At 39.8% G+C, this 67,304-nt stretch overlaps 3 protein-coding genes and 1 long non-coding RNA gene across 4 annotated transcripts in view; 1 reads left to right on the top strand and 3 right to left on the bottom strand.

Annotated features, from left to right (window-relative positions):
- RBMX2 (RNA binding motif protein, X-linked 2) overlaps positions 1-4,003 on the top strand; it is a 6,682-nt gene extending 2,679 nt beyond the window's left edge. Inside the window, exons 4-6 of the mRNA XM_004685945.2 lie at positions 645-774; positions 1,867-2,044; positions 2,532-4,003. Of these exons, the coding sequence (XP_004686002.1) occupies positions 645-774; positions 1,867-2,044; positions 2,532-3,262 (1,039 nt within the window). The 3' untranslated portion in view covers positions 3,263-4,003. The remainder of the gene's footprint in view (positions 1-644; positions 775-1,866; positions 2,045-2,531) is intronic.
- A 5,219-nt stretch (positions 4,004-9,222) lies between these two features.
- On the bottom strand, positions 9,223-15,177 carry LOC105853828 (fibrous sheath-interacting protein 2-like). The gene is made up of 4 exons (XM_012727047.1): positions 14,912-15,177; positions 13,842-13,885; positions 11,852-11,906; positions 9,223-9,377 (listed from the first exon to the last, which is right to left on the bottom strand). The coding sequence occupies exons 1-4, from the start codon at positions 14,982-14,984 to the stop codon at positions 9,238-9,240; spliced, it is 312 nt and encodes a 103-aa protein (XP_012582501.1). The 5' UTR covers positions 14,985-15,177; the 3' UTR covers positions 9,223-9,237.
- A 2,764-nt stretch (positions 15,178-17,941) lies between these two features.
- On the bottom strand, positions 17,942-58,238 carry LOC105853827 (fibrous sheath-interacting protein 2-like). Its single transcript, XM_012727046.1, has 11 exons — positions 58,124-58,238; positions 56,952-57,093; positions 56,173-56,283; positions 55,673-55,784; positions 52,293-52,358; positions 51,014-51,105; positions 49,416-49,446; positions 48,265-48,338; positions 43,149-43,197; positions 39,341-39,377; positions 17,942-18,021 (listed from the first exon to the last, which is right to left on the bottom strand). The coding sequence occupies exons 2-11, from the start codon at positions 57,081-57,083 to the stop codon at positions 17,997-17,999; spliced, it is 729 nt and encodes a 242-aa protein (XP_012582500.1). The 5' UTR covers positions 57,084-57,093; positions 58,124-58,238; the 3' UTR covers positions 17,942-17,996.
- A 390-nt stretch (positions 58,239-58,628) lies between these two features.
- Positions 58,629-59,862, bottom strand: LOC105853859. The gene is made up of 3 exons (XR_001145609.1): positions 59,792-59,862; positions 59,367-59,528; positions 58,629-58,695 (listed from the first exon to the last, which is right to left on the bottom strand). It is a non-coding gene; the product is annotated as an uncharacterized LOC105853859 (long non-coding RNA).
- Between the last annotated feature and the right edge of the window lie 7,442 nt (positions 59,863-67,304).

The following is a 67,304-nucleotide window of genomic DNA, read 5'->3' on the forward strand; positions in this document are numbered from 1 at the left end:
ACTCCATAGATCATATATCTTTGTTCACTTGTTGTGGTTCTTTTGTCATAATAGCCCTGGCCAGCACCGATACAGTATCAAGTAGTATTAGTAGTTCCTGATTTTAGGTAAATCCTCCAGTATTTTTATTAAGATGCCAGATTCCAGGTGTATTTGTATGATCATGTTATAATGTAGCCATCAATTCCTGTTTTATTTTTATGACTTTTTAATTTATGAAGTTTTAACTTATCTGAAATTTATCTTTATATAAGGAATGAGATAGAAGTTAATTTCTAATTGTATCTTTAACTCCCATCTGCTTTCCTTAGATTTGCTTCCTTTTATATTCATTTCTTCTTTTCTAAGTATAAAATTCTTTGAAGGTTACAGATTTTCCTGAGTATGACTTTAGCCACCTCCAATAAGTTTTGGTATGTAGTCTTTTCATTTTAGTTATGTTCTAAATAGTATGCCACTGGCTTTTTTTTTTCTTAATTGTTTTACTTTCTTGCTCTATCCTTATCTGACTTTGTAACTTTTCTATGTCATCCTTCATTAGATTTGTCTCCTGTACAGACCTCATTATTTGAATTTTTTGTCCACCCATTCTGAAAGTTTTTGAATTTTAATTCAGTGTTGTCTTTCTTTCTTAAAATAAACAGATATGGCGAGGTTGTTAATATTAATCTGGTGCGAGATAAGAAAACTGGGAAATCCAAAGGATTTGGTTTCCTTTGCTATGAAGACCAGAGGAGCACAATTCTGGCTGTTGACAATTTTAATGGGATCAAGGTGAGTTTCCTTCTTAAGTAGAACTTGGCTAGATTTTTCTGTGTGCAGGGGTTTTGTTTCTTTTTCTCCCTCATCCCCACAGGCTCAAGGACAGTTCTGGTCAATTGGGTGTGTGGCGGCAGTTGCAGGGGTATAGACTCACACTGGCCAGGACACCCCTACTCTTTTATGTGAGACCCTAAGTTCAGAAAAGGGTATGGGGCAAGTCATGGTCCCTGCACTCATTTAGGACAAGCACTGCGGTTGAACCAGCATTGTCACTGGTTGGGAGTGACTTGATTAGGAGAATGTATCACTGATGCACCAGTATGGAACAGCTGGAGTCTATAACCAGGGGGAGCAAGGCTCTAGCTGGCTGTTTAAGGGATCCAGTAGTCAAAGGGAGTCATTGCAAAAGGAAGGTCTTCAGAAATGTTTTGAAATGGAGGGTGAAACAGACAGTCTTTATTTTAACTGAGTTGTTACAGTTTTAGTTGTTGGTTACCCAGAGAATTATGATTCACAGCAGAAATGTCAGTGTGAGTCACTTGCAGTATGCTGGGGTAGAGCAAGGTGGCGGGGCTTCAGAAAAAGAGCTTTTCTAAATTCTTTCTCCCTCCCAACTATTGGTCTGCCTTGGCTTCATCCTAATTGCCGTGTTCAGAAAGCAGCTGTGGCATTGTGCTCAATTTCAGGAATTGCTTCTAGATGCCAGGCTTTCCTACAGGATGTTTCACTATAAATAAATGTTACAGATTGAAGGTTATTGTGTATATACATTCTTACCATTTTCCCCTGCTTGTGCTTTGGGGCAGTACTTTTCACAGAGTGAAAAAGGACTTAGCACATAAAAATATCTGTATGGCTCATTAGGTCAGCTGCTGCCCCTGGGACTCTCACTACCTGGGGTCCACCTGGGTGCTCTTATGGCCCAGCAGGTTCATCTCTAGGTATACGTGCATGACACAGCAGTTGGGCAGGCCTACTTTAGAGCTGTTCTCAGAAACAATTAGGAAGATCATGGCTGTGGTTCAAAATGGGGCTTTCTGCATCTGGGCCCAAATAGTTTGATAGGAGGGCTGTCTTTGCTGAAGCATTCCCTTTCTATCTTAGATCAAAGGCAGAACTATCCGAGTGGATCATGTGTCTAACTATCGGGCTCCTAAGGACTCAGAAGAAATGGATGAGGTGACCAGACAGCTCCAGGAAAAGGGTTGTGGGATTCCCACCCTCATACAAAGTTCATCTGAGAACTCTGAAGATGACAAGCCCATAAAAAAACACAAAAAAGGTAACATGTTAGGTCCCAAGACAGGATTCTGGGTAGTCTTTGTTTGCTCTTCCTGACATTATTAGGAGTTTTTCAGTGGAGAAGAGGTGTGGGGATGTTACTGTAATTGGCAGAGGAGAGGTATCAGATGAAGGCTAAGTGCTGTGGGTTGAGTCATGCCCCCTAAATAGTTATGTTGTAATCCTAACCCCCAATATCTCAGAATGTGACTGTATTTGAAGACAGGGTCTTTAAAGACGTGATTAAAGGCAGGAATTGCCTTGCGCAGCAACTTAGACATATCTAGGGTGGCAGACATTGATGCCTTGGAGGCTCGGGAAGACCGCACACTGCTGCCAAAGATGCCATTCTTGTGTGTTTCCTTTGCCTCCTAGTGCATGAAAGCTTTTGAAGTGTAATACTTGTATTGCATGTATTTGGAGAAGAAAAACTTGGGGACAGTTCTCTATTTCTCTTTTCTTACTGCCACTGCCCTTTTTCCCTCCAGACAAAAAGGAAAAAAAGAAAAAGAAGAAAAACAAAGAGAAGACTGAACATGAGGTCCACGCAGAGCAGCCAGCCTCTTCATTACAAAACAAGAGAAAAACTGAAAAGGATGACGCTGGCTCCATAAAGAACAGGAGCAAGAGCTCAGAAAAGGGTCAGAAGTCAGAGTCCAGGGAGGAGCAGAAGCAGTACCCCAGCTTGCCTGAAGTCAGGACGACAAGCCATGGTGGAGCAGAGGACCGAGATAGGCAGCTGAAGAAGGAGAAGCCCAAGCATGAACACAAGTCCTCAAGTAGGAGGGAAGAAAGAGAAGATAAGAACAGGGATAGGGACAGAGGTCGAAGCTCAGACACACATTCCAGTCGGTATGATGGGCGGCACGATGGGCGTTCTGAGGGCCGGAGTCTTAGAAGTAGGAGTAGGAGCTCAGATAAATCCCATAGGTATAAGAGGGCCTGGCACTCCCGAGAGAGGGAGCCCTCTCATCCCAGTGACCGCAGCCATGACCGTGACCATCATGATCGTGACCGTGACCGCGACCATGACCGCGACCATGACCGAGACCGCCGTGACCATGACCATGACCGAGACCGCCGTGACCACCATGACCGTGACTATCACAGTCGCCACGACCGAGACCGCCACGACCGAGACCACCATGACCATGACCATGACCACCACAACCGCGACCACCACAACCGTGACCGAGATCGAGATCGCAGGCATCACTGAAGTTGCAGCCTCTTCAGCTGCCTGTAGAACTGGAAGTGAACTGTTTCTAAATTGTAAGCAAGTTTAGTTGTTTTTATTTTTTTTATATGTATAGTCTTTGAGGTTGAATTCTTTTATTTAATCCTGAGAGATCAGGGTTGTTGTAAAAGCTCAGAAGTCTTATAATTTTTAAAATATAAACCAAGGTCCCTGGGAATACAGTTGGTGCTGTCAAAGTATGTATCCCAAATCTGGGTTCATAAGAGGACCCTTGAACCTACAGACCCCAACTGGTGATAAAATGGACAGGAAAGGGGGACTATCCTAGGCAATTCTTGAAATCTAGTCTTTGTGCTAGAGGCTTAGAACTCTTGAGTTGACCTTTCCAGTTTGATGGTAGAACTGTAAAGTAGAAAAGTATGACTTCATACATAGGCTCACATGAATTGGTATAAATGTCACGATGATTCTTAACAACGGTCTGCTCCCTTCCTCCAACTCCCTACCCTTTTGATGAAATTTTAAACATTTTTGTTTTCTGTTTTATTGGTTGGTATATGTCCCTACATTTTCCCCTTGCAATTTATTTATTTATTTATTTTATTGAGGTGAAATTCACATAACATAAATCATTTAAAGGGAACATTCACTGTGTTACAAAACCACCACCTCCTTCTACTAAGATATGATAATAGCCTCAAATGAAACCTTTTCCTTCTTCTCTGGGCACCAACCAGTCTGCTTTCCTTTTCTATGGATTTGTCTGTTCTGGACTTTTTATATAAATTAAATAAATCATATGATTTGTAGCCTTTTGTGTCTGATTTGTTTATTTAGCATCCAGTTTTTGAGGTTTGTCAAGTTATAGGAGACCAGTATTTCATATTTTTTATGACTATAAAATATCCCATTGTTTATGTAGTTCCTCGGTAGATGGACATTTGGGTTGTTTCTACCATTTGATTAAGCAGCTCCTGTTCATGTTCCAGATACGCCAACTTCCTCTGGACACTCTGCTTTTCAAGTAGCCACTCTTGCTGAGATGGGCCTATTTTGTCGGCCCCATTGCATATCCATCTGGTCTGCTTGGCAGTTCTTGCTCATTTTGAGTCTTTTTACTTTATCAGCCAGTCCCTTCTGTATTTGGTAGGAACTAGCTCACAAGACCTCAGTATTCCTGCTGAATTATTAAAATTGAGTTTCTGTCTCTGTAAAACTGAGGATCAGAGCTTCAATAGTTCACTGAGTTAGTTTGGGTCCTGATGACATGCACAAGAGAATTTAGTTTTTGAGGGGGCAATGCCTAGGAAGGGAGCTGGAGGAATATGCGGAATCTCTCAGACTGATATAGGTCTAATCTTCGGGAAAGAGGCATTTCTACTTTGCACAGTGTTGGCCATCATTTTCTCCTAACCTCAAAGAGCCTCCTCAACTTCTCACTTGCTGTGACCAAAGGGTTAAATCCTATATGCTGACAAAATGCTCCCCTATAGGAATTCTTATTTTCCAGCCTATTTCTTCCACACCAAGTGGATGAGCAAGTATGCTGCTTGTGGCCCCCACATTCTTGTGGAAAGATTTTTCTTCACCCATGAACATGGCTATAATGCAGATTCCACCTATCTTCACTTTGCACCCACAAACTGAAGTGACTCATTTGTAAACCAAGGTTAAGCTGTTTGCTCCTTCAACTGGTCACCTGGGAACCTCCATATGACCGTAATTGCAAAGATAGGATAGAAGCTGTAACTATGTATCCTCTAGAATTTATGTAATTGACACAAAGCATTATGCCAATTTCATTCAAATAATAAATTGACATTTGTATGTCATAAGTGCAAAATGATTGTGACAGTCTATTCCCCATTTATTACCAGCTCTTTGGTGAATGCTTCTTTATTAGGCTCAGGCTTTCCCAGCAAGTCATGCTGAGATGTAATTCTAGTTATTAGCTTAGTAGTCAGGAGAGGGGCTAGACCAGCTCCTTACAGGGGCCACAGCTTTGTGGTAGCAGAAGCCTCTCCAGGATCTAGCACAAATGTGCTGGCTCTTAGGGAACAGTGGTCCCGTCTGCAAACCAGTAGCTGGGTAGGGGTGTCTGACCAGATGCTTCCATCCCATGTTTTAGGGCCTTGGGATTTTCCAACTGCATGAAGTTGTGACTGACTTCAACAAAGCTGACCTGCCACTTATTAAATATCGAGCATTTAAGGGCCCTCCCTAGTGGCGCAACAGGTTAAAGCACAACACTGCACAGTTAGCTGCATCTGCTTCAGCACAAGTTCGATCCTGGGCCAGGGAGGTGACCCACATGGCGCAGCAGACCTCTCCTGTCTCGTCGGCTGCTCCCCTCAGCAGTGTACTTCAGTAGATCTACCTGTTCTGCTTCCCACTCTGTCTCTAGTGAATCCTCTCACCACCCCTGCACTTCTGGCCTACATCCCAGCTCTGTATGCATAAATATATGTCTTTTTTAAAAAACTGAGAATTTACCCTTCCTTGCCTTCTGCAATTTTAGCTTATCTTCTTTTTGTTGCTCAGCGGTGCCTGTTCCTCCATTGCAGGAAATTGAGGGCCTGTTTGTAAGCTCCTCTGAAGCCCTCAACTCTCACTCCTTCCCCACTTGTGAACTGTTACCCATTATCATCCTGCTGTAGGGTATTACCTTGATGGCACCCAGGCATCTCCTCTGTCTTTCTAGCCCTGATGCCTCCCATATTTTTCAAAAGTCTGAATCACCCCACCTGCAAGACTGTCCTCCCAGTTTTCCCAGGTCATCGCAAGAGAAATCTTCAGCAGTTTGCCTGCCATCCCGTGCCTGGGGCTATCCGTGCACCCTATTCTCCCTCAGCATAATGTCCATTTTCCCCACTGGACAGTGGACTGAAGCAGAACCAGAACCCCATCTTGGCCCTGGTCTCTTGGACCACCACTGGCACCATTTGTGCTAATTTGGGTTCTTTGAGAAGCTGATGTCAAGACAGGGTTGGACATACAGGAGATGTGTTAGGAAGAATGTCTGAGGGAGAATGGGGAGGCAGCCAGAGATGTCAGGGAGAACTGTCAGACTACAGGCAGGTCTAGCGTGGAGAAGAGGTGGAAGCGTTTTCTAGGAGAAGGTTTGGATAGTGCGGGGCAGCTGTAAGAACATTTGGGCACAGCAGATGTATCTGGAGGGAGGCAAGTCTACCAAGGGCTCAGAGTAGCCTTCTCTGTCATCTGTCTGCTGCTACAGAGCCTTTTTTCCAGGGCCTGGTGAACACGTTGTCACTTCCCTATTAACTGCTCACTTCCCAGAGGAGAGGTACTGGTTTGCTCAATGCTGAAAAAGTCACAGGCCCTTGACCTTGGGCTCCACAGTGGCCATGTGGCCCACAGCGCTAGTAGCATCTTGCTGTGCCTCTTGCATGGCCCTAGGGACTTGGGGCAGATCTGGGAAAGCTACACCGCAACTCTTGCTCTATTTATGCTGCTGCTGATTGGCGGCCTACTTTTATATACATTTGGTAGCCTTTGTGAGGCTGGAAGTCTTTCCTCACAGCACCCCTCACCCCGAACTGCCTTTTAGACGATCCCCAAGTCTCTAGGAATGGCTGGTCTCACTTTTTCTGCCACACTCAGTCTTTGGCCAGGAGCAGCCCTTGGGAAGTTTCGGTGGAACTGTGCTCATGGTGGATTTCAGCTGCTGCAGCATTGGGTTTCAGACCTCAGCAGCTGTGTTTGCCACTCACTAAGTGCCCTGCTGGCGGAGATCTTACAGACCACACACACCATGCACGAGGCCCCGCCTGAGATAATCAGCCGGCCTTTGGTTTTAGTTGATCTTTGGGAACAATGAATGTTTTGTATGTTCCTTTCCTAGGTTCACTTCATAGGAATCAGCAGAAGCTCATTGGTGGCCAACTTCCCAGTGACCCCAAAGCGAAACAGCCATGTTGAATGATGTGCTCATTGAAAATGCTGTCAGTGCTATCACTCAATCTCATTTTTTTCATGTGGCCTGAATCACACCCTTGTCTCCCTGTCTCTTCTTCTGCTTCCTTGATCCCGCCAGGGCAGGCACCTAACAGTTATCTCTCTTCTCAGCCTATGGACTCATCACATCCTAGCTTGGAGATAACCCTTATCAGGTACAGGACATCCCTTCTGTACACATATTTTGAAATTCTTTGATGAGATTAACCTGCTCATCATCTAAATGGTGTTCTAATGAGGTGTAAAGTGCACCGAGCTGTGCCGTTAGGACCAAAGAAGAAAGCCAAATGTTTCCTCTCATCTTTTATCTGAAAATGTAAACTTAGAAGACATAATTTTGGGTGTGATTATTTGCACTAGAAGGCTTAAACCTAGTGTTCTTCCTGACTTGCTGCGTGTGTTACTGGAAATCCTGTGGTAAAACGCATAAGAGCCAGTCAAACTGATCAGTTGGAAATAATCAACAATTGCATTTGGGATAAACATTTGGTATTCCATACATTAAGCATAGCAGTAGTATACCATCAAAGATATACGTCAGTCCCCAGATGAATCATCAATACTGAAATTATGTGCCAGGTCCTAGAAAGGGGTGGAACTACGACACATGCTAATTCAGACAATAGGAAGTACAATCTGTCACACAGATGTATAGATATTGTCACTGTACATTTAATCTATTTGTTCTACAGTGAACATCAGTCAATAATTTGAGCACTTTTCACTTTATAGTAAACATTAGTCAAATTGGGCTTATCTTTTGCCAGCTTAGAACTTAGAAGTAACCTTTGGGTAAGACTGACATAACCTAACTTCTTTTAAAAAGCTATTTAAAAAAAAGCCTGAACTAATGTCCTTTTTCTAATATTTGATATTCCATGGCCTTTATGTTAGGGTCCGAACTGGCTTCAGAAGGATGCTGGTGATGATTATGATAATATTTCTACAAGAGAAAGGAGTGTATTGGCAAGCCACAAAAAGCCTTCATGATCATTAATTTAAGTTCCCAGGTTCTTTGGCATCCTAGTCAGCCCCAAGGTGGACGCATGGCGATTTCAGAGCGCATGTGTGGTGACTTTGCACATATCATATGTGCCTTTGTTTCTGTTGTCACTATCCTTGTCCTTTTCTTTTTAAAAGATTTATTTATTTATGTATACAGAGCTGGGGTACAGGCCAGAGGTGTGGGAGTAAGAGGATTCACCAGAGACAGAGTGGGGAGCAGAGCAGGCAGATGACTGAAATCCACTGCTGAGGGGAGCAGTGGGGAGACAGGAGAGGTCTGCTGGGCCATGTGGGTCACCTCCCTGGCCAGGGATGGAACTCGTGCTGCAGTGTTTGTGATAGCGTCATGGTGCTGTGCTTTAACCCACTATGCCACCATGGAGGGCCCTTGTCACCTTCGGTGGCTCATACGAACAACACTTTCCTTAATCAAAGGCTGCCAAGCCCCCATTTGGATTGTTTCACTTTTTAAATCATAATTCAAAGTATAATTCTTTCCTGACATTCCAGACAACACTGCATTTTGTTCTTCACTGAAAGGTATTTTGTGTGACCTTCAGATTATTTTCATTTGCGTTCTGGGGTTTTTTTCACGTATAAAATGAGAATGCTAGCAACTACCTCAAAGGGCATTCTGAGCACTAAAGGAACTTGTGATGGGTGAAAGTGACTGTTAAGCTGCTAAACACAATCAAAGTGGTGTTTGGAGGACTCCTTCTTTGAACGCCTAGAGCCCCGACGACTTGCTGCCGCACTGTCTTTCTGCTGTCACACTCTTGCTTGTCTTCTTAGCAAGGCAGCGGGGCCCTCCAGAGCAGAGCTTGAGCCCCACACTAGCTGGTAGATGCCTGTCCAAGGACTTATGAAACCCTTCTTTCTTTCAATGGTCCTGTGCTGTCTTTGCTCTGATTTTTAATACTTATGAAATCAGTGTGCAGGACATAGTGTCATGCTTCAAAAATCCTTTATTTTTTTGAGGAAGGTCAGCATGCTTACTGATCTCAAGTGTAGAAGTGTTAGCCTTTGTCCTCAGAGCTTGAGGGAGAGGGAGGTTTGGGAATACTGGCATTGGATCTCAAAAACACTTTGGACGGTGCGGACGGGAACTTCTTCAGCATGTTAAGCCCTTGTTTGGAGGTACTGGGCTTTTCAGAGTCTGTGAACAAACCGAAAGAGAAATATTGTCATTGGGCTTTCCCTCTGAGGCTGTTGGGCTAGCGGATGGGAAATTTAGGGTTCAGGAAAGCATTTACACAGTAACTTTTGATTTTAAATATGCTTTCATAGAGTCTTTCTTTGCTCTTTTTGACACCCTGGGAAGAGAGCAGGAGAAATTCAGTGAGGCCAGACAGCTTGTCCAAGGTCTTGTGGGGAGAAAGCGGTCAAGCTGGCAGGAGGGCATTGACTTTCTCGTATGCCTCATCCTAGGAGATGTCTGTCAAAGGAGACACATGGGCTAATTCCATAAGAGGGACCCTTCCATTCTTGACAGTGTGGGTGTGCACTGCCTAATGTCTAGTGAAATCAGGCATGCACTACAAAGGCTATCCGTTCTCAGTCGCTTTCAGTCAGCTTTCAGTTGATTGACCTCAAGTCATCTGTTTGTCCTGTGAGCTCTAAAGCACTTGTGTGGTCAATAAGACTCTCCATTTGGACCCATTTTTCTGCACCACTTGTTTTGTGCAAAGAGCTCTTAAAGCCTATCGTCGCTTATGCTAACGGAACGATTGCTGTATCTATGAGGGCAGAAGTGGGCATTTATCTGTGTTGCTGATGCATCATGACAAGAGGTGATGAAGGACGCAGGCAACAGAGCATATGCCTTCCTGCTTCCTACAAAAACAAAGTACTTCCCCGCTTGCAGCTACCTCATCTTTTCCAGTTATATTACTTTTGGAACCTCAAGAGTCAATGATTAAAACTAAGGTGGCACACAGCAAATTTAACCCCAAATAAAGAGGAAAATGTTTAGCTCTTCAAATAGGTGATGCAGTACTAGAACGTGTTGGTTTAAATAAGAACCACAAAGACATTAATAAGAAAGAGCCAAATTCTGCAGAGGTGAAGGAAAGCTTGAATAGAAATCTCTAGTGTGAAAAAGCAAGAGAAAGACTTTTAGCTGCAGGCTTGATGCATGTGCTGTGAGGCCATGTTTTGGAAAACTCAGTGAAGGAGGATGAGGCTTGGTTTTTGCAATTTGAGGATCTCGGCATTCATTTCCCTGAGATACCAACTTAGGCAGGGCTGGGAAGAACCCAGGACTCTGCACTGTGAATAAGCATTCTGGGTGGTCCTGGCACATCGGTCCCTGAACCACTTCTGGAGGCTCGGCCCCCAATGGGCAGCCACGAGTAGATTCTGTGTCTTGGGAACACAGCAAGGGGAACAGCAGCCCCGAGGCTAGTCCCCAGGGGCACAGGGAGCCCTCAGCTGACAGTTCGCGCCTTTCAAAGGGCAAGTGCGGGAAAGGGCAAGTGCGGGAAGGCGACGGAGGGTGCAGCCCTCAGGGGAGCGGGAGTTGGTAGCATGCCCAGTGAAGGCAGCCTGGCGAGGCCAGCTTTTTGCAAGGTGTGCTGCTGCTGTCCCACTTTGCCTGTTGTTGACACCAAGAGTTCTTAAAGCTTTGGCCACTGTGAGCAGATGCGCTGGGGTGTCTGTAGCCAAGGCGAAGGAGCCAGCACTAGGCAATGGTACTGGCCACCATGGACCCATTCAGGTCTGTCTTATCAGCAGTTTGGTGAACAATGGACGGCAGGCTGTGCCGGGCAGCTGTTGGTCTAGAAGTGTCTTTTCCCTGCGGGATTTCATATCAGGCATTGAGTGCCACTTCTAATTTTCCTTTGTGGCCATCAACTGTTTGACCATCTAACCACACAAGGCCAATTGTGCATTTTTTCCTCCAAAAGCCCTTATCAAAGGGGCTTGTGATTTTCTAAGTGTTGCCGAGTCCCTATGGTGTGCATGATGCAGGGTAGAGAGAATGTATCCTGTCAAACTGAAGGTGCAGAGGGGTGTGATGACCGATGTGGATACGCAGTCAGAAACCTAGGTGGGCTCTCTTGTACTTGCCTGTGAGATCTGCAGGCTGTCCTTGGTCACTGTGCAATTCTGAGCTGCAGTGATAACGAGAAGTAGCCCGTGGCTGACAGGAAGAAAAGAAGGAGGCGGGAAAACCCCGAGGCCTGCAATTGTGAGTCCAGGCTCTGCTGCCTGCTGACTGTGCAACCCACGGCAGGTCTTTTGCCTCCATCTTTGGCTTTGTAAGACAAAACTTCAAGGCCTGCAGCAGAGCAGGGCAGTAGCCATGTCCTCGTCAGCGCAATGGAGGCTTGCAGGGTGGATCCCAGGGAGACGGGAAACAAACCCAGCACAGAATACCAGCCACAGCCGCTACTGAACACATGCCACTCTTGGAACCTCTGAGCCCCACCCCACCGTGAGCTCAGATCAAACCGGCACAGCAACCTACAAAGTGGGCTCTACAGACACAGTATTATTATTTCAACCTTAGTTTTGTGGGGTTTGAGGGCCTGTGAGGCAGGAGACACTCACTGCAGGGGGAAATAATGAAAACTTGTATATTCAACGTGATGTCACTGAGGACTTTACTAGAAAATAACTATGTCATACCTGCAGCGGCATCCAGGCTGTCCAGACAACTTTCGCGTTGATAGAGGGTGACAAACTGCCAAGACAAAGGAAACAGTAGCTTATCCTCTTTGTTAGTGAGTACTAGAAATACCAAGAACCCACAGGGACAGAGCCCACGATGTTCTACAATGCCAAAGAATTATTGTTCAGGGTGGGCTATTTCTAGGCGTGACTTCTTATTTTGCTGGCCAATTATGAACCCAGGACTGGTCCCAGACTGGATGCCAGGTGGCCTGTAGGATAACTTCAAGGACTCAGGTGTCCCAGGTCATGAAATCAGTAGCCTTGCCTCTGCCTCCTCATGGAGCTCGGAAGCATTAAAACACTGTAGATCCTTCTCTGCGAGATGCTGCTGATAGAGCAAGTCTTAAGGTGAGAACAGACAAATGCAATGTCCAGTTCACTACCCAACCTCCTTTAGGGAGTTCTTAACATGAGACCTCCAGCAGTAAAGTGGCACATGGAGCTGCGGGAGCATGGAGAGGCAGGGTTGGGATGGGGCCCTGAGCTGGCTTTACTTTGAGGCACTTGACCACCTCCTCGACTGCAGAAGCAGCAGGATTCCTGAAGGAAACCTAACAGGTGGAGGAGGTGGTAGGGCTACGAGTAACCACTTTGGTGGTGTGGCTAAGAGGGAAGTGATGGATCAGTGAAGTGAGGCCTAGATGCATGAGAGCTGACAGGCATTCTGTACTGATGGTGTGGGGAGCGGTGTTATGGTGGAAGTTTGACTCTCATTCTTACAAGAGCATTTCAAGCAGCATATGGATTAAAACATAAAAAAAAAATAGGATACTGAAAGGGGTAAACTGGGACAGGGCCAATCTAAAGTACAGGTTCTTAGCACTGGCTGCACAACTGAACCATTTAGAGAAAATTTTGAAAAGAAGTGTGTTGAGCCCCACCCCCACTGAGCAGTGGGGGGGGGGGCAAGTAGTAGTAGCTGTCTATGTCCCCAGGTGTCCGTAAGGTGCAAGCAGTGTGAGAATCCTGGTCTGAAGAAAGCAGGAGGGCAGAAAGTCTGAGCACCAATTGCCTGGGGCAGGTGCCGACTGGCCATTCAGCTCCCTGGGCACACTTTCAGACCTCCCTCGGCCTGGACGCACACAGGCCACCTGGTGAGAACCTCTGGGATGGAGGCTGCCATCAGTTGTTTTTACTGCCAGATGATTGTGATGCGCACCAGTGTTGAGAATCTCTGTTCCATGCAGTAGCTCTTGAACATGGCCACGTGCAGATGCGTGGGGATGGCAGCTCTGGCTCTCCTGACGTGGACTAAATTTGACTTTCAACAAAAGTTTTTGAGCAACCACTGTATTTCAGTTCTGTGTTAGGTGCTGGGTAAACATCTAAGGTGGTGAACAAAATCAAGGGACTATATATAGTCTACAAGATTGGGAGGGCAGGAGTGTGTCCTTTTCTTCTACTGCTGTCTCCAGTGCCTGGTACATAGCAGGTGCTTGATAAATCACGAATGAATGAATGAATGAATGAATGAATGGTGACTCGAGTGCTATGAAGAAAAACAAAGAGGGATAGGAGAGTGCGTGCATCTACTTAATACAGGGTGGTAAGGGGAGGCCTCACCAAGGAGGTGACTTTGTGCAAAGACAAGAAGGGGATGAAGCAAGACACACAGTTACCTGGGGCTAGCACATTTCTGCACACCCCTCTGGTTTGGCTTTTCTCTAGAGGCTGCCAGAGCAGAATTGTCCGAGGGGCTACGTGGCACTGTGTCTTATGCCATCATAGACACAAGGACAAAGGCTGAACCCATAGGTGAGTGTTTTGCTGAAGGGATTTTCAGGTATATGCAGTAGCTGAGACAGATCTGGGCGAGGGGAAGGGAGGACAAGGCAATGCTGCCTAATGCCCCTCAAAGCACACCAACAGGAGCCCCTCAGTTACCTGGACCACCGGTCATCTTTACTATGGCTCCATGGATCCCCATGAAGTGAAAAAGACTCACCTTAATACTGCTGTCACTGTGCATCCCTGAGTAGTAAAGACTATCTGTGAAAAAAACAAAGTATTAGAAAATGAGTGTATAAATTTCAGCACACAAATAATCACAGTAACTTTATCAAGGAATCATAGAAATTGGATAGTCAGAAAAAGCTGAAAAGGGTGAGCCCGCTAGAATGCCAGGCACAGTTCTTGGCTCCTTGCTGAGAAACTGGGAAGGTGGGGTGTGCCCTGGCGGAAGCAGCACTGGCGAGGCCCTCGGGAGAGGCGGCTCTGTAGCCGGCCATGGCCTTGCACAACCTCTCTTACTCTTGGGCCTCCACGCTCAGATGGACAATGACAGTTTAGGCTGTGGGGAGACTTCTAAGGACCCCACACGTCTCTGGTTGTAGACAATGTTCAAAATGTCAGCAAAAAGAATGCTAGAAACTCATTAAGCATTTTAATGATGAAACTGAGGCTCAAGGTGGGGAAGTGACTTGTCGAAGGTCCAAGACTCGGAATCTCAGAATATAGATCCCAAATCTTCCCCACCCAAATCCAATGTCATTGTTTTCTTCAACTTCATTGCACTGAGTTATTTTAATGAGCTAGTTCTCACAGAGACAAAAATAAAGTGGGGTCTAGTGATAGTTTAGTATATTAGGTTTACTACTTAATTTTAAAAGTTTTAAAATATACTTACTAAAACTAGTCTACTAATAGAAACCAAATAAACTCCTAAATAAGCAAATCCTCCTGGTAGCCTGGGTTCTAGTCTACATAAAGGGGTGATAAACTCTTATGTCTGGATATTTTCCGGAGAAGCATGATAATTATAAACTTCATAGTATTATACTTTATACTTCACACCAACATTAATAAAACCTTACCAATGATTAAAAAAAAAAAAGCAAACTAGTTGCTTGTGTTAACTACTTACTAGAGCTGGTACCTCCCTCCCCCTCCCAAACACATCAATGTATTAGAAAACTCAGTATTAATTTGAGGTTTGACAACAGGAAGATATGTCAATACAATCAATATACAAAGTCTCCTTTTAAGTACTATCTAATTTGAAAAAATCAAATCGACCTTCTGTTACTTTGGCACTTGGATCTTGGGAACGATTTTCATCAGCACTAAAAGAAGATAAAAGACATTTCATTTTCTATGTACATAGCATATGAAGGCATTCAGATAAGAAACTGTCAAAGCCATTATTCACATAGAAACAAACCTAAAGTGGTTTGAATTTTCAAATCAAATGTAAATGTTTGCTGCATTGATTTATTACATTTTGGATGCAGCCCCACCCCTTCTCCAATGATACAAGAACGGTGTTGCCTGCATTATCAATCATGCATGTGAGAACAATCATGAGAGGAGGCAGGATCAATGGTGGGCGAGGAGAAGATACCGGAGATTGACATTAGCTCAAAAAGGAACTTTAATTTCATAGTGGCAGGCAGAAACTAAACAACCAGGGAGTTGTACTATGTATACTCTGTTTCTCCCATTGTACAAAGCGCTACTCTTCCAAGTGTTTGACTATTGTAAACATAACAATTGTACATCTGGTTTGGCTCTTCTAGAAAAGAGTATAAAGCAGGTCCCAAGCCCTCAGTCCACTCTGTTACTCCCTGTCCTTGTAGTTACTGCATAGTTTGTTTTTTCTTATTTTCATGATATGCATCATGAAATCAGTCTTACTGACTGGTCACTCATTTACAAATCTATACAATTCTATCCCTTTGGGAGCACAGCTCCACACCTCAAATGTGCCTGTGCTTCTTCCCCTTCCCCCCAGCACAGCTTCAGTACCCTACAGTGTGCCTCGTCCACACTCCTCCCCTCTGGAAATCACCACAATATTCATAGTCTAAGAGTTATTTTTATTGTGTTTTGCCAGTTTGCTTTCTTTGCTTATTTATATTCCACAAATGAGTGAAGGCATTTTTAATAGTCTTTCACTTCCCGACTTATTTCACTGAGTATAATCACCTCAAGATTCATTCATATTGTCCCAAAAGACACTGTTTCATATTTTTTTAATAGCTCAGTAGTATGCATTGAGTATAAATAACTTTCTCTATCTAGCTGAATATCAATTAGTTTGGCTTTTCTCTTACAGACATCCCCAACTTAGAAGATTTTATCTAAATCTCATTCACCCTTTAAAGCTCAACTTATACTCCACTGCTTTTGAAAAATGCTCCATTCTATATCACTCCCTCCATGCGTGGGATTCCTCTGATAGTCAGTTCTATACTTTTGAGCATTTAGGTGCTTAAGGGAACTAAGTAGGAAGCCCTTTAGGCCAGCCATTAGTGCAGGGACTATTGTTACCCAAGGCTTTTTTCTCAGCTTCAAGGGTCTATTACATTAGTCAAAGGTGTAATCTAACTAAATAGACCACAGGTCCCAGGAAAAGGGAAGCAGAGGCCAGGTAGATAGTAATGGGTGAGAAGCAGGGGAGGACAGGTCCAGAAAGTTAATTAGAGAGGGCAGCTAGGGGAGAAAGTGAGGCGAGGTTGAGAGGCTAAAAGTTGGCTTCCTCACAGGTTTATCTGAGAAACCCATTCCTAGCAACACAATTTCATTTCAGATATTTATTTCTTAACCAACTTGTATTGTTTCAATGGAATATACCTAGTAAATGAAGGCAGATCATTTTCATTGTATGAGGATGAACTCATAATTCCATGTATGAAGTAATATGTTGGTTCAGTACTAGATTTCATTTCTTCTACCTAGAAAAGTACAAATCAGGTATTACACAAAGAATATGCAATAAATCAAGTAAAATATATTACAACATTTGCATAGTCCTACATTTGCATAGTCATCTAAGTAGCCAGCATTTTCAAACCAGGCATGTTAAATTTGATCATGAAATCTCACAAGGCTTTCCAGGAAATAAATCAGAGTTTATGAAAAGGATATTGAGCTGGTGAGCTCCTGAACTGGCCAGAGTTGTCTTTTTGTGTTTTTGTTTTTCCTCTAGTTCACTGCAGCTTCTGGGTCAATTGCAAATGGATAATCCAGAGACTTGTTAGGAAAGTCTAATTCATACATATTCTCCAAACACATGGTATGGCACAATTTTGGAGGGAGGGTCAACCCAAGAGGTCACTGAAGCCAGACCATCGCTAGGATATAGAACCAGGGATACAGGAGCTGTATATGAGAGTGACCGTGCAACTTATGGACTCATTGCAGGAGGGACAGTCAACATATTTTGGTTAACTAGCATGTTTCAATAAGTTGGGTAAATCATTTTCAACAAAAACGGTTGAATAAGTAACTTGTTCAAAGGTCACACAGCTACTAAGTGGCAAAGCCCAGATAGGCTGAAGTTGTGTGATTTTTAAAAATTCCCCTACAGCCCATCTGCTGGTCCTGCTCACTAGCATGGACTTTCTGTGTAGAAAACTTCCAGTATCTCAGAGTACAGAGATCAGTAACATCTATTATTTAAGATAATCAACTTGCATGTCTCCTAACTGGTTTCCACTCTTGTAGGACTCTGATTTTTTTCTTCCCTTTTTTCCAGCTGAGGATTCTTGTTTCATTAGTCAATCATTTCTCTTTGGGGGTAAATAGCATCATAGTAGGGAGAGCCTCCTTGGATCCAGTTTATGCCCAACATCCTTTATTTGGTCTAAGTGTGAAAATATCCTTTCTTTAGAAACCCAGTCCTGCAAGTCACATTTCTCACTTACACTTTCTGTGTTTTTCCCCCAAAAGGAAGAAGGGTCTGTTTTAGTTGAGAATTTTGAGGGCTTAGAAATTAAATTTCCTGTTTGTGTATCTGCAGATTCTATCCATTGAACTGATGATGCGTCAATACTTTTTGTAGTTATACTGGATTTACAGTGACAACTTTTTCCGAGTGACAAACTTTTTTTCAGATAGTCTCCGCTCATCAGTGGCTTGGCTGCTATGTTGGTAATAGGCTTTATGACTTCTTTTACTTGATCTTTAAGTGAACCCTCTGGAAATTCATCTTTGATGATCTCTTGTAACACAACTTCATCTCCATCAGAAGTGAAGCTCTCTTCTTCATTATTTTGTGAAATTTCTTGGTTAATATAGTGAGTCACCAATCGAATAAGATTATTTTTGCTCTGCACATCTTCTAAAAGCTCCACTTTGGTGATGTCAGGCTTCATTAAATTCAGCAATGAATTCCTACTAGCAATCTGGAATTGAAGAGACAATGTGAAAAAAATTGCATCAGTCATTTTTCCTGTGTTTCTGTTGTAATAAACAACAATCAACTTTAGTTTCAACTTAGTAAAACCACTTATCTTCAAATGCCATTTACTTATATACAATATATTTTTAAAAAGTGAAAATTATGGCCCTGGTGGCGCAGAGGGCTAAAGCACTACACTGAGAAGCTAAAGCCACATCTGCATGAGTTCGATCCCCGCCTGCCCTGGAGGTGACCACATGGCGCGGCAGACCTCTCCTGACCCGCCCGCTGCTCCCCTCAGCAGTGTACTTCGTAGATCTGCCTGTTCTGCATCCCACTCTGTCTCTGGTAAAGCCTCTCACCACCCCTGAACCTCTGGCCTGTACCCCAGCTCTGTATGTACAAATAAAGTAAAAATCTTTAAAAAAAAAAAGTGAAAATTATAAGCAATGTTTACTCATTTTTATAATTACTTTATATTCAAAATTATTACTGCAGTTCAAAGTTAAGAACCTAGGATTCTTTCTCTTGCTTCAAACAAATGCAAAGGGTACAGATACTTTACATTCTATTCCATCATTTGCCTTGAAAGTTTTGTAACAGATGTAGACATGATGATAATATGTCTAATAAACTTAGTAGGGAACTAATCATAGAACAATTTAAGCACAAACACAGCATTCTAAGTCCACACTTTTTATGAAAATAGACAAGGTATTGGCTGGTCTGGATTCTTTAAAAGGATGAATAATAGCACAACTGTGAAAGACTCTGAATGATCATTCCTCACCCCACTAAAAATTAATCTTTTGGACATATATTCCAAAGGGAGCTTCAAAGGGTAAATCTTCATTTCTTATCACCTCCCTGGTCAAAGTTTATTTTCCATTTTGCAAAGTTAAACACAGATCAAGAAAAGATAGGTCTAATTTCTGTAGCCTTGGATAATGTTACAAACTACATTTATTTGAGTTATCAATTTTAAACCTCTGTAACATTGCAAACCAAATTTTCAGATAAATTGTGCCTTAAAGGAATATGCTTTGTGTAAAACAGAATGAATGAACTTCTATAAGAAATGGAAACAATCAATTTTGATTCTCTACACTGGAAGAAGGAAATAGTTCAAAGATTTAAAAATCATTACATATAGATTTGATATGTGTCACTGTACAAATATTTAATGGGTAGGTGTCTGGTGTACTGCGAAGTTTTGGCACCTTAAAATAGTAAATGAAGCCTTGTTTGTAGATCTCTAATTGAGGGATAGCCCAGGAGCTGTCTAGCACTGCTATCCAGATAATCACAAAGTATCTGTCTTAGACGAGCTATCTACCTTTGTTTACTTTTCTCAGACAGCTTTTACTCCCTTTAAAAGTTGCAGAAATAGTTGTCTTGAATTACCTACTCTCTTTCAACTTCCTCTGGACTATAAAAAGATAAAGTACTGACAAAAGACATAAAAGAAGCAAGCAGGTGACCAAGAAGAATTGAAAGATGTTTCTGCAGATAATTAAGGAAGAATGACTTGGGGTAAGATTGTACATGGTAGGTACACAGATTCTGTGTCCAAAGAATTACTTAAGGAAAAGTGAAGACTTCACCAAGTAAACACTAATGTTATTTCGGGAATCTGGGAAGTAAAAGACATTTTAGAGTGGAAAGGACATTCATCTGGTCCAAGAAAGTAAGGGCCGAGGAGATTGTGTCCATGATAAATAATCTCGGTATTCAAGACCCCCCTCCCCCCCTCAAAAAAAAAATAACCCAAACACATCCATGTATTCACCAGGTCTAAGACCTAGTTCAATGGACTGGAAAGTAAGGCTAAGGGAGACATACTTCGGGAGTTGGTTCTATAGAACTTTGCTGGCGTGTAGTCATACCCTTTAGTGTAAATGTACATCTTGAGTGCATGGAACTCAGTAATCCAAGAGCTCTGGTATTCCATGAGGATGCGGGGCTGGAGCAGTGTACCTGCATCTCAGATAAGACCATTCCTATGTCCTTGTGCCCTAAGATCAGTAAATGGAACTATTTCTTTTTCAATAGTTGACTTGTATCAAGGAAAACTTTTTAGTGTTTCAATTTCTCATTATTTAGATACCTCTGAAGCAGAGCAACTGGTTTATAAATTAGTAGTATGAAGCAACTGGGTCTAGGATAAGAATAAAATAGGAAAAATAGGAAGGGAATTAGGTATGTCCTAAGGATACAAGGGCATGGGGAAGTGGAAGGGTTTTATATAATGAAAGTGAAGAAACAAGAATGAATGAACTCTAAAGAGCTTGCACTTTAATGTTTTTTGATGAGAGTTAAATAAACATAATATTCTATCATGGTCTCTTAAGATGAGAATTTAAATCTCTGCTAGAGGCTATTTTAGCTGATATTCTACCTGGATCTTATGGACCCACATAGTACTATGACAATGTATACCTTTAAAAAAAGAACTGGCATTTGTAAAAATAACATTTGTCCCAAGTTGCCAAATGAGTATTACAATTTCAATCAACCTGATTTGTTGTTAAGGGTATTTGCCTATATCGCTATCCAGTTTTGTTAGTCTGACTGATGAATAGAAATTAGCCTGCCACCTTTACAATGAGCCATAGTACTGATGGGGTAAATGCAAGGAAAGCAAAGAACTGTACTGGATGAATCAGAGTACCTAATTCTAGTAGGCTTGGCAGGAGAGAACTAACCATATGCATCTGCACAGTCTACCTAAGGAAGAAAATCCCAGAAGGACAACCAGATATTACTAATTTATTTCTCCTCAACCACTGCCTTTGCACTCACCTCACAAGGCTTTACATTCAGTCGTCCAGCCTTATCCAATGAGATGTGACTTTTTTTCCTTCTCAGTCCTTCATCAGGAGTACGATGAGTTGAGCATTCCTCCCACTTATGGATGTTTTCCTTAGAGCTTCAATGCTATGCCCAGTTCTAGCTAAACAGTCCACTTGTAGTTTCTGGAGAGGCTGCGTTTTTATGGAGAGGACTCCTATGTGCTCTGCAACAATGTCTGGGTCGACTTTGATTGGCTGCTTGTCACGGTGAGGAATTATTTTAATTGGAACAAGTCTTCACTTAAATCTTGATCTAACTCATTTTGTTCTAGCTCAGGTTCCATTTTAAAAGCATGCTCGTGCACCTTTTCAACAGCTTGACTGACGTCCAGATTGCCAAAGAAATCAGCACTTGAATCTTGGGCTAATCATTTTGAGAGGACAATTTGAAACTTTGCTGACAATCAGAGAAGCTACTATTGTAGGGAAGAAATTGTTGGTACCTTTCATATCATAATACAGTTCTTCGTGTGTACCAGTCTGGTGAAGTACTTGATTATAAACAGAGTCGACTATCTGAGAAATAATTTGCATGCTTTCTGGACTTAAAAAGTTTTCTTCAGGATTAGTAGCTATAACACTAATGTTATTTTTGGAAAGTTCAGCTGTCACTGATTTTGTCAATTGATAAGCGATTTTATTTAATTCAATCATCTTTAGCATCTTTGTTTAAAGCAAGTGGCAACTTGACTAGCTTAGCCAAGAACAAGGCAACCAATTTCTCTCCAACCTTAGCATCTAACACAGCCTCTTTTTCAGCTAAATGGTTTTCCTTTGACTTAAGTTCGTCAATAATCTTAACCACTTTTCCCGTAATATTAACAGCTTCAAAAACTAGCTTTGAACTTGATACTTCTTCCTTTGCTTGATGAAATTCTGAATTAAAAATTTCCTTCACCATTAAAAATCCTATTATATCAGGGCAAAGGAACATATGTGCCAGAAGCCTAAAAATCATGTTTTCTAAAGTGGAACGAGACAATACAGTGACACATGATAGTAAGACATGGCTGTCATTGTTGATGGCGTCAAGCACATTTCTGATGATATTTTCTTCATAGAGGGAGAAATAGGAGGAAATTGCTAATTTCCCCCAAAATAATGATTCTGCTTGAGAATCATAAATTTCTCCTAACAGTAAATATATATTGTTTCCAAGACTGATGGCATCACTTTGTATAGCATTAGAAAGTTACTTTTTCATAAACGTGGTTGACCACTTTTTTAACCATTTCATTATATGTTACTGAAAGATACAGGTTTTTATCCAAGTGATCGGAAACTAAAATCTGTGATGTGGTGAACTCCAGGACAACTTACTTAACTAATGTAAAAATGTCAGCAATGTTGGCTTTTGATTTACATTGGTTTTCAGCAGTGAAGACCATTTGTGAGACTGCATTAAGGATTTTGCATAAAAGCTTAGAAATTACTTCCTCCAAAAAGACAGCCGAATTCACAATGAGAGCTAATTCTCTTTGTTTAGGATCTACTGCTCTCATTTGATAAGTCTGATCAACTGTATCTGAAGGAAGAGTTTTATCTCCAGATAAAAACGATTCAAGGTGATGATTAAATAGCTCTTTTATTTTTAGCTCTGCTATTTTTGTAGCAGGCATATTACATAAACCTCTTGTATCTTTTGTACAAGAGTGGTATAAATCTGAATGATAAATATCAGCATAAATAACATTGTCTCTATGTCTTTTTCTAAAGTCACATTTTGCTTTTCATTTCCATGTTTAATAATGCATATTGCATGTTTAGAAATTACTGACATGATCTCCTCAGTCAGTCTCATAACTCTGTTTTTGAATTCAGATTGTGAATGGTCTGGGTCTCCTGCACCGCAGTTTAATGGACTTATCTGAGATAAAACTTGTGTGACTATTTTTTCCAAATGTGTATGAGATAATATTGTAGTATATGTTGTGTAAGTCTGTCTATGGAGTCTTGATTTACTAATAGAATAATGAACTCTCAATCAAAACATTAGTATTGAGTTTTGAGTATGAATAAAAAGGCAGCTTTGCTATGAAATCTGGATGAATCCAAAAATCAAAAATTTCAGCCATGATAATTTTAGCTTCAACTAATGTTTTTGTGCCACTGAGAAAATCCTTATCAGACTACAGTTCATATTCTTGTAAATTTTTGCTATATGCTGTGTCAATAATTTTGATCACTATGTCTCCATGCACTGGTGGCAAACACAATTGTTCTTTAGCATTTTCTAGGATGTTAACTTGAGCTTTTGAGAATTCTTCTGTTATCAAATATATGAGTTTTTCAGCTGTCTGCAATAGTTCTTCTTCTATTAGTGATTTGTTTTGCACAATACCAAGCACCCTGTGAAATATTTTGCTTAAAACCCCAGAGATCACATCTTCCAAAAGGGCTGAAGAGTAAACATGGGCAAAAAAGTGTTGCCTTCTGGCATCATCAAAGCATGTATATGAAGGAGGAAGTGCTGACCTTCCATACACAAAAGGTTGAAGATGTTGCTGACAGACATTTTTAATGATAAAACCTGCTATTCTATCAATGAGAACATTGTTAGTGCTTGTGATATCATGTGCAATTGCTTCTTGGGGCCCAAAGTTTTGCAGGATGTTGCTGAATACAGAATCAACAAGATGTTGAGTAGCAACTTCTGAATAAACCAATTTATTTTCTTTTTCATCTTTTGAAAATTGAATTTCATGTTGGGAAATTTTCATCTTAATATCATCAATTAGCTTTGAAGACATTTCACTGTAATTAATTCCTGAAATATCTTCAAATGGAGCTGTGTTTGATGCAGAAGGAAAGATTCTAGATAACAGTACTTGATTATGTCTTCCAAAAATGTGTAAGGCAGCAAGGTGTTATATGGGGATAAATGTTGGCTTGGGTTGGTAGATGTCACTAAAGATGTTCTGAATAATATTCTCTGCTGTTATTGTAGCATAGGATGAAGTTGACAAATCCCCAGAAACAGTGGATGAAAAAGATAGTCAGAAATACCTGCTACAATTAAATTGGCAATATTTTCTGCAAAAGTATCACTGTCTTTAAGCATGTTAATATCAAAATCAGGTTCTAGGTCAAGCTGTCTCAGTACATTCTCATAAACTTAATTGACTAGTTTGTTCACAGTGTCTACATATACACTAGGGAAAGACTGTTCTTGGTCTTTACGAAGAATGTAGACTTTAGCTTTGCTATAATGGTTTATTGAGTTTACTATTTTTTTGGGTGATTTTATCTAGTTCACACTCAGTGTTATATCTTGGATTCAAGACCTCTAATAAAAGCCTGGCGACAACAATTTCTTTTACAAATATATGAGGATAAAAGTCAATACCTAGAGTTGATGGTTTCTGGAGACTGTGGGACCCTGTGACTTCAAGAATTTCTTTAACCATATTTGGTATTTTTTTCCAATGGAGTTAGTGAATGAGGTAAGCCCTCTTCACACAAAAAGGGTTGAAGATGACTTTCTATGATCTCTTGAATAATGAGATTGGCTATCTGGTCAACCATAATTGGGCTTTGGCTTATTAAACTTGTCTATATTGACCTGAGAGTCAGACCTCTGCAAAATATTATTATAAATGGTATTTGCAATCATATTTAGTGAGCCAAATCTTATGTTTTGAAGTGGCTAACATAATTTATTTATTATACAGGTGGAAATCTCATTAAAATCTGAAGTTATTAAATAGTTCTTTCCAAGAAAGAAGCCTTATGGGGTGGAGGAATGAACTGAGATAATAATCTTTTGATGACATTTTCTAAAAAAAAAATGAGTGTGATAACATGGTAGTATAGCCGGTTAAATATTGACTTTAGTAATTCAGTTCTCTTAGATTGTTTTGAATTTTCTGAAGTATAGTTTCAGCATTGAGAAGGTAGTATGAACTAGGCATGAGCTTTCCTATGAAACACACTAAGAGCTGGTAGTCTACACTCTCCCTACACTGTAATGTACAGTACATAGTTCCATGAAACATCACTACAAATGGACTCAGCAATCTAACAATTTCTTTAGAGAGAGGTGGAAAACATTTCCTTTCTTCAACATCCCGCAAAACAGTGACTTGTGCACTATTAAACTCACTGAACACAGACATAACATCTAATATTGTCATCTTACTGAGTTGGGTTTTAGTGATGTTTCTGCTCTGTGGTGAAGTGGAGAGACTGAGAAAAATGTCTACAATTATTTCCTCCAGAAATGTGGCAGAGTAAACTCCTGTGTTCATGCCTTCTTGATGTTGCACAGTAAGAATGGCCTTTGTATTCACTTCCTTTTTACCTCATCTTTGAGGAAAGCAAGAAGGAAATTTTTGTGGAAGTTGTTTACCAAATGTGGCTTGCATTTTGGAATGAATTGCCCTAAGATAATTCAATGATCCTGTCAAAGGCTTGCTCTCATAACTTGTGGATCTTATGGATCCTTTACGCTGTCTTGATTCTTTTAATTCTGGTCTTTTTGTTTTGGGGAAACTAGGAAGTTTCTTTCTTTTTCTATATGTTAATTGCTTGTTTGTAAAAGGCAGACTTCTGGGAAAGGCTGTATGCTGCATGAGAGTTTATCCATCAAGGATTTTACTGCGTTCTCAGAAATATTACTAAGCGTATATTCTTGATCCATTTCTACCAGATTTTCCAAAGTATCTGACATATCATATCCTTCAAATCTATGTATTATTCCCTTGCAGTAATCCTCTACATTTTGAAGTATGTTGGACAACTGATGTTCGGTAGATATTGTATCAGAAAAAGGACTATTTATAAGAAAACTCTTGGTTGTGCATTTTTCTAGAAGTATTCTAGTGACGTTTTCACACACAACTTTCATAAGAAAAACTGATTTTTGGGAGAACTGGAAGCTATTTCTAGGTGTTCTAGGATATTGCTGATGATTTGAAGAGAGGGACATTCTTTTTGCTATTTTAAGACTTGATATCCCAATTTGGGCATTCATCTGGCAAAAACAAATCTAAAACAATATTAAAAATTTTAGTAGCTACTTCTTTAGATTCATGAGATTTTAGTCTACCAACTAGAGTGTCTAATTTACATGCCAGAAATTTTAGGTTTTTTTTTTTTTTGTCCTAGTTGATTAGTTAGATGAGTAGGAACTGATTTACAACCTCCAGGGCCTGCTTGTCTTTTCATTGTTTTACTTTTGTTGCCACTTGGCAAACTCTGACTTTTACGTATGGGGAGTGATTTGTTTTTTCTTTTGCTGTCAAGATTTATTCCTAGTTCTCTGGACAAAACATGAGTCACTCTTATTAAGAGATCCTGAAAGAGCTCGTCAAACTGAGTTACAACTACGTGTGGGCAGTAAATATATTTGGTTTTCACATGAATCATTTTTTGTATATCTGCCTTTAAAATACCACGATTGAAAAGGATTTGAATAATGATTTCAGAAGGGCTCAAAGCAAGTCCACTAATAGAAAATGACTGTCTTCCAAACACTAGGGACTCAACTAAAATAAACCTTTTAAAAACTGCATCTTGTATTTCTAGTGATTTCTGTTTTCCACTGTCTTTGGTGCAAACAGAAATGCTTGAACTTACATCCAAAATAACCAATTCAGTGAGATGTCCACAAAATTGATTAAGTGAAGAATCGCTGTTGATACTTCTTAGAGGCTGTTTTGATTTATATCTTTTCCTCAACAATGTGGACACAATAGATACTTTGTCATCAAAAGGACCTTAAAACAGAAAACATGCATTATGGAAAAATGCTGATTATTGAAAATACTGGTATTATATATGAATTTCACCTTGGGTGTACCCTCACTCAAGAAATAGAAAAACTTATTTATGAAAGGGACTGGGTTCTCTTTAAGTCACTATTTACCACCTATGGACTCTACCTGGGAAATTAAGAAAATAGACCCACAAAATTCAAATCTCTTAAGTACTGGCTTCTTCCTTGGATAGCTATGTTGCTTTAAGAAGCTGGAAGTCCTGGAGCAGAGAAATGATTTCCAGCTTTAGTGTGACAATGTTCTAGAGTGATTCCAATGATATCTATAGAGATTTCATATAATTATTGTAACACTTTCAGCTGTTCAACAAATTATCCATTTTGTGATTATATAGTATATAGTAAATTAAACTGAATGAAACTATTGATGTTCGCCAGCTTTTGACATACAAAAATGGCGATTTCATGTGGTTTAACCCAACATATGCATATAAGCAATCACAGAAAGGGAGTGTAGAAACCATATTTGTAAGCATGCATTTAGAGTATTATACCTAAAATAAATTTGGGGTCAAATACTGGAAATGAAAAAAATAGGAAATTTAATGTCATTGTTCTTATAAACTGTCAATAATAATGGCAAAGGTTTTTAACTTTACACCTCAAAAAGAACTGGATCATTATTTAAAGTCAATTATCTAAGGTCTGACAATAATGTAAAATCCTTTTTCAGTAGAACTTAAAAAAAAAAAGCCTCTTGCAATTTCTCTTTGGAAATCGCCTTTATAGCAGTTGTATGTAGCATGCAAGACAACTGGTCTTGTTTCACAGACAGACCTCATACCTAACCAAATATCCTGCCTTAAATTATGCCCATTTAATCTATCTGCAGATAGGAGAGCTAAGCACAATAAAAATTATATAAATGTATAACTTTTTTCTTAGCATAGAGACCAGCTGAAAAACACACAAGTAGATAAATAGCCACCCCGGATCTAAGGCTATTTTCAGAGAAGCAGTGAGTGTAGCTTCTTGAATGTGTCTTTTTTTTTTTTTTTTAAAGAAATTACCATTGACATTTTCCCCTAAAATCATGGGACTTTCTACTAGTCATCCTGCACTCACCTCTGGTTTCGAAGTTCTTGAAGTGTGTGATCACAGATAGAATAACATATCTTGCTATTAGATGGATTTCATGTGGTCCAAGTTCTTGATCGGCAAAAACAATGACTTCAACCTCTTCAGTAGATGCTATTTTCTTTGAGTACTTATTTGTCCACTTTTCTAGTAAAGTGAAATCTTTTCTACTTGCTCTCAGGTTTTTATTTTCTTCTTTAGTTTTATAGTTATTTCTTTTTCCCCACACATGAAGCAAGCTTCTCTGGTCCTTTTGTTCTTCAGATGTTATAGGCAAAGCCCATTCCTTTGGTACAAGAAATGGTGTCACTGTTTCCACATTTTCACTAGTGTGTGGGTTTTCACTGGGAAGGCCATAATTCAACAGCACATTATTGACAATATTTTCTGTGGCTAAATGTACTTTGAGTGGAGAAATGGTTGTCTGATTTTTATTTGGCATAACAACTGGTCTGGATGACTTACAGTGAAACTTGCTTTGATTTTCACCTTCAAGTTCACTGAAGGACAAGCGGTCGTCTAGTACTGCTTGTGTAGAGGCACTGGGATTCTGAGGTCTTTTCTGTAAGACAATGCCTTCTGGGTGAGAACTGTTTTTTATCACAGCTTGATCAAAACAGCTGAAGCCTTGGGATTCACTTCCAGAAAATGATGGCTTACATTCTAATTTGAGTCTTTCTGATTCAAGTTCTGTGGTTTCATTTGCATCTTCCTCAGAGTATCTGACACATGAAGGTAGATTTGAGGAAGTCATGTTCTTTATTTTATCTTCCTTTGAATTTAATAATTTAGATGATTGTAGAGGATCATGTTTGCTGTCAACTCCTTTTGACTCAAAAGTAATGGTATAGATATTTTCAGATCCCAGAAAATTTTCCTTTGGATGTCTTGTGACCACTGCTTTATGGCAATGAGTACACTGACTTTCTATCAGGTTTTCTTCAAATACATTGGTTGAAGGTGGTTCCACTTGACATTTTGCTTTGCTTAGCTTGTTTTTAATTATACCAAGCATGCCATTGACAATTTTAACAGTATAAGTAAGCAGTTCTGAATGGAATGAGTTAAGTTGTTGAAGGCCGTTCGGTGTGTTTTCTTGGGTTATTGTACTACTTGATTTAGATTCACCAGGAAACTTGGCCAGTGGTTGTAACTTTGGCAGTATTGCTGTCAATGGTTTCTTTTGGAGATTATGAAAGTGTTCAACAGGTATTTTCACAATTTCAGAAAAAGCATATGTAGAGATATGTTTAAACTGTAGGTCCACAAACGACACCAAGGTGTTCATAACCCCTTCCATGATCTCTTTAGCGATTTGGTGGCTAGAGTTCCCCAATGTTTTGTCTTTCAACTGTGTGTTACAACTTGGTATACTATTAAGGCTGGTTGGTCTTAAGGAGCCATGTTTACTTATAGTGGTAGTTTCTTCCTTGCTTTCTAGAGTTTCTTTACCCTCTTTTAGGAATATTTGAGTCAAGAAGCACAACTCTAATTTTTCACATAGCTTTTCAACAATTTCCTGTGCAAATATATTAATCTTTTTCTGGAAATCCTCAGCTTTAGAAGCAGCTCTTTTAAAATTATGGTACCTGCTTTCACAAGCCTGAAGAAGAGACAAATTTAAAAGTGAAACATATTGTTCTAATTTTTTTGCTTTCACTGAAATTTCATGCAAACTAGCCTTAGCTATCATCAACAGCTTATTTTTTTCCTTTTCCATGCTACTTGATTCTGTTCTCCATTTATCAAACTGTTTAGAAACATCTTTAGCAAAGATTTTCTCTAGCTGTGAAGAAACTTTTTCCAAAGAGACAAGGGTTTCTGGATTTGCAGTATAAAATTTACTATAATTCTTCTGTGAAATTTCAGTATTATCTGAGTATAACTCTTTTACTGAGTCAGTCAATTGGTTCTTTGTAGCATACAATCCTTGCAAAACTGCATTAACTATTTCACTTGCGGTCACAATTTGATCAGAAGGTAAGTAATTTATATTTACCACTGCTCTTTCTCTCCTCACATTCCGAAATTCATTCATGATTGTATCCAGAATTTTGATGACTATATCCTTAGCATACACTTTTAGTTCTGGAATGGGGAGTTTTGAGCTAGGCATGGGGTTTTTGGCATCCTCTGTAGATAATAGGTAGGGCAGCCCAATGCTGGTCTTGAAACAGTTGTCTCTCAGAGTTTTCTCTCCAAGATCTAACATGGTTTTGTTTATGGCTCTAGTGCCACTAGGTTCCAGCTGGGATTTTGTTTCAAATGTAAGTAAAGAGACAACTTTTGGTTTTGCTTTAAAACTGTTCTTAAAACTTAACTTAGGGCTGACTTTAGGACTAATTTTAGAACTGCCTGACCTCAATGGTTTCATTTCATCAGAATGACCATTAGTAAAGGAGCTGTCTTCTAGAATGAGCAAAGCAAAATTTGTGATATTTTGGAGAACCATTTGGATCAATTCTTCACCCACTTGCAAGGGAGAAAATTGCAAGGTGTTTTCCAATGAAGTGACACTTTTAATGCCTGTGTAAGGATAAACTTGTAATAACATACATTTAGGGGAAACAGTTCTTTTCTCTGCCTCTTTCAATGTCCTAAAGCATGATGGATTTATCAGTAATTTATCACTGCTAGATGCTCCCAATTCTCCCTTGGTCTCATTTTTTTCTAACAAAGATAGAACTATTGAGAACATTTCTCTGAATACATTTTCAACTATATCATTTGCAATAATATTTATATGTGACTGCGAGGTCTTTTTGTGTGCTGCTGCTGTTTTAAGTTTAGGAGAAGTAAAGGGGAGGGGTTTAAGAAATGGAGGCTGGTGGGTTATATCTTCCATTACCTTTTTACTCACCTTCTTCAAAATGCACTTAACTGCATTCAACAAAGCAGTTGTGTTTTCACCATTTCTAAATATTTCTTCCAAAACTTTTCTCATGTTTCTTGCTTCTGCTGTCATCAGGTTTTGATTTGGGCATTTTGAATAGAGAGGCAGTTTAGTGTTGTCTTCCATTTTTCGTTGACCCAAATATATTTCATTTTGCCCAGCTGGCTGTGTAAAGAAAGTTGAGTCTTGTTCTGAGTAAAAACTACTTGTCTTTAAAGATATTTTATCATGTAACCTCTTTAAGATGTTGTTTACCGTGTCACTTACAATGATATTTCCTTGGAGGGAAGTATTGCTTGGATACGAATACATCTTTTGGATTTCTAGGTCTACATCATTTTTTATAAGCATCAAAATGTCACTGGCAATTATGTCAGCATATTCCTTAAGACAAGCTTGTGGTATATGAATTGCAGGTTCATGTTCTCTCTCACAATTACTGGCTATGCCCTTGTGACTGGAAATGGTTTTATTTGACATTTTCAGAATATCTACATCTGGTGGTATTTTGTTTGATTTAACAAATACAGTGTCAACTTGTTTAAAATTTGTAAATTCTGAGTCAATACTTAAGTTTTCTGTAGTCTGACTATCAAGAGAAAAGAGAAAATCTATTCTTTCTGTGGCAAAAGATTTTAATCTATTGAAAATTGTTTTAGTAATGACGTGAACATTTTCCTCATATGGGTCAAGAACAGATTTCTTGGCATTTTGTTTCTTAAGTGTGGTTGTTTCATTATCATCAAAATAATAGGACTTCAATGGTTCATCTCTTCCTTTTCTTGCGCAGGGAAATCTCTTCCTTTTCCCTCTGTTCACTGAATCCATAACAGGAGATTGTTGACACTCTGCTTTACGAACTGCATCAGAAACTGTCAGGGGCAGTCTTGGAGAAATCAAATCCTTTGCATTTCTGCCAAAGGTGATAGCAGAACTGAGGTTTTGAAGAACAACAGCCACCATGTCATTAGAAATCATAGCAATGCAGCACTTAGGAACTGAAAGCATTAGAAGGGCTTTATTTGCACGTTCACTGTCCATTTCAGAATTCACTTCTAATGGCCTCCCACTTACACTACATTTAAGAATGGAAGCAGCATGTGGAAGATTACTTTCATCTAGTGTTTTCTCACATATGTCATTTAAGATACCCTCAATGGTATCTAGTATTTGAAACTGAAGTTTTTTCTTATAGTCACTATTACTAAACAACTTTTCAACAAGGTAGTCTGACTGACCTGAATCAATCTCTCTATAAAATATGTTCTTTTTATAGTTGCCCTTAATAGACACAACATCTAACACTGTGTTAACAATCTGACTTGGAATATTTTCAGAAATCACACTACATGTTAAGAATGGACCTTTTACTCCTTTATCTAACTTATGCTTGATTTCTTGTAAAATCTGTCTAGCCACTTCTGTTGCATATAGATTTAATTTAGAGGCAGTCTGTTGACATATTGAGGTGGTGTTTACGAAAACGTTATGGTCCACCGAGCAACAGGGCAACTGATCATCAGGATACGAATCTTTGGTTGATAGCCATGACTGGCTTAAAGCAGGCTCATCATATTTTAAAGGTAAAGTCGTTTTAACAGTGAAATCCGTATGAGGATAAAAGAGAGCTTTTACCTTGGAAGTAGTAAAAGTTTCCAAATCTGTTAACACTGACAGCAGAATATCTTCAACTACATTTCTTTTTCCCATTTCTTCAATATTAAAGATGGACTGATGTATACGGGGATTTCTGTTTTCTACATCGGAATAAACAGAGGTCTTTCCTCCATAGGCTTGTTGAGGAAAAGAGGTTTCTGCTGCAAAAGTGACTGCATTATACCAATTTTCAGCTGTCTTTTTATCTGTCATGGCAACAGAATAAAGTTTTTGAAATATGGTTCTAATCACATTATCTGCAACAATGTTTACATCTGTTTCAGACACTAAAGGTTTCACTGTTTTATCGAGGGAATGAACAGATGTTTGAGCAACTGGTTTATCTACAGCATGAGGAATGTCACATAAGCGGGACTTGGGGAGAGGAAGCATATTTAACTGATAAATTAAATCATTCTGGAAAATTTCATTCAAAATATTTCTTATCATAGGCACAACTGGGGACTTCTGCGGCTCTTTGAGTTCTATTTCAATTTTTTTAAATGTTCTTTCTAGTTCCTGTTGTGTAAAAGAATCTGATTTAGTTTCTTCCCCTTTGGACCTTTCCTCATGAGTATTTTCTTTTTCTGTATCTACAGGATCATCTAAATATGAGTCTGGGTCAGCTCCTCCAGGAAGAAAATTTCCATAGGTTGGCCTATAACTATAATTTTCAACACCTTTGTCTTCTGGCTCAGTTTCATGAGCGGTATCTGGAGGCAGTGCATTTAAAATTAAATTGACTAGATTTTTAATCATTTGCTTTATTTGTTGTGGCTTGCTTATATATGTTCCCAAATCTGGCAAGCTCACATTTAACTCAGTTTGAATAGCTTTCAAGATAGTACTTGATGCCTTCTTTGCATGCAGGTATAACATAGGCTGCAGTAGTTTTTCACAAGTATTAGTACTTCTACTTTTCCAGTATCTATCATTTTTCTTTTCATTTCCACTGATTATAGCACCCAGGGTTTCTAAATGTTTAGTGGCAAATTTTTCCAATTTAGCAAAAACCATTTCAAGGATATCTAAAGCTATGACTTTTGGTTTATTTGGATGTTTTTCTTGTGGGGTCCCTGTTTGGGGTGCAGCAGTTTCTCCCTTGCTGTCAGTTACTTCTTCATGACTTGACTGGATCAAGCCAGACGCGATGCTGGAGATAATGTCAGAGCATCTGCTCACTTCCTTAATAAGCAAAGAAAAAGACTGGCTGTCAGTGTCAAAATACTTCGAGGAACCTTTGCATTTTGAACGTGTGAAAATACAGTCCATCTCAGTGCAACATAATTTTGTAATTGTGTCTTCTAGAATTGTATGAGAGATGAACTGAATATCAGACCTCGATGGGGTGACTTCTCTCAAATTCTCAATGATGCATTCTTGGTTTTGCTCATCAGATAGAGGAGAATATGGGTGGTCTTCTATGAGCTTGTGTAGCAAGTCAGATAAAATACTTTCAATTCTTTCTAACACTTGCAATCTTGGATGTTTGTGAACTTCCTCTTCCATAGGAGGAAAATGATAAGGCAAAAGATTTTGTTGATCAGTATGTGCAGTTCTGTATGAAATTTTAGACTTCACCTTATCTGAAGGGAGTAGAATGCTGCTTTCATCTGCATTTCCACTTAACATCTCACAAATACAAGCTGCTAATGAACTTTTCAAAATGTCATTATTTAGCTTTGTAACAACAGAATCCAATTTCTTTTCTGTTTCAGTCTCCAATCCTGTATCTATAAAGTTGCTGGCAGGCCGACTTGTCTTCATCTTTAGGTTTTCCTTATTGTATTTCAGTTCTTTCTGAATAGCATGAAAAATGATGGTTACCACTTTTGTTGCGCAAGTGCTAATGTGAGAATGAAGTGGTCTCTTGTCAGGCATGGGATCTGAATAGGTAGTATGACTTTCTGGTTGGAAGCAGTTTTGCAACTTGGGGCAAATAAATGAGCTCAGTTTCTTAAAAACTGTATATGTGATCTTATCATTAATGTGAACTGGAGGTTCAGATGTTGATTCACTTTCTCCAGATTCTAACCAGGGATGTTTTGTAAGATCTATGTCAAGTGCAGACCAAAGTTTCATTTTCTTCCAACTATCAAACCATCTTTCTAATGGGTCTTCATGTGGTATATCAATATTCTCTAGAGAGGTTCCATATGCTGATGAAGAATGTTCAATGTGACTAAACGTCATACAAAGTACTTTTAATACAGCATGTACAATTTCTTGAGCTACTATATGGATTTCTGACACAGAGAACATATGGTTCATCCATTCTTCATGTGACAGGTCATGTGGCTTTACAAAGGTAAGAGAAGCCTCTTTACCATTTTTATAATCAAAGTGACTAGAGGATCCAGAAGGTAAGTCTTTGAGCATCTGTGCTAAAATATGGGTAATTATATTTTCTGATGCTTTTTCTATTTGATACTTTTCTTCTTGACTGAAAAGCAAAGTATCTTTATTCAAATATGGCTCATCCTCAAAAAATTCCTCATTAGTAAAAGCTGGAAATTCAGTGTTTGCTTGGCATTGATGAAATGCTACTTTGCCTCCATTAGCAGTCTTTGTAGGTAAGTACATATTTATTTTGTACTTAAAACCAGCATTTCCCTTTGTCAACCAGTGATCAGGAAGCTGTTCTTGTAATTTTGCTTTTTCATGTTGGACAGATGTAATCAGTACATTTTCCACTAATCTGTCTATTTCTTTATTTTCATCTTCAGAATAAATTACCATTCTAGGAACAGTTACAGGTGGAAACAGACATGTATAGTTGGGACCATCAGTTGTCCTAGCACTGGTGAATTTGTTCTTTTCTTTAGTGCCAGGAGGAATTCTCAGTATGGCGTGTCTTCTCTCTTGGACACCTGTTTTTGCTGGTCTCTGATGTAGCTGAGTCAAGATATCATCAAGTAGACAAAGGATGATTTTGGTTTCTTCACTTGCAATGAGCTTTTCATTATTAAGTCCAATTTGTATGTAATCTAAAATACAGCTGATTACTTCCTCTATGGCATCAGTCAGAGAGGGCTTAGAAAAAATATTTGACACTAAGGTTTTAATTTCTTCTTTGCCCATAAAACTGGCCGTATCAGATTCAGCACTGGGCTTCTTTCTGCCAGCTCTCTGAAGGTATGTATAAGTTGGATCTTCCCTGTGTTGCTGATAAGCAGGAGTAGTGGTGATTTTAAGATGAGCAAGATCATTTTGCTTCAAAGATACAATAGCCACCAGTTGTTCTAAAATCATACGAATCATGCTATCTGCAACTTCACTGATGGTATCGGCCATATAAGACATTGAAACGTTTGAGGTTTGCTTCTTGGAAGCTGTGAGATGTTTTTCACTGACTGCTATGTTTGTTTTGAAGTTCACTGTCATACTTTCTTGGGAATATACCTCAATACATTTTTTCTCAATGGCAGATTGCAGCTTTGTCAGCACATTTTCCACAATTTCAACTGATGCTGAAGAGATAGCTACGTTGAAGGGCAAGTCCTCTTTGTCTGTATTGTTCTGGTCGGTCAACATTTCCAATGTAGCCGAGGACAGAGGGGGGATAGCCTGGGTTAATTCAGACATTATCTCATGAAAAATGGTTTTTAAAATCAACTCAGTTTCCTCTTTTAGATAACATTTAAAGTCAACACAACCATCTGGTAACTCCTGCATCTCATTTATGGTTTTTGCTTTTTCACTGGAAGGCAATGAGCATCCTGAGTTACAGACAGTGGAGGCATCTTTAGATTTCTTTCTGTATGTTTTTGCTTGGAGGGAAAGGTGACTATCAGGTGTAGAAGGTTTAAGGTTGAGGGGCTCAAAGATCTCATTATATTTAGCCTCCAAGACTTTAAATTGTCCTTTCTTACAGTACTTTTTCTTCATACCTGTGTCTTCTTTATGGGCAGAAGCCAGGTTGAAAGATATGTGCTTTTCTGACTTATCAGCTATGTTTGCACAGAGCTCTGCCTGAAACTTCTGACTTGTTTTATAAGGAAGTATCTCACTGTACGTGCTATAGCAGTTCACACTGTCTGAGGAGGAGGGGAAAGCATCAGGCATTGGAGGTGTAATGTTTTGTAACTTTTCTTCATGTTTTGTGATGGCTGGGTATAATATACTGGTCACTGCAGCCACGACCCAGGTCATTGTGTTATGAATTATACTGTTCAGTTCTTCAGAAGTTACCTGGAAAGGAGGTGAGCAGGGATACAAGGGAAATGAAATATGAAGTTACTCCATTTGGGGAGCAAGGACTAACTTTTAATTCCTTATGCCAAACAATGCACAGCCAGAATCCAGCCATGGTGTACAGCAAGAACACAGGAGAGGATCTATTTAAGTAACACTTGGTTTCAAGTTGGTATATTCTGTATGGTTATGTTCTATTTAGGATCTGTGTTTTGAATAAGCATCTCTTTGATTTGAAATTCTTTGAAATTTTATTTTCAGTATTTATTACTAAGGATAAATGGCTTTTTAGTTTAAAAAAAATAGCTAAGTGGTTGTCTTGGCTCATAGAAAACAAACGCTCCGGCAAGAAGACAGACTGTGTTGATGATTCAAACAATATTTCTTTTATTTTAAAATTGTGCATATGTGTGTGTCTTTTATTGAGGTTAACTTTGGTTTAAAATGTGTTTTAGAAGTATGGGGTGATCTTCCTCCTCAGGTGTTGTTACCTTACTACACCTATCACAGAAGCACCCACAGTCCTCCACCATAGTCCACTGTTCTTCCTCCTCCCCCGGTCCCCTCTCCTCTCCCTCCCCCTCTGGCAATCTTAGTTCTATAGTCAGCTGTCTAGGGTTAGTTCTTGCTTGGCTTGATCTGCCTTAGTTTGGTTTCTCTATATTCCACATATAAGGGACACCATCCAGTATTTATTTGTCTTTCTCCTTCTGACTTATTTCACTGAGCATAATCCCTTCAGCTTCATCCATGTTGCCACAGATGGCAACTTTATCTTTTCAAGCAATATTTCTTAAAAATATAAGCCAGATTACCTCTAATAAACTACTTTATGAAACAAATCTGCAGTCAAAGTACTGATGTTTCATGACAAAGATAACAGACTCTTTACTTAGGCACCTGGTTAGCTAGGAGGCAAGGGTGAAAAATAAAGACTCCCCAAGTCAGTCTGTTTGCTCTGTGGCTTGCCTGCTGTTGGCTTCTTCTGTTAATTGACTGTGTTTAAATGACTACAGCTACTTGTAAGGTTGAACTGATGGGTGACAATCAGCCCTGATGATATAGGGAAAAGAATAGGTTTTGGGTCCACAAAAGATTATCAGTACAATCTGTCTTGGCGAGGGAGACAGGACAGCTCAGGAAGTAAAGAAACACAGTAATCCAGGTAGAGAAGTAGGGCCGCAGTAGCACTGGGATGAGTCCAGTAAGGTCAGCAAGCTGAACAAGAAAGGGAAGTTGGGTCTCCTTCAATACGAGTTGAAGGAGAAACCCAGTGATGAGACTTGAATCATGACCATTTCCTCAGTGTAGGCTGGATGAGAAGCAGATACAAAACTCTCTACACGTTTATGTAATCTTATTGTAGATAAGTCTGGGGACCATAAAAATCATTCTGCCTATAATAGGACTAGTTTCTAAGTTATGACCGTCAACACAGCCAGATGAGGAATGTGTACCATCCACAAGAACTCTGCTTTTCAAGGCTATAGATACAAGTCGAGGCAACAAGGTCCAAATGCTTGGCATTCAAGATATGCACTGTTGCACATCCTGGAACCTGAGCCCCAGATCCCGTGGACTGTTCCTGGGTGCCTTCCAATCATCTCTTTAGTTAATTTCCAATCTGTCCAAGTTTAGGCCAACACTCAAAGTTAACACCTTGCTGTCTGTAGCATACTCTCCTGGCCCATTTCCCTGGCCACCTCAGGGAAAATTCCCAATTCTTTTAATGTACTGATCCATGTGATAAAATACGGTAAATGTGACAAATATACAGATACTATGAAATTTACCATCTGACCACTTTCAAATGTACAGTTCAGCCACACTAAGTTTACAATGTCGTTCAAACATCATCACTTGATGTGTCTTTTTTTCTTACCACCAATACCAGAAAATGGATGAGTATGAAAACCCGTGTGGGATGACAATATATGATTGCAGAGTACTTGCCTAACATAAGCCATGTCCTACATCAAACACTTCTGAGAAGAACATCCAAACATTGATAGATAAGTTACTTACCTTCTTGGTCTAAGTCTATTCCGATACATTGAGCTAACAATGTCAACATACAGTATTTTCTCATGAACCATGCACAGCAGACTTACATCAATAAGCATTTCTAACCTTGATATATAAACTATGAGCATTCTTAAAGTTTTTAATAAAGTGAAACATGGTAAACAGAATCTGATTTTTTAGCTTAAATCGAGAAATGGTCTTTTAGCATTATGTCTAGGTCTTTGTGTTTGCTGCCTATTCTATGAACTACACAGGGATATACATGAAAGAGCCTATGCTACTCTCCTCTCTTGCTCATGACCATTGCCTCAGATGAGCCCCAGAGTTAGGGCTCATCAAACTCACCCTCATATCTTTATCTGGTCCCAGTTGCAGCTTTCAGGTGACCAGCTCCCTTCTTTTGATGAAGTAGCGATTTTCAGATTCTTATTCCCAGAAGAGAGAGCGGCCCAGGCATTGTGACTCCCCTGCCCTTGGGGAGGATGCTCAGCCCTGAGCCAGATATGCAGTGGTACCCAAAGACATTTCCCTTAATGGCTGCCCATTCTGGAGCTTTTCCCTCAACGACCAGCCCTCTCAAGGCTCCCCAATCTACCCTCCTGAGAATGCCTGTCCAAAGCACCAATGAGTGGTAACTGGACCTCCTTTTAACAATACATTTGGATTCTGCAAATCTCAAGGACGACAAAAAGGCAAAGAAGGAGACTGGGAGTGAAAGTCAAGGACGACAAAAAGGCAAAGAAGGAGACTGATATCAACAGATGATTGCAAGCCATTTGGTTCAGATTTTCCTCTTATAACATTCTAAAATACGTTTTGATATGTTTCTTATCAATTTCATTGTACTCACATTTCCTTGACAGCAATCTGGACAGCAGTTTGGTTTTCTGAAAGGTAAAGAGAGATTGATTTTATTACTTATAGTTGATGGTTTATGTAATTCAACCCTCCCCCATCGCTAATTCCTAATTATTGAATCAGAATTCCCCTTTGTGCTTAGGAGATTTCTTCCCCTTCCTGGCAATTCAACAAGCATAATCTCTTCGTCTCCCACTTACATACTGGTCCCAGAGTATAGGGCATGCTCTATTATGCAGAGGAGTAGCATAAATACATCTCTGGACTCATATTTTTCCAGGACTCAGTTTTTTAGGCCAACTCCAAGACAATTTCCTTCTTGTAGATCGTCTGAAATCTAGTGCTCCCAGATTTTTCTGCCTGCTCACTCTACCTCATTTCACAGCGGCAAGTAGAACCGAGGGAGCCCTGTGTATTGCCACTACTTGTTCCCCCCTCCCAGGTTTTCATCCTGAAGGCATGCATTTAGGTAAAAGCAAACAGCAAAGATCTGAGAACAAAACTAACCAAATAAAGGGAGTACGTTTCATATAAGACCACTGGAAACTGGATAAGAGTATCAGATACAAGTTTCTGTGATGTTTATTGGGAAGTTTCATCTACTTTCCCTGATCTTAGGTGGTTTTCCCTAATTCTAGATAAAATAGCACAGTAGTGTGTAGAAGCCGTAGGTCGTTTGTAGTGCTAGCTCTCTGATACTTAAATACAGAGGTCAGTAATATTAATTCCAATCTGTTCAGAATCTCCAAAGAGAATTTTTCACAATTTAATTTGCTGTCATAAAAAGTTCACACACCCGGCCCTCCCTGGTGGCGCAGCGGGTTAAAGCACTGCACTGAGAAGCTAAAGCCACTTCCGCATGAGTTCGATTCCTGCCTGCCCCGGAGGCGACCACATGGTGTGGCAGACCACTCCTGACCCGCCCGCTGCTCCCCTCAGCAGTGTACTTCGTCGATCTGCCTGTTCTGCTCCCCAATCTGTCTCTGGTGAAGCCTCTCACCGCCCCAAGTCTCTGGCCTGTACCCCAGTTCTGTATGCATAAATAAATAAATCTTTAAAAAAAAAAAAAAGTTCACACACCCCCGCCCCCAACCTCACTTTAGTTCAGAAGATACCTAAAAGATATCTTCACATGCTTGGCCAAACACTCCTGAAAAATCAATGTGACAAGACTAAATTTTAGTGTGTCTGCCAAAGCCTTCCGAATATCTACTTTTTGGTGGGGACTTAAATACAAATGATTATTTTGTTTGATTCCTGAATATGCTTTTAATCAAAAGTATTGCTTTGTTTTTTAATATTAAAAATTTTAACATATTTATTTACCTACTTTAAATGCAACTGGTTTCTACCTATATCTCACACTGATAGCTTTAGGTGATGTCTGGTACCAATTGATCACTCTTACAGTCCCTTCTCTTGTCAAACCCATTTCCTCACTCTAGTGGGATTTGAAAACAGCATCTCTATAGCAAGTATTAGTGTTCCAATCTAAAAGCCAACCACTACACAGCTTCATGGGCAGTGCTCCCTTTGCCTGGCATTTTATCACAGCTTCATGGGTGGTGCTCCCTTTGCCTGGCATTTTATCCACTTCCTGCCCTCATTTTATTATCTGGAATTCTTGTGTCTCCCTGGCTTTTCTCCTGATGTTCTTTGAAGTGCAACTGCTTTATCTTGATATCCCCCCCAATACCCATGTGCTTTCTCAAGAAAGCTTGACAAATCAACTCTCACGAAACATGTTTTACATCTATGTATACTTCTCGCTCCAAAATGAGGTCTTCGTGTGCAACACAGACCTTTAGTGGATTTCTGCAACTGGTACCCAGTTAAGGATTTTCAGTTTATCTTATATGGATGTTGTCACAGGTGTTCAGAAGAATTATTGACATGATACAACATTCCTCCTTAATATCACTCAACTCTTACCCAAAGAATGAATGCAGACTTCTGAGCACAGCTTTCTGGACAACAGACTGACTCACTACCTCCTACTCTCTCTCTCCTCTTGTCTTCCATTCCACTCAGAAGGACACAGTATCTACATGCAAAGCTTACTTATTACAATGACTTATTCCCACCATTATCTTATGATATAATATTTGCTTTCTCTTCTCTCAATCTCTGGTTCCTAATTCTGTGCTATGAAGGACACTGTATATATGCCTTTTGTGTTAGCATTAGGGGAAAAGGGAGCTAAAGAGTTGAGTGAGGAAACAAAGAAGGTAACTAGCAGATCTAGTCACAGCTGAGCCTTGGGAAACAAGGAGCTACATCAGAACAAGAGGACTAAGACAAAGGCCTTGAACCTGTATTCTTCTCTGTAAAAGGTAAGGAATGTGACATGGCTGCAGAGGGCAGAGCAGGCCAGATAGTATTGTTGGCTGGGTTTTGTTACGCTGGCCTAGCACTGCCCTTAATATAGGTAAAGGTAAGGGGGAAGGTAAAGGTATTTTAACTGTGTATATGGTTATGGGGGCTGAGGAGAAGCTCCAGGTCACATGTCGAGTACATCTTAGCTGAGTTAATAAAAGAGTAGCCAGAGCATTTGATATTAAAAAGATTCAAGTGATTCTGTAGCTCTATAGGGGGCATGGGGGCAGGAGAGAGAGAGAGAGACAGGAATTAACACTTAAGAAATTATGCATAATCATTATTCTTTCATTTATTTCTTTAGAACATCCCAATACTGGGCTAGTCAGTCAGTTTCCTTCTTCCAACATCCTTGAATCTACCCCATGAGCTCTCAGCAAGTCAGAGAAACTGACTTGTCTTACTTCTAAGTTCAAAATGCTCTCTAGGAAGCTTGGTCAGAATGTGAACACCGTTTCCCAGCAATTCTACACTTCACTTTACCCAACTATTTTCAGCACAGTTTGGAATCTCTAAATGTTATCCTTGATCTCAGGAGGATTGTTAAATTTTTTTTAAAGATTTATTTATTCGTACAGAACTGGGGTACAGGCCAGAGATGCGGAGGGTGAGAGGATCCACCAGAGACAGAGCGGAGAGCAGAACAGGCAGATCAATGAAGTACACTGCTGAGGGGAGCAGCGGGCGGGTCAGGAGAGGTCTGCCGCGCCATGTGGTCGCCTCTGGGGCAGGCGGGAATCGAACTCATGCGGAAGTGGCTTTAGCTTCTTAGTGCTGTGCTTTAATCCACTGCGCCACCAGGGAGGGCCCGGATTGTTAAATTTTTAAAAGATTGGATTTGTGTGCTCCATTAGGAGTTATTTTATGTGCATGAAATATTATTCAAGTTTGAGGGGAGCAGGAACATAGCAGCATACATAGCCAGCAAGGGTTAAGGAGAGAAAGGGCCCTAGGCCTCCCCACCCTCACGACACCAAATCTTGTCCACTGGTCTTTATTTTGTATCTTTGGAGACTGATTCCTTTGGATTGCAGTGGAAATATCTTTAGAATGGGGTAACAGATTAAGTCATTAATGTTATATAGTAAACTATTGTCTTTAAGAAACAACCTCAAAAGGCTCAAGTAATACATGTTGGAATGGGAAAAGGAGGAAAAAAATAGATGCAGATCTCAAAAAGCTAACCTGGAGAAAAGAGGTGCTGCCTGAAAGGGGGAGAAGGCTCTGTACTTAAGGGAAGCATAGAACCAGAGCAAGAAGACAGAGAGGAGGTGGAGGAGCTGAAGGAATAATGCTGCCTACTTTACAACTGTAGCTTAGTCCTGACAGGATTTTATGAGAGAATGTGCCCTCAAGAAGCACGCTGGGTAGTCATAAAAATGTTCATTTAAATAACTACTTATTAGACTTAAGTAGATACTTACTTAAGTGATGAGTCATGAGGAGACGTAGTTTTCTGAGCTGCAGGTAGATCTTCAAAGGGAAAAGGAAATTATTATTTGTTGATGTCCTTCACAGGTTATTTGTAAAATGACAACATGTCCTAATAGGTCTATTCCCTGCTGCCACTGTTGTTTCAACCACTCAGAGACTTCCAAGAGGCATAAAATATACTGCAAGATCTAGGGCCACTGTTTACATTAGCAGTCTCATCTCTGGTTATTCTTCTCCACATACAGTCTCCAGAGACATTGAACAACATGCAATACCCTATCCTTGACCTTATGATTTCTACTGTACCTTGGCGCCACCTCCTTTCATTCCTATCCTTTAGGATTCATTCAGCTCACGTCACGTCCTTCAGAGAGCCTTCTTAAAGTCTGCCTAGGCAGACAAGCATCTTCTGTCAGTGCTCCTGAAGCACCTGACACCTGCTTCTGTGCTAGGACTTACTATTCTGTATTGTGATAACCACTGTACAGTGCGTGGCATATGCTAAGTCCTCAATCAAATTTATTTGTTGAATGAATTCTTTAACATATATGTTGATTCAATGTTTGTTCATCACTCTGCCTCATTGGTCTTTTCCACTCAAATGCTATCTATTCTTTTTTTTTTTTTGTCCCAATAAATATATAATGAAGATAAGTTCCAGTGATCTGCTTTAAAAGCCTTACTAAAATTTTATGTACTTTTTTGAATTTCTTTGTATAGGAATATATTTTTGCACATGTACAGGCTTGGGAAGGAACTGGAATTAACTATTCACAAACCTGAAAAATTAAGTGTAAAGATGATGCTGCCCTGGTGGTTTTAAAAATGTTTACAATTTTTTGGATAGTCTTCCCTCTAAGAGGAAAGGCTAATTCTCTCCCCTTGAGTACAGTTGGACTCAGTTCCTTGCTTTGAATGACTAGTATATGGTGAAAATGCAGGTGCCCAACTTCTGAGACTTCAGCCCTTCTCTCTTGGCTTACTTACACTGGGGAAAGACATGTGCCATCTCATGAAGACACTCAAGAAGCGCTCTGGAGAGGCCCATGTGCTGAGAAACTATGCCCTCCTGGCAACAGTCACAAAACTGAGCCTGTTCGAAATGAATCCTCAAGACCTAGTCAAGCCTTCCGGTGACACAGCAGCCAGGATGACCAGAGCCTCATGAGAGACCTTGAGTCAAAACTACCAGCTAAGTTGTTCCCACCTCCCTGACCATAGAAACTGTGAGATATTTTTTTTTCAAGCTACCAAGTTTTAGAGTGATTCATTTAAGAGTTATAAAGAACTCCTGATGGTTTCTAATAATATGATGTATTAAATAAGCTACCCTATCTGTAAAACCTATTAGATATGCAATGGGAATCTGATAAAAATGCAGTTACTGTGGAGACTTTGATATACCTCTCTGATAGCTGGACATATCTAGTAGACAGTAAGAAAAGAGTCCAGTAGACAAAAACTTCACTAAAGGGATAGTAAACAATATGGTCAACTGATATAACTTAATATTCATCTAGAGCTCTTGTTCTTCAGCTAGACAGTATACATTTTGGGGTACCTCCATAGAATATGTTCAAAATATACAAAGAAAACCTTAACAATTTCAATGTGCTAAAGATTCAGAGGGTTACATTCTCTGAACCTAATAAAGTGACCCAAAATATTAATTTCTTGATAACTGAGAATCATACTTATGGATAGCTTTTAAATCAAAGAGGAAATTTAAAAGGAGAAAGTATAATCAACCTGCAAGAGTACATTTTATACCAAAATCTATAGGCACAGCTTTTGTTATTTCCTATCACTTTTGGTGTAAGGTGTTCTTTTCATTGTTTCTCCTATTAGCCTTAGATCAGAGTCCATAACTGCTTGTTAAAGCAGGAACAATTTAATGAAATAAGAAATATCTTTATCTCCCATTTTACATACAAGTAAACTAGTAACTTATCTTGCTCAAGTTGTTCATTATTAGATTGTTATCTTTCTTCCTGTGTGGATGCCTGTGGGCCCTTCAAATTCAGTTTATTCAAAGCTGAGCTAATTTTTTCTTTTCCAAACCTGTTCATCCTTCTATATTGTCTGTCAACTGAATGACACCACTATTCACCAGCCATTCAGTTGCATAGTCTGGAAATCTGGGTGTTGTCTTCAACTCCTTCAGCTCCCAAATCTCCTCCACTTGACCTCTCTAGTCTGAGTCTATGCCCATCTCTCCATTCTCACTGTCACTGACTTTTTTCAGGATTATTTCTAGCCTCGACTACAGTAATCATTTCTTTAATTGTAAGAAGAGGTAGCATGACATTGTGGTTTGTTGAGTTAAGAGAGACCTGGATTAAAACGCAGCTTTGCCACATGCTGTGTGATGTAGTCAAGATAGGTTACTAGTTTCCTTGTATATAAAATGGTAGATACAGATAGTTCTTACTTCATTAAATTGTTAAGAGGTTTAAATGAGAAACAATAAAGAGGTTAGCATAGTCCTTATACATGTAAGCATTCAATAAATGCTGTTGCTTTCCTTGTTTCATTGCCTTCAATCTCTTCACCTATAATTCCATTATCCCTTTTTTTGAAAAGGCAAATTCTGATCATATTATGTCTCTGCCAATATTGTTCAATATTTTTCCTTGGATAATAGGATGAAAGGTTGATTTTTGGGCATGAATCTACCAGAGTCTAATGATATCTACCAGTTAAGTTCATCTTCTTCAATTTTCTAACTTGCAACTTTAGCTAAACAATTTTTATTTCCACAAAACACACTATGCTCCAATGTCTAGATCTTGGTAAATGTATTCTCTTTTCCTGTATTTCTCTTTCCAATTGTCTGCCTAGAAAATTCTTTCTCATCCTTCACATCTTAGTTCAACTTTGGTCTTTTCTGCAAATGCTTTCACTTACAGTAGACATTACACAGTCTACTTTGTATCTCCATCACTGTACTTACATTAGGTTGTGATTATTGGCATGACTGTTCCCCACTAATCTGTAAAATGCAGGACAGAGACCATGGCTTTTCTATTTTGTGTGCTATTCAGCATATCAGTGTCTGATATATAGTAGAAGCTTAACAGATGTTAGTTGAATGAGGACTATAAGATTTACTTAACTATTACTAAAGTTTACCTGACTGAAAGCTAACACTTGATTTCTTGGACTGTTTTTCTTTCAAATCAGCATGTGTTACCTACATATGCCATGAGAAAAATAAAAACAAAGAAAATACTCAAAGGAGTTTTTCAAGAATTTGAACATTAGCTATTTTTCATATTTAAAATATATAAACTTAAGTGATTTTAGAAGTCCATCTATAACAAATGTACGTGTTTTGATTTATACTATATACATTACATACAGAATTCAAAAGCTTATAGATTCCATTGGTATTCTAAAGTCATCTGACCAGTAGAAGGTGATCAGTTGACAAACTAATGGGTTATAACAGAACATGTGTGGTTTTGAGACAAAGGTAACTACAGGGGAAAATGAGAGCTGGAAGGCAGAGAGCAGGTTCTCAGCATACATGGAATGTAACTCTCTGATTTGGCCAAGAGCTCTTACTTCTTAGGTAACAAAGTAGATTAAGTTTTTGTCCCAGGTTTTAGAGCTGGACACAAGCCATCAGATGTGTATTTCTTCACACTGACAGGATGGGTGAAATAAGTCAGAAAACGACATTATTCTATTACAATAAAATTGCTCAATGTATTTCTCAAAATAAACTAGGTATTTGTGACCATTTGATATATTCATATTTCCCAATATTTTAAAAGTCTGCTTCCAAACTGATAATTCAGATTTGTTTATTGACTTTTTTTTTTCCAGGGGAGAGCACGAACGCAGTCCCCCACTACCACAGATTATGCAGTTGAGTTTCTCCCATCTGGGGAAATCGCAGGGGTCAGCACATGCGGAGAGCACTGGATAAGCGTCACCCTGGGAAAACCATCTTTGTGATCATGGCATCTCCCCTGCCAAGTAACTATGTTGTTCATTGACTTTTTTGGTAAAGGACATAGTGTTAAAATTGCTAGCCATGTTACACGGAGGGGATACTGTGTCCTGGCTAGTGGAAAAAGTGACTAACTCCTGATAGCACTTACTAAACTAGCACTAAATAGCTTGAATTTCTGTTTCCCAGATTCTAGATGCATACGTCGACCCAGCAGCAGAGCCCTGTACACCGCAGGTATTTCACAAATGTTGGCTTTACAGGGACGCATAAGGTGGCTAATGCGTTATACCTGAACAGCACACATAACTGAGTCTGTCGCTTATTAAGCACTTAACAGAGGGCATGGCAAATGCTGCAGCTTTCTTCCTGTGCAGAATTCCCTTAGGAAGACTTAGTGAATTTCTTGCTTGACAACATCTCCTCCAAACCATGTTAACTTTTTAGAACAAATGTGCCAGTTGATAGAGTACTAAGGGAACCAAGGATATGCATTTAGTTCTTCTAATGACAAGGTGGGAAGCTACAGGGGCAATGTATGTTGTGATTAGAGGTTGCACCCTGGATGTCTATGACTAACTTCTCATCACTGGCTGCAAAGGGGATAGATAAGGTAAGGCGGTATGGCTGTCTCTCTCTGCTCAAAAGTTCAATGGGTTGCTTCCTTTGCAGGCCACAGGTCTGTACCTTGAAGCTCTTGAAGCTCATCATTAGGAAGCCTAAAGCGTAGGGGCTAAGTGGGATCACCAAACAGAGGCAACTATAGCATTCAGTCTCAGGTTCACCACTCTTTACTGTGCTTTTTTTTTTTTTTATCAAGCCAACACTAGTTTACAATATATATGACCTAGATGAAATCTCAGTACTCCTGTTTTGCTATCTTCCCATTTGTTACTGCATCTCCCTGCACTTTAGATACTAACATAACCGATATCATGAATGCAGCTAGCCTGAGTAGCACAGGATTGTGACTGTGGGTTCGCATTCAATTTTTATGGCACCTCACTATCGGGGGCTTAATTTAGGGTGTAATGAAGGCTTTTGTGAACTGTCAATTTAATGAATGAAACTGTGTTATACTAATCTTGATCATAACATCATATATCATTTGTTCTGTGTCTATCTAGGACAAACAAAATGTTACTTGCCTCAGATTTGTGACCATCTTGTGAGGAGTGTCTGGAGACATTTGCTTTAGCAGACACATTTGTACTTTTAATACCTAGGGGGAAGAAGACATTTCAATAATAGTTCTCTATGCTGAATTACCATAATGTCTAGAATTACCATAGTCCAGGATGTATTTATTTACTCAAGTTAAGGTACCATCTCCAAGTCTAAAATGCCTTTTCTGAAGTTTCCTGTCTATAAACTTGAAGGGTTTCACCACTGACATCAGGGACAAGACTGAACTCCCCAACTTCTGGTCCTAAGTTCTTCTGCTGTATCCCCCACCACTCCTTCTACCTGGTCCACAATGAACTGTTCTGCAGTTGATTCAGTAGGCAAGGGGGAACCCCAAACACTTTAGAGAAGGAGAACTCTCGGTCCGAGGGGGTAGTGTGGGGAAATTACACTCAGGGCAAAATGTGGTCCAGATTAATGGGAGGAAGAAGAGCTTGGATGCACGGTGTTGTGGTAGACAAAGGCAGAGGTGGTATGAAGGGATGGAGGGAAGGGTTATGAGAGAATTTCAGGAGGTAGTTGAGATAGAATGTGCTCACTTGTGGGTGTAGAATATAAGCAACAGGAAAGAGTCAAAGATGCCTCAAGTCTGGGATGACTGAAGACGACAAATCTAGGTTTTGCTTATAGGACTGGGGGTGCTAGTTGCCTGGATGTCCTGAAGTTCTTGGTGATTGTGTAGAATATGCAAGAGAGCAGCAGAGATATAGCTAATCTGAAATGCAGCCCCGGAGAAAGGAGGAACAGGAATATATTTTTATGTCTGGGGAGAAAGGAAGGCAATTGAGATGGAACCTTTTACAGGGACAGTCCTCAGCACTGGGACCAACACATAGCAATCTGTGAGGAGCTTATGGTGCCTAGCAGTGCAGGTGGCCACAGCAGGGATTCCAAGTTCCCCAGGCTGTGAAATTCCAAAGGGCCCAGATACCCAGCAATCACTCAAAATGTGGGATGCTAACTTTAACAATCATGAATAGTTTTTATATCTTCTTGTATCAAAACAGTCACAAGACTATGCAATCAGAAAAGAGGCATAACTCAGAAAATGCACAATTACTGTGATTTAAGTGAAAGGTAACAGAACAAGTATGAATATTGTTCATTTCCTTACCTTCATCACTTAAAGTAAATGATGTACCTTCCTGTTTCAATATTCAAAAGAAAAACATTCATTAGTAATTAAGCTTCTAAAAGAGACTCTTGCCACTTTAGAGCAATCAAGCTACTAAGTATCTCTCCTACTTCCCCTTACTACCACCCCCTGCTCCCCCCAGCCCCCCCAATTCCTAGCAGCTATCTCTGTGGTCCCAATGCTCACACATATTTTATCTACCTTTTACTAGATATCTCTCACAGGTACTTACCTGAACTAGTTCAAATGAAGCTTATTACGTACCCAAGCACTGCCACCCACCCCATCTTTCCAAGCTTGCTCCTCCTCTGTCTTCCATATTTAGTTAAAGGTATGGCAATCTATCCAGAAAGCTTCGAGCTGTTCCATCTATTTAAGACAAGAACTGCTGATTCCAGTCTAATGCTTATGGAGTACATTGCTTGAAACTGAAATAAGATATGTAATTCCTGACTTGAAGAAGTTTCAGTCAGTAGAGCACACAGACAACACAATACATTGTGATGAGTCGTGAGACAGAGGTAAGCACGAGCACAATGGGGACACAGAGAAAAGTATCTTCATCTTCAAGAAAACTTATTCACAACAATTCCATCATTATCATCACTGTCTCCCTCGTCTGGATCCATGCATCTAAGTCCTTACATAGCCTGACTCTGAAACATTTTAGTCCTGTGGCCTCTTGCTCACCCTCACCACCACTGCCTTAGTTCAGGTTCTTGTCATGTTTACCGGTCGATGCAAAACTATCTTGCCTCTAAATCTCTTCTCTGCATCAACCACACACTGCAACCAGATTACCCTGGTAAATCCCAAATTGATACCTACTCCAAAAACTGCAATGCTCCCTAAGGCTGGGAGGCTACATTCACACCTGGACAAAGTATAGCAGCCCCTGGCTCCAACTTACCTGTTCTGTCTCCTCACCTGCACTTCCCTGGCTGTGCTGGCCACACGCCCATGCTTTCCCTTATTGCCTTCACATCTGTCTGCCCCACTGCTTCACTATGTCCTCATACCTGTCCACCTGCACATTTCCTCTCCCTCACAATTACCCCTCCTTCACTAAAGTCTTTTCGATGTCTCTAGGCGGCGGGCTCTAATCTTCTGAGCTCCCACTGCATTTTGCTCACCTCTCATTTGACCATCAGGGCTTCTGTGTATGTGTGTCTGATTCCTGGGTAAGTCCTCCAAGGACTGCCATGTCTTCCCCATTTTTGTACCCCGTGTTCCCTACGTATTCCCCTTCTTCCCACCTCTAGCTTAGCACAGGGCCTGGCCCACACCACGTCTTCCTCCTTCTCCAACCATCTCATCGCATGTTTAAATTATTTCTGTTAAACTACACGGTACATTTGGCAAGAAGCTGACTCAGAACCTTCTCTCCCAAGGTCAGGGTTCAGACCTGTGCCTCTGACGGGCCAGCTATGTTGGAAAAATGGTAAGCCCAAAGAAAGAAAAGTTTGCTAGCTTATACAATACTACACACCAGTGTCACTGCAGTCCAGCTGCTTTAAGGAAGTTAACTAGATCAATCACTGATGAATACAAAGCATCTGAGACATAGAACTCTCTACCTTTTGTTCTGTTATGCTGCTCTGTACATCATGAGATAATAAGATTGATATTTTTTTGGTAGATGTCTTGGAAAAACTTGGAGAGCAGTGATCTGAAAGTAAATGAAAGAGCAATTATTTAATTTTTAAACAATGTTTAAGTCCAACTAAACAATAAACCACACTTCTTTTAAATGAACATTTTGTTCGATTTCGACTTAGACATAAATTCATCACCACTATCGAGATAAACATTTCCATAACCTCCAAAAGTCTTCTTCTTGTATCCCTTTCTGGTCTGTCGCTCTACATGTCCTCTAGGCAACCACTGATCTGTTATCACATAAATTACTTCACATTTTCTAGAGTTTGCTAGAAATGGAATGGGTTTTTCTCATTCAGTATAGTTATTTGGAGATTCATCAATATTATTGACTATGAATACATGACTCCTTTTTATGACTGAGTGGTATCCCATGGTCTGGACACACTCTAGTCTACCTATTTGCCTGTGGAAGGGCATGTAGGTTGTTTCCAATTTTTTAGCTATTATGGATAATGCTGCTATGAACACTGATGTACATGTTTTCTATGTGGGCATAGATTTTCATTTCTCCTAGAAGTGGAATGCTGAATCATGTGATTGATGTAAATTTAACTTAAATTGCCAAACTGTATTCAAAGCAGCTGTACCATTTTATATTCCCACCTGTAATTTCAGAGAATTCTAGTTGCTTCATAGGTATTTAAATTTTAGCCATTTTGCTAAGTGTGCATTGGTACCTCACTGTAGTTTAATTTGCATTTCCCTAATGACTAGTAGTGTTAAACAGCTTTTCATATGCTTATTTTCCATCTGCATGTCTTTAGGAAAATGTTTGTTCGTGCCTTTTGCCCATGTTATATATATATATATATAGTTACAAAACACACTGCTCATATATATATACACACACATGCACACATATACATGTGTACTACGTATTTCCCTGTATCTTACTTTTTTTTTTCCTGCAGTGAGCATGCCTTCTAAATGTATGTCTGGAAAGTCCTATTTTGCTGTGCTGATTTTGGGGGGCCTGACTTATATGTGTAGCCCCCAGATGTTACCATAGCCCTCAGACCTTTTGTTTTGTAGCTGAAAATGTGTACCTTTTTACCAACCTGCTCCTATGTCACTTGAGCTGTTGCTTTATAAGCCCAGAAAGGGCTGAAAGTCTAGCTGGGGGCCGAAGAGGGGAGGTTCCCTACCAAATCCAACTTACTATTTTAATACTTCTAATCAAAATATTTCACTTACCTTTTTGTCCTTGATGTGATTGGTGGTCATGGGATGAGTCAGTCATTTTCTTGGTGTTTGAAGTATCTTAAAGAAACATAATAAATACAACATTTATTTTATAGAAAAGATGAAAAGTTAGCTGAGATGGATTCTATTCACCATATCCTTTCATGTGCACCAGGAAGAGAACAATATGCTAATCAATCTACATATGGGCTTGTGGGCAGCAATGGGAGAGGCGCAGTGGTGGTCTGTAATGGAAGGCAATTTAGATCCCTCAGTGGACGTCTGGAAATGTGTGAAGATATTTGTGATCTATTACAATTAGAGAGGGAGTTTGCTATGGCACCTAGTGGGTAGAAGGCAGGGCTTTTAAATACCATACCATGCTTAGGACAGCCTCCTCAATAAAGAATTATCCCACCCAAAATGTCAACAGTGGAAGAGTGAGAACTCCGAGGATGAAGAGAGATGATGGGGAGACAGGATGATCACCTTCCTAATAGTCTCTTGATGAATTACAGCTAAACTCTGGGGGGACAGCGTTGACTTCTGGGAGAAGGGACAGACTTCATCCCTCCATCCTGCTCAATGAGAACATGGTCTTTTCTCTGGGTGGTGATGCAGGCCAGTATAATGACTGCGCTGGAGACTCTCTCGTCCGCAGAGGCCACACCAATTCATGGTTGCGCCTTAGGACCCGGCAGAGGCCAGATACATACACCTCATCTGAGACAGAGATGACCACAGTTCCTGTTTCTAATCGCTTAGGTGGACAAAAGGATCACAGATTCTGTGTATGTAAACTGGGTTTGCACCAGTGATGCATCTCTTGGCATCCGAGTTGACAGCCTTGTTAGTTAGTGGTACCAGTCACTTTCTCTGTGCACAGACCCGGTCCTTCTGTCACCCTGTAATACTGTGACTGTGACTACATTTATATTGTCTTTTCCCCAAAACACCCGAGATGGCCACTGTCAGATGCAACTTTGCTCCTACTGGAAGTGGAAGTTCACAACGGCAGATGCACTCAGCAAGGAACTGCTAAAGTGCCTCTGAGCCCAGGGGCAGATGTGAATGGCTCCTGAATTAGTTTAGGAGCTTTTCACTGACTCCTGCTCGTAAACTTCATTCCTTCATCCTGCTGTCATCCTAAGGCCTGTCCTGGTAAACGTTCTCTTGCACGCATTCTTTCTCTCACTTTCCGTCTTTTATTTCCAGTTCTCCTTCAAAAACTTCCTTCTCTTGATCTCTGTTCTTTTCCCTCGCCCTCTCTTCCCTCCCTTTTCTTCTGTCCCTATTTACCTGCTCTAATTCTTCCCTCTTTCTTTCACTGTCTTTGAAGTAGCTACCTTTAAAAAATGATTTTTATTTATTCTTTCCCTTTCTATCTGTGAAGTACTGATTTTTACTGGGTTCTCCTTAGAAAAATAAGATCCATTAAAAAACAAAACCAAACCCTGACTGGTACTTTGTAGATCTGCTCCCCATCACACAGCATTGTACAGAATTTACTGGCGCCTCCTCTCACTCTCTCATTCCCCTTTATCAAACTCCCCCTTTGACTCATCATCTGAAACCACTTCCCTTTCCACCTTCTTTCCTACCCCTTCCCCATCTTCCTTCTTCCTTTCATTTCTCCCCAATGCCTTTGTTTTTCTCTCCATTCCTCTCTCTTCCTCCTGCCCCCTTCATTTTTTTTCGATCCTTTGCCCCTTCCTCCCTTTCTCACCTACGCTTGGACCCACTTTCTACCTTCTCTTGTTCTTTTTTTCCTTCTAGCTGCATTTAAAGCATTTTTGGGTTTTTTGTACCGTTTTATTTCTTATTTTAAAAACCACGTGTCTATCATCCATCACACCTCTATTTCTCTTTCATCTATCCTTTATATATCATCCATCTATCTACCATCCCTCTCTCTCTCTCAACTCTCATTCACCTACCTGTCTATCATCCATTTATCTTCTATCTACATCATCCACCTATCTCTCTCTAGTCCATCCCTATTCCCACCATCCATCTATCCATTAGTAATTACCCACCTCTCATCCTCCTAATGTGTCCTATGCATTCAGTCTATCCTCATTGTACTGCTTTTTCTACCTGGCTGTCCTGTTTGAAAGTGTTTATGTACTTATCTCTCTAATCTAGCTTGGTTTTCTCTTAATGAATTTTCACCTTTCATCCTTTCTGTCACCCCTTCTCCCAGCTGTATTGGATTTTCTCATTTCTCACTGGCTCATTTTTCTTTCAAATTCCTCTCTCAATTCTTTTCCTCTTCTCTCTTTTTTTAAAAGATTTCTTTCTTTATGCATACAGAACTGGGGTACAGGCCAGAGGTTCGGAGGTAGTGAGAGGCTTCACCTGAGACAGAGCAGGGAGCAGAACAGGCTGACTGACGAAGTACACTGCTGAAGGGAGCAGTGGGTGGGTCAGAATAGGTCTGCCACGCCATGTGGTCACCTCCCGAGTGGGGATCGAACTCCTGCTGCAGTGGTTTTAGCTTCTTAGTGCTGTGCTTTAACCTGCTGTGCCACCAGGGAGGGCCCTCTTTTCTCTTTTTCAACTGGTTATTCTTTTTACATGTCTCCCTTTTTTCCCTGTACTCTTTCTTCATTTTATTAAAATGTATTTTTCCTGTATGCTTTTTCCTGCTCTTTCTTTCACACTTTTCCTTGCCTGTTTGCACCTCCCCTGTGCCCGGTCTCGTATCTGATTCCATTTGTTCCTTTGCTTTCTTCCCACTCTCTCACCCAGTGTTTGTTTTCTTATGGCCTTCTGTTCAATTTTTTCTTCTCCTCTCTCCATGGCATTCTTAACTGCCTCCTCCTTGCTTTTTTCTATTGCTATTTCTTGCTGATATATTTTGAATGTCTCTTAACTTTAAGACTTTTCTCCCCTCAAAAAAAAAAAATTGCTTCCTCTTACTAACTTGCTCTCCCTGTTTTGTATAATTGTTTCTTATTGCCCTGAGTAAAATTATTCCTTCTATTTTTCTTTCATTGTTTCCCTATCTATCTGTTTCGGTTTATTTTGAGGGTGGGGGGGGATGTTTTCTCTTGTTGGATCCTTTTCTCTCCCTCTGTATTTCTGTCTTTTGCTTTCTATCTTTTTTTCTTTGTCATGTCTCCTTTGTAAACCTGTAGTCTGGGTAGTCCTGTCCACTGAGCCACTTTACCCAAGCATTTGATTTTTATAATGTAGTTAGTGTGTGTGGACACATTCTTTAAAGTGGTTGAGTTGTAACTAGAAAGCGACTTGCACAGTGCCTGGCACAGGTAGTGTGAGTTTCTAGGATCTCACTATATAAGCATATGGAGGGGGGTTTACTAGGCCCCAATATTTAATGTACAGATACACATCTTTAACTTAGATGTGTTGTCTATTCTCTCTCTTACCTCCTATTTCATTGTTTTCAGAGGTGATTTTCTCCGATTCTTCTTTCCTAATGTCACTCCTTTGCATTTTTTGTAAATGATAAGCGAGTTTTTTCTCTAGAAGTTCTTGTTTCTAAAATGTTTAAAAAAATATGTATAACATTTAAAAATGTATTATAACTGCCACTGGAAATGCAGATATTTCAACTATAATGGAGTATTGGAAGGGAGCCTTCCTTCCTATCCAAGGAAGGTAATATGAGTAGGTTTCCTTTAGTTTTCTAGCAAGAATAAGATATATTTTAACAATGAGATCCAAGTTAACCCACTTTCCAGTTTCAGGAGACTGGTCCTATTTTAGACCAGCCTTTGATGTCCAGGATCAGACGAGACTGACTCTCTTCAGCTGTAGCTTTGTTTGTGTAGGCCAGTTCTAACAATTTATACTTTAAAATATCAAAATTGGCAAAAGAGAAACCCTTTCCTCTAATAACCTTGTTATTGGTAAAAGCTCACTCTACCTTTTGGTCAGCTGCTTCTCTGAGCTTTCGACGTTGTTCCTCAATTCTTGCTTCTCTTTTTACTTCTTCCCCAATCTTTTTCAGCAGTAACATTTCTTTTATCTTCCAGTCCTAAGGAGCAAAATGTTACAGTAATCAGCTGATGATCTTTCATTATATTTTTGGGAGTATACAGTGAATGAGCAAATTACAGAAAATCAAGGGCCTAAGAGAAATTTGGTCAATAATGAAAATCTTTCACTAGCTTTTTTTTTCCTGCTTTTTATTGGGAATGTGTTGTTGGGTGCAATGGATGGCAAATGGAAGGAGGCTATTTTGTTAACGGAAGCTTCATTCAAGATGCATCTAAAAATAGTGTGGCAAGAGGGTTTTCTCTTATGGACTATGGGGTGTACAGCATATATAACCTGCTGCCCTTAAGTACATATTGACAGAGAAGCTAAACAAAAAGCCTTCTCTGCACTCTGAAGGGTAAAAATGCAGGCATTTTTATTTCTTGCTAGAGTTAAATTCCAAAACTAAATGCAGATGAGGTGTGACTGTAATGCAACAGATATATGTGTGCTATCAGTCTTACCATGTTAAGTAAAAACTGGTGATGTATAATAATAGCGATGAATGATTAAGTAGTTAATTATATCAAAAATCATTGCTGTTTTTAGCAGTGATTTATTTTTAGTCCTGAGGTAACTTCAGATAATATAGTGGGTGTGCTAAAAATGTTCATGAATAACATGAACCACACTGTCCCCTGATATTGAAGATTCAGTGCTTCTTACCGCTTCAATTTGTTTTCGGAGATTAAGTTTTCTTTTAATGTTCTCCTGATGCCGTCTTTCTTCTTCTTTTATATGGCCTGTACTCTGATCTCCTACAACGGGCTCACCCTTGTGCAGTTTTTTACCAATCATATCTGTGTACCTAAGTAAAAGTGTAAATAGAAATGAAGGTAAATTGAGTACTTCCCGTTATCTAATTTGGTATCCCCAAACCACCTTGGGTTGCGACTCCATGAACTATAAGAAATACAGTTTTTCAGGGACCTTTAAGCTAGCCTGGTCTACCAACTCACCACACTATTTATGTTACCATACTCTGCCATATCTAAGTCTCTACTACTGTGGTTCAATGTGGAACAGTTTGAAAGCATCTTACATGGAAATTATTCATAAATGAGTTGCTTTGGGAATCAGTTTCCAATGATGACAAAATTCAACTTAAGGACCGACTTCAAAAAACACAAACTGCCTTTAAAAATTAGTGGGTACTGACCTCTACATAATCCCCAAGTCCTTGAAGGGCCTCTGGTGCAGACCCCACATATAGGTCTGCAGATGACCAGGCTGGGACTGTTGGATAAGTATGTAACCTGACATATCATGACATGAGTCCGTGGAATAGAAAAGCCAGGTGAAAGGGAACTGGCGCCATGAAGAAGAGCAAGTACCATAACTGATGTCTCCTGGGGCATGGACTTGTCCTCTTAACGAAGACACTGAATGTGTACAGGTGATAGCTGAATGAATGAACAGATGTGGCTGGGGAATACCAGCATTAGATTAAGTTATAGCAACTCTCCCACTTCTACCTTGCAGTAATTTCCTAAAGCTTTAAAGTCTGAAATGTGCTCTCCCTCTGTTACCATGGACTTGGGGTTTTTACTTTTGGATTTCTCCTTCAAATCTCGGTTTGGCTTACCTCTTAGGCTCCTGAAAGTCTCCAGGATAATTTCTGAGGTAGAAATTCTCCTCCCTAACCTGGGTACCAAACACTCCCAATCTGTTGCCATTTCATCTCCTTTCCTTTCCTTTCCTTTCCTTTCATGTTGAAGAATGTAGGGAGTTCAATAGTATCTAATTATTTTATCCTGTTTTCAGTTCTTCCTAGTACATTTACAACTTTCTCCCCACCCCCAACATATCTGTGAAATCCGCATTGAGTTTGATCATACCTCTTTCTTAAAAACAGCTTTTGCTCTGGATTTGCTTGTGCATTTTCCTGTAACAACCACTCTTGGAACTGTGAATTTTCATATTTATGGGCTCTTTTGGTTTCATAGAATTTATTTACTTCTTTTTCAATAATTTTCTGAGAGGAAAAAGAGAACTGGAGTTTTTATATTGATCAGAGATAAACCTGCCTTTTGATGTGCCTTCTCATATTTAGGGCATGGGAAAATGCAGCATTTTATAAGTGGTTAATTCTTTTAATCTGCATTTAAGTACACTGTGACTCCACTCTGGGCAAGTGAAAAATTCTCTAACTGAAAGGTAAAGGTCTCATATTTATCTCTTATAGATCTATAGGTAGCTTGTATGTTACCTTTATACTTCTAGGTTAGAAAGTATTCTGAAGAAGACCAAATCTTTCTTTCAAATCATACACAAAAACTTAACAGGCCAAAAATAAGACAAATTTAAGTATTTAACTTACTTGTTCTCTTATATAATTTCTTTCAAAGTCTAATTTTAAACTGGTTAGATAATGCCTATATTTATTCAATTCCTTCAAAGTACATACGACCTATGGGAAAAACAAACAAACAAGAAACCCTCAAATATGTATAGAAAGTTATAACAGTCACAAAACTTTCTAGAGAATTAAGTTATAAGAACATTTTGTAACAATAGCATATGTTGATAACAATGTAGAAGATAATAGCTTTCTGTAATTGCTATATCATTGGAAATTTCTATTTAAATGTTATTCAAATACAAATAATCAGGTGTTTACTATTCCCAGTGAATTTATTAAAACACCAATAGATTAATGACACATAACCCCTCTCAAAGAATTTATTCTATCAAGCTGTATTCTGTTGGGTTTCCTTTTGTCTCTAGACTTCTCAAAGGTATAAGAAATATTCCTTGACAGGTATATAGTTCCATTATTACTCTTAGATCCAGAAGAAAGACACAGTACCTAGGAGGAGATATTTAAATAAAAATATGCATGTGTCTCAGTCATCATTTGATGAGAAAAGTTAAAATGGGGACTAAAGTAGATACATTTAGAAACACTAGCTGCTTGATTTCTCTTTACCCAAATACTTTTAGTAACTCATTGAATTTTTTATTAGGTACCCTTTATTGCTCAACTAAGAGTTAATACAGGCTCCCAGTGAAGTACAGAAGCCCATGCCTATCAAGTCCTTAGGTTTTAATCTAGTTAACAGGAAACAGGCTGTAACGCACCTTATTATTGCTGGTGACGTAGCCATCTTTCTTTAATCTTCTCAGGATATCTTTACGCCTATAATATGATTTTAAATGTGGATCATGCAGGCTTTTGTAGTTGGTTTCCAATAATTGACAATACGGATCAGACAGGTTAAAATCATAAGAAGGTTGATAAAGCTGTAAACACACAGATTTAAAAAATATTACACGTGCAAAATGAAAGCAGTCACACTTTTAAACCTCAATTTGTTGAGATGCTTAGGCTGTTCATTGAAACTAAAAGATGGGGTGAGGGAATACCAACACTACACACTTCAACGCATTTATTTGGTGGGTGACATTTAAGTTGACTCCAAGAAATTAACAGCAGTATTTCAATTTTAACAGCAAGCTAAAAGGGATAAAGAAAGTCAGGTAAGCATTATTAAAATCTAGTTTACCTTTTCACATAAGTTTGTAGTATAGAATACAGTATTGCTTCCTGGGATAACAGGAAGTTTGATGCCAAGTGGAAGATCCAATAGATTAGCAGCTCCTACCTCTGGAACGGGTGTTTTTGGCGAGCTCTGTCAAATACAATGGGAAAGGTTGACTTTTCTTTAGGAATTTTTATTAGTGTAGACCAATCTACCGAAATTTCCAAATAAACCAAAAATCACACTTGGGGGTCGAAAGAACCCGTCCCGCTGACAACGTAGAAGCCCTACCAGCTCACCCAGGTCACCAGCCCTCTTTCTGTGCCCCACCAAAGGAGAGGCTCGCCAGAGGCAGTCTTAGCCGTTGGTAGCCCAGGGCCGGGGAGACAAGTTGAGGAATCACGAACCCGCCATTTTCCCCTACCCGCTCCTGAGATCTCCGCCCCATTGGTCCTCCAGGTAGCTCAAGATCCCGCCCAGAGGTCAGGATGAAGAGGACCTAAAGCAGGGCCACTCACGGTTTCGCACTGGTCCTTTTTGGCATTTAGGCTGCTTGTTGTCGCTTTATTGGCTGCGGCCTGAGCAGTCTTACGGCAGTTGCTTAGGTACAACTCCATGGCCACCCGCCAGCCCCCAGGCTGGGGGCTGGAGCAGCAAAACCGTGTTCACTTCCGTTCTTCACGCACAACCTTACAGCTCCAGGTCCAACTTGAGTCTGGCACAAGTCAACAAAGTGGTCGCCAGGGTAACGCGTCTCTCAAGCCACGCCCCCCCACTATGGCGCATTCCAGGCGTGTGACGTTTTCAAAAGGCGCCGCCGCAACTGGCGTCGCCCTCCGTTAGAGTGGAGGGAGTGGCGATCTCGCGTTGTCTCCGTGAGCCTTTTGCTCATGCGTAGAACCCAAGCCTCTCTGTTAAGTGTCCCAGAAATGGGAAAATTATCCGGAAAGTTAGTTGTGAGATAACACAGTTGATTTTTTTTTTCAATCCGTTTGAGACCCACACCAGTAGTTTAAACTAAACCATAGTGTATCAACCTTTGTGAGTGGTGAGCTGACTTACAGCAGCTATGCTTTCTATTCAATTAGTGTCCACGAGTTGTTCTAGGGCCAAAGACCTGACTTTCCACATCTGCCTGCCTTGTAGACACTGTGCCAGGATCCCCTTTCTCCTAGGCATGCCACTTCCAAGGTCCTGCTTAAGCCACATTGGTATTTTTTTCAGGAGTCAAAGCTTGCTTTCCTTATCTTCCTTTTTCTTGTCTTGGGTTCTTTGTTACAAATTTTAAGGTTCTCCTTTGCAGTTACTGACTCCTTGTAAAATAATTTAACAAGGGAAGACAGAAGGAATCTAGACAATGCTTTATTAGATTTACACTAACACACAGAAGTCAAGGTTGACAGAAAGTTTGTGAAGTTGACTTTCCTGGGAGAATTGAAAAAGGTCTTTTAAAATAACCAGTCTACCAGGTTGAGGTAAAGGAGAGAAACACTGAAGTATATTTTAGGCCAGGGCTATACTAAGGCTTCAATGGAAGAGCTATGTGGTTCTTCATACATTGCAGGTCTCATTAGCATCCTAAATCTCGGTCCAGAGTGTAAGCTCTAGCATGATATCAGACTAAGGTCACAATTTGGTTCAGGCCTCTGCTAACTACCCATCTGTCTTCCAGAATATGGCATGACAATTGTTCAAGCAACTTTGACCAACATATATGGTATCTTTTGTAAAGGTATGGCAGTAGGATGGAATACACTGCGAAAATGTGACTGTTTATAAATCTGGTCAGATATTTCAAGGTTGTTATAATGTTAAATGATTACTGCTAGTTACGATGCAATACAGCTTCTGTTTGAAGCTGGGTGAAAGGTAAACTCCCCATTTTTGCCAGATGCAGGTTCAAAGCTGAAAACTAACTCCCAGATTGTTAAATCATCTTCTTCAAACCTCAAGCTTGCAGTTTAATTAACTAAGGCTATTTAAACTTCATCCAAATCTGACTTTTTCCTCTCCCCTTCTATTTCTTTCTACCTTCTCATTTGGTTAGCCAACATTTTTTTAAAAGCCTATTTTATGTCAACGACTTTGTTGAGTGCTGAGGATACAACAGTGAATAGAACATAGACCCTGCTACCAAGGAGCTAACCAGACTGTTGACTTAAATAATTTGAGGCAAGCAAAAGTTAAATGAGTTTATTAAAGAATAAAGACTTAGGAGTTGAGCCCAGGCACAGCCTCCAGATAGCTCTGGGCAAGCTGCCCAAACTTTGAGCTTTTCAATGGGTATTTTATACAATTTGCAAAGGAAACATTTCAAGGATCTGGGCAGGTGCCTGGCTAATGTACTACTTGATGTTTTTGCATTGAGGAACACAGAGAAGGCTGTTAAAATTTACCCTCTTTATTTAGAGCTTTATCTTCTGGGAACTGGGAGTTTAGCAATGTGACATCAGAGTTGACATACTTTGAAGTTACTGATTTGTCTAGAAGCAGAAGCTTCCAAAAACACTTCTTTTTTTCCCCACATAGACAGCATATTTTTCTGGGCAGTTTCTTTAAAGAACAGCACCAGTGACATCCTCGCCCTTGTTTTATGCTCTAGGGACTAAGGGAGAGACGCACCTTAGTTTACATGTAAACACAGTAAGGGCTGAGATTGCACCTAACTATCTGAAGCTTGTGCTTTGTATCCATGTTTTTTCCCATTTTTAAATAAAGTTTTATCCCTTTTAAAAAAAGATTTAAAACATTTATTTATGCATACAGAACTTGAATATAAGCCAGAGGAGCAGGGGTGGTGTGAAGATTCACCAGACACAGAGTGGGGAGCAGAACAGACAGATTGATGAAGTACACTGCTGGGGGGAGCAGTGAGTGAGACAGGAGAGGTCTGCTGGCCATGTGTGTCACCCCCCCTGGTGGAGATCGAACTTGCACTAAAGGGGCTGTGGCTAGCTTTGTAGAGCTGTACTTCAACCTGTTGGGCCACCAGGGAGGGCCCAGCATTCATTTCTTAAACAACATTCTCTTCAAGGAAAGCTAGGCTTCTTTTGTCTATCATGAACCACAAATTTCTTCCAGCTCTACATGTACCAATTTCCAAAGTCACTCTCACATGTTTAAGTGTTCATTCCAGCAGTCACCCATTTTCTAATATCAAAGCCTTTATTTATTTTAGGGCTGCCTTGACCAAGCACCACATTCTGGGTGGCTTAAAACAATAGATATTGATTGTCTCTGTTCTGAAGGTGGAAGTCTAAAATGAAGGTGTCAGCAGGACCACACTCCTCTGAAACCTGTAAGGAGAGCCTTCCTTTCCTCTTCCTAACCTCTGTTGATTTTCCAGCAACCTCCTGTTTTCCTTAATAATCTACTGCAAAACTCCAATCTCTGTTTTCATTGTCATGTGACAATGATATAACATTTCACATGGACATCTTCTTATAAGGACACCTGTTTTATTGGGTTAGGGGCTCACCCTACCTCAGTATGACTTCATTTTAGCATTCTGAGGTCCTGTGGATTAGAACTTCAGCACATTTTAAAAATTTTATAAATAATAAACTATGTAATAGTTTATTTTTACATCATTTTGTGCATTTTCTCATCTCATTTGCAATCCCCTTGGGCTTCTCATCACCAAATCACCCATGTACCATCACCATAGTCCAGTGCATTTCCCTCCCCCCCACTGTTTTTGATCCCATTCCCCACCCCGTCCCCATAAAATGTCTCTGGTATATAGTTGTTCACCATCATTATTTTCTCGCCTGTTTTGTTCTATTCCTGCTATGAAAGAAACCATCCCATGTTTTTCTTTTTCTTTCTGGCTGATTTCACTAAGTATGATCTTTTCCAGCTCCATCCAAGTTGCTGCAAAAGACATGTTTCTTTTGTTTGTTTGTTTCAGCACCTACTTTTTGAAGGGAGAGGAAACACAATTCATCCCATAACAGCCCAAACAAGGCCAGGAGTGTCTTCTGTGTGTGGGTAGCCTGGTATGGAGAATCAGAGCTGGAGAAGGGGGAGGGGTGCATCCATACACTGGAGTGGCGTACAGCGTGAGCAGCGCATCTGTGCAGGGGAACTCCTGGGGAGAGATCCTGAGCCCAAACAGAATGAGAACACTTATGAAAGGTGTGCTGAGCTTTGGAGCATGAACAAGGTGTGCAAAGCTGTGCTCTACTTGGGGGCGGGAGGAGAAGGATCTGGTATGGGTTGTTAGAACTTAATAGACCAAGAAAGGCATCCATGTTGGAGTCTTGGGAGAATGAGCATAGTGATGAGGGGACTATCTGTGTGGACAGCCAGACATGGATATCAGTCATCATGGGGCATTATTGAGACGATTGGCAGCATATGAATTGCAGTCTGAAAAATTTCATGGTTATGTTGTATATATGTAGGAAAATATCTTTGCTCATATTAAATGCTGAAGAATTTGGGACATCAATTTGGTAATTGGAAAAAATGCTCATTGAATTATTCTTGTAACTTTTTTGTATGTTTCAAAATAGAAAATAATCAACCTGGGTAGGCTGTTCACTGGTCCCAGTACTTGTTAATGATCTTATCTCTAGTTATATATATATATATATATATATGTGTGTGTGTGTGTGTGTGTGTGTGTGTGTGTGTATACATATATATATGATGGTTATAGCATGTAAAAATAAAAGATGATGCATATTTATTATAGATAAAAACAAAATAAATCATGGAGTCCCCCAAAGACACTAACCCTGGATATACTGCTTTTATATTGAAGAGAAGGAATTATCAAAGTAAACTGAACTCGATAGTATCAACTTTTAAAGGAAAGTGTTTTTTCTTTAAAGATATATTTATACAGAATTGGGATATAGGCCAGAGGTTCAGAGGCAGTGAGAGGTTTCACCAGAGACAGAGTGGGGAGCAGAACAGGCCGACTGACGAAGTACACTGCTGAGGGGAGCAGCGGGCGGGTCAGGAGAGGTCTGCCGCGCCATGTGGGTAACCTGCGGGGCAGAGATCGAACTCATGCTGCAGTGGCTTTAGCTTCTTAGTGCTGTGCTTTAACCTGCTGCGCCACCATGGAGTGCCCGGAGAGGGTTTTTTTTTTTAACTTAAAATTAGGTTATTCCTTTTCTTTTTCTTTTTTTATGTTTAAAGGGAAAATTAATATGGCTCAAGTTATGTTCTGACAAGATGGCTATGGACTTGCAAGTCTTTGATGGAGTCACTAGAGGGCGGACTCTCATCAAGTACCGCATAAAGTTGGAGGAAAAAGAAGTCAAAAAAGCTTCCGTTTTTTTTCCTAAAATTCATTTTGAATTAATCCATTAAAACAACAACAACAACACCAGCACAGTATCCTGTTGTCCTTTTCATTTATGTTACGTTTTCATACTTTACTTTTAGAATGAGAAGATGTGGGGTTTGCTGTTGTGTCTGTCATGACCTTCAAAATACTGGATTTTCTCTTTAAGTCTAATTTTACCACGCTGTTCTAGGTAGTGGCATGAGCCCTCTTGGGGTTCTGTAGATTCTCTTAAAGTTTTCTTGCACTTCCACAGAGGTGAACTTATCACAATTGTTCTTTTGTAAGCATGTTTTTCCTCTTTGTTTTCTAGCCAAATCAATCCTGATGTTGGAGTGCGGTGGGGGTGTAGGAGGGTGGGTGGAGTTGGGAGGTGTTCTGAGTAGCAGTACCTGTTGGGGAATATTTGGCCATGAAGGAAACCCTTTGGGCCCAAGGTGGTGCCCATTCACTGTTGTTAGGGTGAGTGTATCATTGAGACATAGGGAAGATCAGTGACCTGGTGGCACATGGGATTAAAATCCAGCGCTTTCAGCCTGTTGCCAACCACTGCTGCATGGGTTCTATCCCTGGCCAGGGAGCACAACTGACCTCCCGTGTTTTTCCCCCTTGTGCTCCCCTCAGCAGTGTATTTAAGTGGCTTGGCTTATTCTGCTCCTCACTCTGTCTCTGGTGAATTCTCACCGCCCTTCCCAACACCTGCACCTCTGGCTTGCACCTCAGTTCTTGTATGTATAAATAAATTAAATAAATCTTAAAAACAGAGAAAGTCCTAAACAAACGACATTGTTTCTTAATGTTTGTTCTGAATTTTATTAAGACTTTTTCAAACTCAAACTGTACTAAAGGAAAATGTGCCCACTTAAATACGAGGCTAGTTTATGCTATAGTAGATCTGAAAGTAATTACTTTTGATGTTTATTTAGTTCACATTTAAACTTCTTTTACTTTAATTTTTTAATTAAATAATTTCTATTGCGATAACAATCATTTGCAACATTATGCATGATTCACAGATACAGGGTCGCACCTCTGTAGATGTGTGTTTCTGCACTCTACCCATCAGCAAAGCACCCCTAACTCTCCAGCACAATCCAATGGGCCCCCTGCACACTTTGCTCCTCACCCCACCCATACCGGGGTACTCCCTTATACAGTCATATTTCTAGGGATTGTTTTTATTTAGTTTTATTGATTTGTTTTTTGTTTGTTTCTCCATAATCCACATATAACTTAAACCATCCAGTATTTGCCTTTCTCCTGACTTATTTTGCTGAACACAATCCCCTTCAGTTCCATCCATGTTGCTGCAAATGGCAGGAGTTCATCTCTTTGTTTAGACTAACTTAGTAGTATTCCATTGTATATATACCACATATTTTTAATCTATTCATCTGTCCTTGGCACTTAGGTTGTCTACATGACTTCACTATAGTAAATAATGCTGCAGTGAACACAGGAGGGCATATATCTCATTGAATTAGAGCTTTTTCATCTTCTTGTAAATACCTGGGTGTGGGGGTACCAGATCATATAGTGGAGCTATTTTTATATTTTCAGAAACCTCCATGTTTTCCACAGACACGGGATGGTCTACATTCCCTTAACAGTGGGGATTCTACACAATGCACAGAAAATTTATGCTTTACTCCTTTATGCTTTCCTATCAGGCCAAAATTCATATAACTATGAGTTATTTATAATCCCAAGTCTTTCAATGGCGATGAAAAAACAAAATGAAAATTAAGATTTAAAAGCATACTACTAGTGCATGGGAGTACAAAATGAGTGTCTGCAAGTAATAGATATTTACAAAATTCATGAGAACACTTTTCTGTAACTACAGTTTTTAAATGTAATTTAAAAGTTTAAAAATTCCATAGGCTTATATTAAAAAAAGGAAACATTCCCATAATACAGCCATTTTAAATGTATAAAAATGCAGAATGGATAAAGAGGTGAAAGTCCATCTCTAATTTTATGATCCAGAGGTAACAATTTCAAACACTTTGAAGTGAGCCCTTAATAACTTTTCTATGTGTACACACACACACGGATATATACGGATATATACAGACACACACACACACACACACACACACACACATACACATATATATAATTTTAACCCTAAATGTTTTTGGTTAATGATCACTTTATACATGTTAAAACAGGTTTTAGAACAATTATATGACATAAGACTATTGAAAGTAATTTGAAGTTTGGCCTGCTTTAGAT

Source organism: Condylura cristata, unplaced genomic scaffold (assembly GCF_000260355.1).
Source record: "Condylura cristata isolate star-nosed mole 26May11 unplaced genomic scaffold, ConCri1.0 scaffold00019, whole genome shotgun sequence".
Taxonomy (NCBI): domain Eukaryota; kingdom Metazoa; phylum Chordata; class Mammalia; order Eulipotyphla; family Talpidae; genus Condylura; species Condylura cristata.

What these genes read in the sequence shown, in the direction of transcription:
- LOC105853828 (XM_012727047.1), bottom strand. Translation starts at nt 14,984, where the DNA reads ATGAAATGTCTTTTATCTTCTTTTAGTGCTGATGAAAATCGTTCCCAA. An exon ending in ACAGTGACAGCAGTATTAAG is followed by an intron (nt 11,907 to 13,841) that starts GTGAGTCTTTTT and finishes TTGTCTTGGCAG; the next exon opens with TTTGTCACCCTCTATCAACG. An exon ending in CAGCCTGGATGCCGCTGCAG is followed by an intron (nt 9,378 to 11,851) that starts GTATGACATAGT and finishes GTTTGTTCACAG; the next exon opens with ACTCTGAAAAGCCCAGTACC.
- LOC105853827 (XM_012727046.1), bottom strand. Translation starts at nt 57,083, where the DNA reads ATGATTGGTAAAAAACTGCACAAGGGTGAGCCCGTTGTAGGAGATCAG. An exon ending in ATCACATCAAGGACAAAAAG is followed by an intron (nt 51,106 to 52,292) that starts GTAAGTGAAATA and finishes ATTTACTTTCAG; the next exon opens with ATCACTGCTCTCCAAGTTTT. An exon ending in GCAGCATAACAGAACAAAAG is followed by an intron (nt 49,447 to 51,013) that starts GTAGAGAGTTCT and finishes ATATTGAAACAG; the next exon opens with GAAGGTACATCATTTACTTT.